Genomic DNA, 68,143 nt, shown 5'->3' with positions numbered 1-68,143 from the left:
AAGATAAATAGAAAGGAAAATTAAAAAGAAATTAAAAAGAAAAATAATTTTTAAAAGAAATTAAAATAAATTAAAAGGGAATCATTAAAAAAAAGGAAATAAAGGAAATTAAAAGGAAAATTTTAAAGGATTTACAAAACCTTGGTGAGGTAAGGGAGGGGGAAGAAAAGAAAGGGAATTGTGCCATTCCCAGAGGAGGTTGGGGCCGGGATTGGGATGGATTTAGGGAATTTTGTTTATTCCTTGCAGTCAGAATCCCTGGAGCAGCCCAGGATGTGTCCCGGCATGTTCAGTGGATCCTGTCAGAGCCATGAAATGGGAATGGTGGGAAGGATTTATCCTGGAATTCCCATTCCTGGTGGGAAACCACAGGAGGCGGGGCAGGAGCTGGAAAAGAGGAGGGGAAAGGAGAAGGGAAATCCCATTCCAGGGCGGTCCCAACTCAACCCCGATCCCTGCTCAGCATGGAAAGAGGGGGAATGGGATGGGATTTAAAGCCCTTCTAGCCCAGATGATTCTGGGATTCTGGAGAGGAATATCCCAGATAAGGATCTGGGCCAGGAACTGGGAACTTTGGGGCTGGGAAAATTTGGAATCTGAGTTAACAGCGATCATTTCCATTGGAATTGGGATCATTTCATTGGGATAATTTCCTTTGGAAACGGGATGATTTCATTAGGATTGGGATCATTTCCATTGAAACTGGGATAATTTATTTGGAATTGAGATACTTTCCATTGGAATTCAGGGGTGGAAATGGCTGGGGGATGGATTTCTTGGGATTTAAAGGAAATATCCTTTCTTGGAATTCCCCCATGGAATGAGGGGGAATGGGATTTAAAGCCATTCCAGCCCAGGTAATTCTGGGATTGTGCTGAGGAATATCCTGGATGAGCATCCCCACCAGAAGCTGGGAAGTTCAGGACTGGGAAAATTTGGAATCTGAGTTAAAAGGGACCATTCCATTGGAACTGGGATAATTTGGAATAGCATGTCCAGCAGGAGCAGGGGGGTTCTTCCCCTGTACTGGGCACTGGTGAGGCCACACCTTGAGTGCTGTGTCCAGCTCTGGGTGTCTCAGTTCAGGATGGACATTGAGTGCTGTGTCCAGCTCTGGCCCCTCAGTTCAGGATGGACATTGAGTGCTGTGTCCAGCTCTGGGTGTCTCAGTTCAGGATGGACATTGAGTGCTGTGTCCAGTTCAGGATGGACATTGAGTGCTGTGTCCAGCTCTGGCCCCTCAGTTCAGGATGGACATTGAGACGCTTGAGCACGTCCAGAGGAGGGGTAATGAGGCTGATGAGGGGCTTGGAACACAAGCCCTGTGAGGAACGACTGAGGGAGCTGGGGTTGTTTATCCTGGAGAAAAGGAGACTCAGCTCTTCAACTCCCTGAAAGGTGGCTGTAGCCAGTGGGGGTTGGTCTCTTTCTCCAGGCAGCAACTGACAGAGCGAGAGGACACAGCCTCAATCTGTGCCAAGGAAATATCGGTTGGATACGAGGAAAAGGTTTTTTATGGAAAGATTGATAAAGTCCTGGAATGGTCTGCCCGGGGAGGTGGTGCAGTCACCATCCCTGGGTGTGTTTACAGCAGACTGGATGTGGCACTGGGGGCCAGGGTTTAGCTGAGGTGTTGGGGCTGGGCTGGACTCGATGGTCCTGGAGGTCCCTTCCAACCCGGTGATTCTGTGAATTCTGTCAATTTCCATTGGAACTGGGATAATTTCCATTGGAACTGGGAAAATTTCTGTTGGAATTGGGATAATTTCATTGGAATTGAGGGGTGGGAAGGGCTGGGGGATGGAAGTTCCTGGGATTTACAGGGAATATCCTTTCCTGGAATTCTCCCATGGAATGAGGGAGAATGGGATTTAAAGCCCTTCCAGCCCAGATAATTCTGGGATTGTGCTAAGGAATATCCCAGAAGAGAATACATGCCAGGATCTGGGAAGTTCAGGCCTGGGAAAATTTGGAATCTGAGCTAAATTGGGGTGATTTCCACTGGAATTGGGATAATTTCCTCTGCAACTGGGATAGTTTCTTTGGAATTGGGGTAATTTCCATTGGAATTGGGATAATTTCTTTGGAATTAGGGTAATTTCCATTGGAATTTGGATTGTTCCATTGGAATTGGGAGATGGGAAGGGCTTAAGGATGGATTTTCCCAGGACTTTTAGGGATTGTCCTCCCGCTGGAATCCCAGAGAATGCCTGGGGGTGGGAATTTGGGAGTCCCTCATGCTCTGGGGTTTTTCCAGGGGGTCAGAGCTGGATATGGATTCCAAGGGAACTTCACAGGATGAGGAGAAATGGGAGAAATGATCCCATGGGAAAAGATTCCTTTGGTTACCCTGGGCTGTAAAAACTGCCTTGATCCCAGATTTCCCTTGGATTATTCCAAAGGCTGTTGGAATTCCCACTTTTCCCTCTTGAATTCCCACTTTTCCCTCTTGCTTTCCTCTTCCTGTCCTGCAGGAATTTGGGATGAAACCTGGCCTGTGCCATTCCCTTGGAGGAAAACGCAGCACAGCCAGGATAAATCCTTAAAATTCCAATTGCCCCCAAATGTGGCCTCAGGGAAAATCAGGAGTCACAATTTTTTTCTTCCTTTGGAGGTGATTTTTCCAAAGGCTGCTGGAATTCCAGCTCTTCCCTCCCCGTGGGGCTTTGGCATTCCCTGGGCACAGAGCTGCTCCCAGTAGGATGCGCTGGGATGGATCCAGGGATCAATGGAAAATCTCCAGGAAAATCTGGGAAAATCAGGAATAAATCCCATGTTTCCTTAAAAATATCAGGAATTCCCTTGAATTCCCATTTCTTTGGCTGCTCCTTATTAATTCCCTGAGCTCCCTTTTCCTTGGGAATTTCCATTCCTCGATTTCAACTTGATTTAAAAATCATGGAATTTTTCCACACCTGGTTCCCCCCAGGAATTAAAGGAATCCAGGATGCCTGGGAATTAAAATATGTTGGGAAAACAGCATCCAGATGGATCCCAGAGAGGAGGGGGAGGAAAATTCCCGCTTTTCCCTGGATGTTCCTTCATTCCCAAAGTGCTTTTGGGCAGCTGAGATGGAGACATGTAGTGGTGTGGGTTTGGTTTTATCAGTTTTATGTATGTATTTGTTCCTTGTATTAAGTTCATTTTTATAAGTTATAATGGTTTGCCCCATGCCACCCATCTTCCACCCTCATTGGTTTCATTCCAACCCCAGTTTTATGTCAATCAGAAGTTACCCAGCCCCTGGGCCTTGTCTGTCACTTTGGGGTCTCTCCCAAAAGTCTGGAAAGTTCTATGAAAAACCCCAAGTGATGGGACAAGACTTCAGCTGTCTCCCCATTCGAGTTATTAATTTGTTACAATGTATGTCATTTATCTAGAGAGCCAGACCCCTTTGGCCCCTGATTTGTCCCCAGTTAGACCCATCCCTGAGTTCCTCCCCCCAATAAAAGGTGTTGCATTGGGGGGGTTCGGAGAGATTCTTTTCCCTCGTTTTTCCCCCGCTGCTTCTGCTGAGGGGTGTCTGCTGGTGCAGATACCCTGATGAATAAAGCCAGCAGTTAACCCAGAACAGCCTCCTCTTTTCTCCTGCTGTCGTTACTTCACTCCTTCAACCAAGCAAGAACTCACAGGGTCGGTGAGGTTCACCCTGCTACCGAGCCGCCCCCTTTACTGTTGAGGTGTCAGGGCTGGCCGAGGCAGAGAAAGACACCTCAGCAGAGACAGAGCAGAAATTGTGGGAAAACCCCCAAATTATGGAATCTTCAGCTTTTTCCCATGAAAATGGGGCGGGAAATGGGAGGAATGAGGCTCCTGCTTCATGTCCATGTGGGAATGAGGGATTTTCTGGGATGAGGAGCTGGGAATTCCCAAATTCCTGCCGTTATGGGGAATTTTACATCCTGGTTTAGCCCCAAAGATGTTTCGTGCCTTCCAAGTTCTTCCTGGGAAACATCCAAGCCTTTGCCGGGATTTTTCCAGGGATAAATCTTGATCTTTGCTGGGATGAAAAATCTTGGGAGAACCCTGGATGTAATCTAGGAATAAAAATTCTGGGAAGCTCCAAGCTGCCAATAAAGCAGGAAAAAACCGCTGGGAAAGCCAAAGGAATCGCGATGCTGAAAGTTGGGAATGATGCTGGGAAATCGGGAATAAATCCCGGGTTTCCATGTTTTCAACTGGAAGCCGCTAGATGGCAGCAACGTCCCGGGAAAAAAGCTCAGGAAAAGGGAATTTTGAGGATTTGGAGGCTCCGTTCGGCTCAGTTTCCATTGAAAATTCCTGGATTTTAAAATTCCTGCGGATTCTTGCACTCCCGGATTTTTCCTCCTCTCCTCGTTCCTGGGTTTTTCCTGTTTAAGGAAAATCCTCCACTGAAATACCCAAAATCGGGATCAAGACAATCCCAAGTTCTGTTTTAGGGTCCCGATGATCTTCAGGAAATCCCTGGGATTCTTTATCCCCTTCTCCAACCAGTTTGGAAAATCTGGATCCCCCAGGAAAGGAAAATCCCAGAATTCCATCCTCATTCTCTGGCTCCAAAATTCCCAGTGTGCAAAAAACCTGGAATTCCGTTAAAACTCCTCGGCCTCGGTGGATTTATATGGAATTTCTCCGGGATCGGGATTTCCAGCTCCTCTGGAAGCATCGCTGGTTTTAGGGAAGCAAAACCCTGGAAGTCACATCCCGGTGCAGGAAATGTGGGAATTTCTCTGGATTGGGCCAATCCTGGTCCTTTCACTGTGCTGGGAATGTGCTGGGCGGTTCCAGCAGAATTCCTGGAGGATGGAGATGGAAATTCCTGGATTCCCTGGATTCTGGTGTAACCTGGAGATTTGGGTTGGATTTTGGGAAAACTTTCTTCTTCCAGAGGGTTCAGGATCGATCTGACTCCCCACGGAATGGGAACATTCCCAAGGCTGCCAGAGCTCCAGGAGCACTCGGAAATGTGGAATTTTGGGATGTCTGAGCAGGGCCTGGAGTTGGATTTGGTCCCTGGGGGTCTCTTCCAGGATACTCCATGATCCTTTGGGTACACCTCATCCCATTCCTATCCCATTCCAGCAGGATTTAGGATCAGGGATAACGATCCCAGGGGATGGCTCCTACTCCAGGAATGGGATGGAGCTCCAGGAATGGGATGAGGGGGATCCAGCAGTGCCTGGGAATCCCTGATTTTTTTCAGCCCCTTTTCCAGCCCTTTATCCAGGCTCTTTTCCAGCCCCTTTCCCAACCTTTTCCCAGAGCTTTTCCAGCCCCTTTTCCAGGCATTTTCTAGCCTTTTCCCAGCCCTTTTCCAGGCCCCTTTCCAGTTCTTTTCCAGCCCGTTTCCAGGTCCTTTTCCAGCCCCTTCCTGGCCCTTTTCTAGGCCCTTCTCAGCCCTTTTCCAGCCCCTTTTCCAGTCCTTTCCCAGCCCATTTCCCGAGCCCCAGCTCCCCCGGAATCCCCCGGAGCCCCCGGAGCCAGCTCAGCTTTTCTTCCACTCCCCGGGCCCGGCTTTGCTGACGCTCCCCAGGAGCAAATCCAGGGAAAACAGAGCGGAAGGGAAGGAGCTGAGGAAGCAGGATTGGGAAAAAGCTGGGAAGCAGAAATGACGGGAATGCTGAGGCGGCTCCGGGGGCGCCCACGTGCCTGGGATGCACCAGGAATTCCGCTGGAGCTGCAAAAATTGTCCTGGAATAAACTTCTCCTGCTCCCTGGAAACAGGGAGGGGAAAAGAATTTCAGGGATTCCCAGATTTTCAGGAGTCCCAGTTGCTGTCCCTGCTGGATCCCAGAGCTCTCCCTGTTCCCATCCCCGGATCCGTGGATTCCAGGGAAAATCCCACTCCCACAGGATCCATGGGGATCTCTGGTTGTTTATCCTTGGATACGCCCGGAGAGATCCATGGGGGAAGTTGTGGAGTTTTTGGGATGCACCACGTGCATTCCCAACCCTTTTCCTGGGAAACTGTGGCAGCTTTTCCAACCTTTCCATGAAAATCCAGGGCATCCCAATGAAAGGAAAGGAAAGGAGCAAACCTTCAGGATTTGGAATCAGGGAAAAGACCAGATCTTGGGGATTTGGGAGAAGGGAACAAAACAAACCTTTGGGATTTGGGAGCAGGGAATGAACCAAACCTTTGGGATTTGTGAGCTGAGAACAAACCAGAACTTTGGGACTGGGGAGCACGGAATGAACAAAAGGTTCATGATTTGGGATCAGGGAATGGTCCAGACCTTCAGGATCTGGGAGAAGGGAAAGGACCAGACCTTGGGGATTTGGGATCAGGGAAGGAACCAAATCTTTGGGAATGGGGAACATGGAATGAACCAAACCTTTTGGGATTTGGGAAGAAAGAACAATCCAAACCTTTGGGATTTGGGAGAAGGGAATGAACCAAACCTTTGGGATTTGGGAGCAGGGAATGAAACATCCGGGTCCAAGCGTGGGTTTGTCCTTTTCCCTTTATTTTCCCCTTCCCTCGTCCCAAAGTCATTCCCGGGCGCTCCCGGCCTGCGTGTCCTTCCTGGCAGGACAAGCTCGGGACGTCCCCGGGCGTTTTTAATCTCCCAAATGCTTCCCAAAATTAATCTTGGAGAGTGCAGGAGCGGGGGAGGGAGCGCCGCCCACGCCCCGTCCTTGGAGTTCGTCCCTCGGGAATGCGGGATGGGCGGGCAGGAAGGGGTTAAAGGCAAGGTGAAACGTGAAACGGCGCCGGGAGAAAGGCAGGATCTGGGAAAGCTTTCCTGGGATGGAAAACAATCCAATGTCCTCTGGAAGGGCTCCAAGGCCTCGTTCTCACCCAGCCGGGAATTCTCCTCTGCAGCGGTCACAGCGAAAGGGCAAAAACCCGGGATTTGGGATGGGGACGGGGCGGTTTGCACCTTCCCGAGGGCTGGGAATGCTCCAACACCCGGGATTTGCCGTGGGAACAGCAGGAATGTGGGAGCACGAGCGAGAGGTGACATCGGAACAAGGAGTTAAATAGTGACAGGCAAAAAGAAGGAGTTTTTGGGGTTCATGGAATTTCTCGGCTGAAATATCCCCCCAAAAAAAGAGATTCTGGGATGTGGGAGGTGGGAATTCCAGCCCAGCAGCAGCAGGATGATCCCTCTGGAATGGTCCCGGGTGGGAGAAGGAGGCTGGAGTTGGACAGGGACCAAAACTTCGGGATTTGGGAACAGGGAATGAACCAAATTCTCAGGATTGGGGAGCGCGGAACGAACCAAATCTTTGGGATTTGGGAACACAGGATGAGCCAAACCTTTGGGATTTAGGAGCAAAGAAAGAACCAAATCTTTGGGATTTGAGACTGGGAACCAACCAAAACTTTGGAATTCGGGAACAGGGAACAAGCCAAATCTTTGGGATTTGGGAGAGGATGAACCAAGCCTTTGGAATTTGGGAGCACAGAACAAAACAAAACTTCAGGATCTGGGTACAGGAAACAAACCAAACCTTCGGGATTTGGGAGTGGGGAGCGAAACATCCAGGTCTGAGCGCGGGGTTGGGTTTGTTCTTTCCCCTTTATTTTCCCTCTCCCCCATCCCAGTCATTCCCCACCCGCCCTGGGGCCATTCCAGAGGGATCATCCCGCTGCTGCCGGGCTGGAATTCCCACCTCCTAGAGTCTCTTTTTTGGGATGTCTCAGCTGGGAAATTCCATGAATCCCAAAAAAATCCTCCACCATATTCCTTCTTTTCCAGGACAGGGAGGGTGTCCCCGCCAGCAGCACTGCAAAGGGCCTGGGCGGGTTTGTTAATTAACACAGCCCCGGGTTCATTAATTAACGCGGCCTCCCAGGGTTCCCTGCCCTTCGTCCGGAGGCTCCGGGCAGTGCCAGGAATCCTTCCGGGAATGCTCTGGGAGAACGTTAACCCAGGTTTCCCTAAACCGCCCCGAGCAGCAGCCAAATTCCCAAAAACCCTGGATTCCCCCTCCCTGCGAGTCCAAGGCCAGGCTGGAGCAGTCTGGGATACTGGGAGGTGGGACTGGGGGGATTTAAGCTCCCGTTCCCCAGCCCCTCTGGAATTGCGGGATAAGCAGCGATTTCCCAGAAAAGCTGGGAAAAGGGGATGAGGGAGTGTCTGCTCCTGGAAAACCTGGGAAAAGGGATGAGGGAACGTCTGAGCTGGGAAAACCTGAGAAAAGGGGATGAGGGAGCATCTGTTCCCGGAAAAGCTGGGAAAAGGGGATGAGGGAGTGTCTGCCCTGGGAAAGGGGATGCGGGACGCTGTTCCCGGAAATCCCGGGAGCAGGGAATGGCTGGGGCCGCTGCCGGGCCCGCCGCCCGGAGCTGCCGGCCGTGCCTAATTAGCGATGTCGAACATGCCGCGCGCTCTTGCCTCCAATTAGGCTCGGCTTAAAACGAGGCACGGGGCTCATTTCACTGAATGTTGGCTTTAATTCAGGCCCAGCTGTGCCTAAACCGCCGGCACAGCTTTACAGGGAGATTAAATAGCGAGAGCTCCGCTCTGAGGAGGAGGTGAGAGATAACGAGATAAGAAGGCCAGCCCCGAACTCTGCCCCTACACTGGGCACTGAGGTGTCCCAGCGATGGTGGCGGAGCTCTGGTGGCACCTCCCTGGGACCCGACCTCCACCCTGAACCACCCCCTCCGTGTCCGGGTCAATGTTCACCACCTGGAGCCTAAGCCAGGTCTAAATCAGGTCTAAACCAGGTCCCGAGGGGCGCCCGGACAGCTGGAGCCCGCGGAAATCCGGGATTCGCTGCCACCCAAACAAACACGGCCCTGTTTGACCTGCCCTGAGCAAACGAGCCCGCCCAGCTCCTCCTGGCTCTTCCTGGAGCCTCGGGCTGGATTCCGGGCACCGTCCAAGGCTTTGAGCCCTTCCTCCTTCCTGGAGGTTGGGAACAGGCCGGATCCAAGGGTTTGATCCCTTCCTCCATCCTGAGGAGTGGGAACGGGCTGGATCCAAGGGTTTGATCCCTTCCTCCATCCCAGGGAATGGGACCAGGCTGGATCCAAGGGTTTGATCCCTTCCTCCATCCCAGGGAATGGGACCAGGCTGGATCCAAGGGTTTGATCCCTTCCTCCATCCCAGGGAATGGGACCAGGCCAGGTCCACGGAAGGCTCGGATTGCCCAGCTTGGGCTGGGGACTCCTTCTCCAGCGGCCACCTCTCCTTGGGGACCCCTCAGGGCCGTGGTGGCTCCGTGTCCCCGTCGGGCAGCACCAGCACGGCGGGCAGGAGGCTCCCGTGGGGCTCCGGGAAGGGCCGCAGCTCCCTGGCCCCGAAGCGCGGCGAGACGGGGTCGGCCAGGAAGCGCAGGTGGAACCGGCGGCCCAGGCAGTGCACGAGGCCGCCCAGGGCGGCACAGCGCAGCGCCGACACCTCGGGCAGGGCGCGGCTGCCGCAGCGGTACCACAGCCCGGCGCTGGCGCTGCACCGCGACACGGCCACCTCGGTGCCGCCGGCGCCGCGCCGCAGCTGGAAGCGGTACAGGAACCCGTGGGCGCTCACCAGCTCGGCCATCCTGTCCTTGTCGCCCACGGCCGGGCTGGCGGCCCAGCTGTCCCCGCGGGGGTCGTAGCGCAGCAGCAGCGAGCTCAGGGAGCCCCCGGTGACGTAGATGTCCCCGGAGCACGTGGCGGCCGCGTGGGCCACGGCGAAGGCGTCGCCGGGCAGGGCGGCGGCGAAGGCCCAGCGGTCCCGCCGCGGCTCGTAGCGCTCCACGGTGGCCAAGCACTCGCCGCCGATGGCGTAGAGGTGGCCGTCCAGGGCCACCAGCTGGCAGCGCGGCCGCGCCTGGCGCAGGGGACAGACGTCCTGCCAGCTGTCGCCCAGGGGGTCGTAGCAGAGCACGCGGCGGGAGGGGCTCCGCGCCCGGCCCTCGCCCTCCCAGCCGGGCACCACGAACAGGTAATTGAACATGGAGCACACGGCCACGCCCCGCCCGGACACCTCGGCGGGCAGCGGGCACAGCTGGCACCAGCGGTCCCCGTCCTCGTCGTAGTAGCAGAGGCGGCCGCGGCGGTGGCCGGGCTCGGCCGGGGGGACATCGGCCACCACCAGGCGCGGCCGCCCGCGGCTCCGCAGCGCCGGGAGCAGCTCCCGCTCGCCGGCGTTGAGGCGGCCGTAGGTGGCCGGGGAGCGCAGCACCTGCAGGAGGTGCCGGCTCATCACCTGCAGAGCCGAGTCCTGCAGCTCCCGCAGCTGCCGCGCCTTGGCCCAGCGCAGGACCTCGCCGCAGTTCCCCAGGTGCACCTGGCCGGGGGATGGCACCTGGGACGGCTCCGGGCCCACGGCTGGAACCCCCCCGGGCAGCGGGGGCTGGGGGGCGATCCCGAGGGTGCTGCTCTTCCGGCCGGGAGAAGGAGGCTCAGGAGGGCTCTCCATGCGCTCCTGTGGAGCCGTGGAGGTGCCGGGATCAGGAATTTCCAGAGCTGGGTTCTCCCGCTGGGCTCCAGGGCTCTGCGGCCCTGCCTGGCGCTGGGATGTCCCCGCGGGGACGAAGGGCAGGGACGTCCGCTTGGACACCGACTCGGAGGTGGACTGCACGAAGTAGTCGTAGACTTTGCCCCGCAGGCCAGGCCCGGGCGAGCTGTCCCTGTCCCGGCGCTCCGGGATGAAGTTCTCCTCCACCTGGATCTTGGCCACCGAGGAGAAGCAGTAGGAGGTGTCGGTGCCCGCCTCGCTGGCCGTCAGCAGCAGCCCCAGGTTGGAGGTGACGCTGAGGGTCCGGAGTGACCCCGAGCTGCCCTCCCGGCTCCTGCCGGCCCCAGCCGGGCCCCGCTCCGTGCTCTGGGCACATCCATCCCCCTCTGTCCGGGCATCGCCGACCCCTGGGGAACGCCCGGAGCTCGGGGAGGGCGGGCCCTGCTCCGCGGGGCTGCTCCGGCCTCCGGCCACGGCCCCGGGGGCGTCAGAGCCCAGCTCCCTTCCCAGCGGGATTCCCACCTGGACTCCTGCCTTGCCCCCCAGCTCACTTCCCAGTGAAATTCCCGGATCACTTCCCACCTGGACTCCTGCCTTGCCTCCCAGCTCACTTCCCACCTCGATTCCTGCTTTACTTCCCAGCTTACTTCCCACCAAAATTCCTGGCTCACTTCCCAGCTCACTTCCCACCTCGATTCCTGCCTTGCTTCCCAGCTCCCTTCCCGGTTCGCTTCCCTGCTCACTTCCCAGCTTGATTCCTGATTTAATTCCCAGTTTATTTCCCAGCTCGATTCCCAGCTCGTTTGCCTGCTGACTTCCCCACTCATTTCCCGGCTTCATTACCAATTTGCTCCCTGGCTCACTTCCTGCCTCTCTCCCTGGATTATTTCCCGGCTTGATTCCCAGCCCGCTTCCCGACTTGCTTCCTGGCTGATTTCCCAGCTCAGTTCCCATCCTGCTCCCGGGATCCCTCCCCAGCTCAGCCCCTGCTCCGCTTTCTGGTTTAATTCCCAACTTCCATCCCCGTTCCCTTCCCAACTCCCTCTCTGTCCTGCCTGGATCAAGCGGGGCTTTCCCGAGAATCAGCCCCAGCTCCGAACCCACCTCCTCTCCTTCCTCCTCCTCCTCCTCACTCCTTGGAAAACTCCGCTCTCCCCGGAGAGCCGCGTGCCTCATCCCGAGGCCATTCCCAGATTTGTCCCCTCCATCCCCCCTCCTCCTCCTCCTCACACCCCCGTCCCCATCCCCATCCCGGTTTTCCCGCTGCTCTCCCGGCGGGATTTTCCCCGGGGGAGGGGAGCGGTTCCTGTAAAACCTGAAGGCCAGGGACAGGAGCAGCAGCGCGGCCGCCGACAGGAGCAGCTTCCCGGGCAGCGGCATGTCCGAGTGCCCGGCCGGGGGCACCCGCTGGGGCATTTTTCCACGCGGGAATGCCGAGGAGCCGATTAATGATTTGCCGGGAGAGGCCGGAGCGCGGCGGGCTGGGACAAGGTGACTTTGAGCGGGCAGAGCTGGCAGGAATGTTTGGGATGGGCCGGGCTCCAGGGAAAGGTGCAGCCCAGGGCCGGCTCGTTGGCCTGGGAACCCGAGAGAAGGAAGAGCGCAAAGGCAGGAAAAACATCCCCCGGGAGCTGCTTCTCCTTCGTGGTGCTTTAAAAAGGGTTACACAACACAAAAAAAAGGGAGAAAAAATAAAGTTGTTTTGCCCAGCAAAGGCTCCTCATCCCTCGGTGCTCCCGGAAAAGGGAGGGAGCAGCAGCCGGGAGCCCTTTGGGCTGGTGCCGAGCAGCTGCTCGGGTGACGAATTCAGCGGCTGATCCAGTGATTAATTAATTCAGTGATTAATTAATTCAGCGGCCCTCGCTGGCTGCCTAACGCGGGCTGACGGGAAAGAGCCCCGGAGCTTGTGGGGTCTCTGGGAGGCCGCCTGGAAGCGGCAGGGAGGGAATGAGGAGCTGGTGGGAAAGGAGCTGGGGGCTCGGGAAGAGGGAAATCCTGGCGCTGAGCAGGAAACGGAGGCTGGAGTTCAGCTGCAGCTGTGGGCACGAGGAGAGGGGTGGAGGAAGGAATAAAAGCAGGGAGAAATTCGGGATGGGAGGAGATGGGAGCTGCCGTTCCTGAGGGATGTCAGGGATCGGAGTCACCGTGGGGAAACTGAGGCTGCGTCCTCCCCTGGGAAGGTGCTGGTGGCGGATCTGCTCCTGGCCCGAATTCCAAGGATTTCAGGGGGTTCTTGTCCCCAAGAGAACCAAACTTGGGCCGTGGTTGGGGGAGAGGCGGGAGCCTGGGGAACGGCACCGCTCCCCACGGCCGCCAAGGGAGCGGAATTCAAAGGGATCCAACCCCGCTCCCTCCCCACAAGGGAACACTCAGAGAGGCGGAAAAAACCGAGGGAAGAAGGAGCCAAACTGGGCTGGGGTGGGTGGAAGCTCCTGTTTTCACTCAGGGGCTTTCTCTTCACTGGCCCCATCCCAACCCAGTGGGATTTTCCAAAGGGATGAGCCCAGGGGATGTGGGGGGTGTGGGGGTGACACGTCCCAGCCCGTGGGTGGCTGCGCTGGGAGGGGGCTGTGCCAGGGGTCTCCAGGGGGAGGTGGGAGCTCAGGAACTCATTCCCAGCGCCCTCAACTTCCCAAAACTCATCCCAATGGAGCAGCCGATCCCCACCAGCTGCTGCCTGAGATTTTGGGATGAGGAAGAGCCCCTGAAACCCCTCGGGGTGGGTTCTCCACCATCTCTGGAGTGTTGAGGTGTCCCCCTGCCCAGGCTGGGATGCTGAAATTCCCAGGACAGCTGAAATTCCCGGGGTGGAAGGGATGGGGTTCGGTCCCCAGACCCTCCAGGGCTGCTCTCAGCTGGAGGATCTCAACCTAAACACCAAAAATGTTTTCATTTCCCTGAAGAGGATGGAAAGGGAGCACAGGAATGACCTCCCCGGGCTGGTTCTGCACTCAGGGATCCCTGTGCTCATCCCTGCTGTGAACACGGACCCACCAATGGCTTTAGGGGAATATTTGGGATGTTGTCCCCTGCTGCGGGGAAATGCAGCACGGAAGAGATTGGGGGAATTAAGATATTTCAATTAAAAGCTGGGTTTTGGAGCACGGGCGGTGTTGTGCATCCAAACCAACACCAGCCAAGCCCACCCAGCCTCTCTCCTCCATCCTGTTGGGAAAAAAAAAAAAAAAAAAAAAAAAAAAAAAAAAAAAAAAAAAAAAAAAAACACAAAATCCATTCCTGTGGGGCTCGGTTTGGCCAGCACCTCGGAAAAAGGGGAATTGCTCCTGGCTGGAAAGGCGAGCGGTGCCGCGTGCGCAGTCTGGGCACGCGTTCCAGGGCTCGGCTAATTGGGAAGGGGTCCGGCAGCCGCGACCTCCCGGGCCCTCCACCGCTCCCTGCCGGGGCTTTCATCCCGCCGCTGGATCTACAAAGATCCCGGCGCTCGGGAGCCGGGGAGGAGGAGGATGAATTATTCATGTGCTCGGCAGCCCCCTGAACCCACCCGGTAATGAGGGGGGGAGGCGCCGAGCGAAGCCCCCGCTGACTTTCCTGCGGGGCCCAGGAGCACCCCTGGTTCCCGCTATCCCAAAGAACCCGTGGATTCCGCGGAATAAATCCCCGTTTATCGCCGCCTGCGGTGCGAGGAGAGCGGGAGAAGCGGCGCTGACGTCTGGGCGCTTGTGACTCTAATTGAGCGTAATTACCTCTTCCAAATCTGCTAAAACCTTTCTCAAAGTCCCCTGGAATTCGGGAACATCGATAACGCCGCTCCTTTGGGGTTTTGAGCTGCCGTCAGCCCCTCGCGAAGGCGCTGCGGTTTTCTTTTTTTTTTTTTTTTTCGGCTTTTTGTTTTTTTTTTCTTTCCAAGCTAATCAGATCTCCTCGGAAGGTTGTCAGGAGCGGATCTGTCAGCTCTCATCAATAATGGAGCAACCTGAGCCGCTCCTTTCCCCTCCAGCCTCCTCCTGCATTATTCACTGCCAGCGCCTCCAACAACGGGATCGTGAACGGGAGGAGAGGGGGGGTTCATTGGGGTCCTCTGGAATTACCTGGAGGGACAGGATGGGGAGGGGGCAGGGGTGAAGGTGGGCCCAGCACAGCGGGGATGGATCCCTCTGGTGGGAGTGTGGGATGGGGGATGGAATCCCTTGGTGTCCCTCATTCTGCAGGAATTCAGGAAAACAGGCAGCAGCTCTGCCCCCAAATGAGGAGAAACTCCCAAATCCCCTCACTCATCTGTCTGTGGCAGCCTTTGGTCGATCCACCCACACCAAATCCCTGGGGAAAGGCCTGAGCATCCCAGGTCGGGGTGGATTTGGGATTGAAGGCCCGCTGAGCCCAGCGTTCCTGCCCCAGCTGCTGGATGGCTCCCTCTGGTGGGATTGTGGGATGGGATCCTTTTGTGTTCCTCAGTTTGCAGGAATTTGGGAAAATAGACAGCAGCTCTGCCCCGAAATGAGGAAAAACTCCCCAGTCCCCTCACTCTGTGCCAGTGCTGGGAAGGTCCCAACCTTTGGCTGATCCATCCACACCAGAATCCCCGAGCATCCCAAATCGGGCGGGATTTGTGACTGAGGGCGCCCCGAGACCAGTGTTCCTGTCCCAGCCACTCGTTGGTTCCCTCTGGTGGGATTGTGGGATGGAGGGATGGAATCCCCTTGTGTCCCTTGGTTTGGGAGGAATTCGGGAAAACAGGCAGCAGCTCTGCCCTAAAATGAGGAGAAACTCCCAAATCTCCTCATTCTCTCTGTGCCAACACCAAGAAGGTCCCAAACTTTGGCCGATCCATTCACGTCAGGGGATCCATCCCTTTTCCCAGGGATTTTTCCCAGAGCACCCCAGATCGGGGTGGATTTGGGATTGAAGGCCCACTGATCTCGGCGTTCCTGTCCCAGCCGCTGGCCAGGGACATCCCGGTGCTCCCGAGGTGACACTGGCGGTGGAGCTGCTGGTGGCCCCCTGGAATTGCTCCTCGTTTCCGCTGGAATTGCTCTTCGTTTCCAAGGTTCCGGGAACGCTGCAATTTCCACGGTTCTGGGCTAAACCCGCCGCATTTGCATTTAAATGGAGCTTCCGGCGGCTGGAAACGCTCGTTTTTCCAAGCGAGGAGGCCTAATGGCTGTTTAATCCTGGCGGTTGTTTAATTACGGCGGGATGAGGCCCCTGGAGCGGCTCCCATCCATGAGGAAGGCGAGAAGGATCCACGGGAGGGGCTTTCCAGAGCGTGGGGGGGAAACTGAGGCAGGGAGAATTCCTGAAGAAACTACGCTCCCTCTGAAAAAATCAAAGATTTTCTTCTCATCCATGGAGTGAAAATGCAGATCCGATGGGATCGGGATGGAGGGAAGTGGAGCTGCTCCTCCTCCTCCACATTCCAGCTGGTCCTGATCCGATTGCTCCCAATCCAAACCATAAAACTCTGGGATGTTGTCTGGGAAGGAGCTCTGGAGCTGCTGTGGGTTCGTTCGGCTCCTCCGAGGCTGGGAAAGCATCGAGGTTGGCAACAGAGCGGGGAAGGGCTGGAATCTGCTTAATAATAATTAATCATCACGGTAATAATGATGCTAAGCACTCGTGCGGGGCTTTGGGAAGATGAGGCTCCACACGGCTGCCGGATAATCCTCCAGGATTAAGAGTTCCCTGAGGAAAAGGCTTGGGAGCGCCCCATCCTTGGGATCCTTTCCCCCCGGGAATCCTCCCAGCCGGATGCTCCACAACGAGGAAAAGCAGCCTAGAAAACCTCCAGGATGGGGCAAACCCACCTGGATTCTGCCAGGGGCCCTGGTTCTGCAGGATTGGTGCCATCCCATGGGATGGGGAGTGTTGGAATGGCCAGATCCCGCCCGTTTCCATGGGGACAGCTGCCCACCAGGGCCCGGCGCCGACGGGACGCGCTGCCCGCTCAAGTGTGAGCGCTGACATTTGGGGTCGGGAGCCGCCTGTCACTTGTCATTCCTCAGCCAGCCCGGGACGAGCGGCACGGCCGGAATCCTGCCGGATAAACCTGCCGGATAAACCCAGTGATCCACGGCTCTGGGGCTCCCGGCGCCACCACGGCAGCCTCGGCAGGGCTGGGGACACGTGCGGGTCCTCCCCTGGGGACACGAGGCCCGGAGCACCTCAGGGTGGTGGGAATGCTGCACTTGGGCTTTTCCAGGGAAAATCTGGTCCTTGAATCCTCGAATCCTCCTGCTCCCACTTACAAGACCTTGCAAAGCCCCCAGGATGGGGCTGGGAACCCCAAGATGGTGCTGCAAAGTCCGAGATGGATCTGGGAACCCTGAGACAGAGCTGGGAATCCCGAGACAGAGCTGGGAACCCCAAAACAGAGCTGGGAACCCCAAAACAGAGCTGGGAACTCCAAGATGGTGCTGGGAACCCCAAGACAGAGCTGGGAACCCCAAGATGGACCTGGGAACCCCAAACCAGAGCTGGGAATCCCAGCACAAGTAAACCATGAATTACGACCTTCTCCCAGAAGAGGTTTTACTTTTTCCCTTTAATTCAATCGTCTGAGGAAGCCAAGACACGGAAAGAGACCGAGACTGTCGAGAGTATAGAAAAAAAAAGAGCGGGAGAGCCGATGGCTGGAGGCAGGAATGCCGGGAGGAGCCGGATGGAGGAGGAGGAGGAGAAGGAAGAGGCAGTGAAGCTTCACGTGAGCTCCAGGATCACTGTCAGGGTGAGCGCCAAAATGAATCTGAAGCCGCAGTGGCCGGGAAATGAACCTGGAGAGGAGGAAAACGGGATCAGGAGCTCCCAGAGCCACATCCTGATGCTGGGGTTCAGAGCAGGATGGGGGCACCACTGGTTGGGAGGGAGATCCCCCCCCAAACTTGCCCTGGGGGTTGGGTGGGGTGGAGATGAGGGATGGGGTGGGAGCATCTGTAGGGCCCCTTTGGTGTGAGGATATTCCTGACGACACAGGAGAGGGATGAGAATGGGGTAAGGAGAGATGGAATGGGGCAAGGAGATGGGAAAGGGCTTGGGGTGAGGACTTGGAATGAGGTGAGAAGACATGGGAAAGGATATGGAATGAGGAAAGGAGATGGGAAAGGGCTCAGAATGAGGCAAGAAGAGGTGGGTGAGGGCTTGAATGAGGCAAGGAGAGATGAGAAAGGATACGGAATGAGGCAGGGAGATGGGAAGGGGCTTGAGTGAAGCAAGGAAAGGGTTTGGAATGAGGCAAGGAGACTGGAAAGGACATGGAATGAGGCAAGGACAGACCAGAAGGGGCTTGGGATGAGTCAAGGAAGGATGGGCAAGAGCTTGGGACAAGGCAAGGGGAAATGGGTGAGGACTTGGTGTGAGACAAGGAGCGTGGCCCAGGCTCTGGGCTAAGGCGCACCCAGCCCCTCCCTGCACAGCTCTTCCCTCCCTGAGCATTCCCATGGAAACCCCGGTGCCACCAGCACTGCTCACCGTTGGAGTCTTCTGGTCCTCTGGGAATATTGGGGTTTTCTAAGGGGAAACAAAGAGCAGAGAGACAATTTTAGGGGCGAGGGGCTGAGCAGAGCTGCGCGGCAGGGCCGTGCCGTGGCCGTACCGAAGACGATGAGGCGCGTGTGGGTGTCGGTGGAGCCCAGCGGGTTCTGGGCCGTGCAGCGGTACATGGAGCCGTTGAGCTCGGCCGGGACCCGCTCCAGCACCAGCTCCTTCCCGTCGTGCTCGGCGCTGCCGTCCAGGAGCCGGCTCCCCACCCGCGTCCACGTGAACAGCGGCTCCGGGAACACCTCGTTCTGTGGGGAGAGGAGCACCGTGAGGGGGAGCGGGGACGGGCAAACCTGGAGGTGAGATCACCAAATCCCACTTGGAGGGGGGTTGGGTTTAGGTTTGAATTTGGGTTTGGGTTTGGATTTCAGTCTGCTTTTGGGTTTGGGTCTGACTTTGAGTTTGAGTCTGCTTTTGGGTTTGGGTTGGACTTCGGGTCTGGGTTTGAGTCTGAACTTGAGTTTCGGTCTGAGCTTGAGTTTGGGTTTGGATTTGGGTCTGGATTTGGATTCAGGTTTGAGTTTGGATCTGAGTCTGAGCTTCACTTTGGGTCTGGGTCTGAGTTTGGGTCTGAGTCTAAGGGTCTGAGTCTGAGTCTGGGTTTAGGTTTGACTTTGGGTTAGAAGGGACCTTTAAGCTCCACCCATCCCACCCCCTGCCATGGGCAGGGACTCCTTCCACTATCCCAGATTTCTCCAAGTCCCACCCAACCTCTCCTTGGACACTTCCAGAATGGAACAGCTGCAACTTCAGCCAACCCATCCCAATGTGGGGACCATGATGCCACCAGGGCCACCAAGCCAACCCATAAGCCCTTGGATCGAGGCTGTCCATTGGAATGCTGACCTGGAAGCCCTGCACCAGGATCCGCACGGTGTCTCCCACGCGTGCCCTCGTCGGGGTCATCGTGATCTTCGGACCCTTGGGAGCAACTGCCGGGGAAGGGACAGGAGGAGCTGTCAGTGACATTCCCAGTGCCAGGGCTGCCCTTGGAGGGGTTAACGAGGCTTTGATGGATGATCCCAGCCAGGGGTGGCAGCCCGGGGGGTGAGGTGACGGCTCTGTGATGGATGGCCGGGCTGAGAGACTCCGGAATGATGGATGGACAGGGAAGGAAGGACCCCCCGGGCAGGAGAACGGGAAAAGTGTGAGGCTGATGGATGGCTGGGATGGGATGGATTGATGGGAAGGAGTTATTTCCCAACCAAACTCTTCTCTGTGCAGAAAAAAAATGGCCAAGAAGGATCAGCTTGGTTTGAAGCCACAGAGATGGACACCTCAGAGGAGCATTCCCAAAAAAATGTGGCATTGGCGAGTCTCACCCAGGTGCCGTTAGCACAGGAGACAACCCCAAAACCTGGCTGGCACAAAACCCCAAGGATGATGGCATTAAAAATGGGAATTCCTTTTCCCATGCCAGACTAGGGATGCTCCTCCACTGTGATGGAGGGACACCACACAGGATCTGTCCTGCTTCCACCTGGGGTTGTGTGGATGTCCCTGAAGGGCCAGAAGTGGGTTGGGACATCCCAGGAGCTTCCTGGACTTTCGTGGAAGGAGAAAGGGAATTGGGCAGGACCGAGGTTGTGTAGGTCTGAGAGATTTTAGCCTGCTAGCAGCTGCTAAATTTTTTCCCAAATAAAAAATTCTCAAGAAAGTTTCTTCTCAAAACAATCTTGGCAAACAACTATCCTTCCTCAAAACGATCCTTCTCTAGGTGATGTTTTGCTGGTTCTCTACTGGGATTACAAAGGTGTTGCTCCTATTCACCAATCATGTTAAGTCTGTATTCAAACACCTTATAAAAAGTATTACGAATTAAAAAATAAAACCTTCTTTGTCTATGCTCTTTGCCTTTTGAAATATTTGGAGTCTTTTGTGTCCTGCAGCAACAAGGGGGTTGTTTGGGTGTATCAGCTTTGTCCATCCAAGCTTTGTCATGGATGGGACAAAGTGGACCTGGACATGACCCCGGCAGGACACAGAGGGACAAGGAGCCACCAGGGAGCTGTGCTGGAGGACACTGGAAGCCCTTGAATGGCCATCCCAGCCCCGCGGTGCTCTTTCCGTGTGGGATGTGGCCCTCTGCAGCAGGACCAGGCGGGATGTGCTGAACATGATCCCACCACGCCCTGGTTGAGACCAAATGGCAGCTTTTGGGTTGCTGTTGTGGTTAATGCAGCTGTTATTGGGAATACCTTCACTTTTATTTGGAATCTATGTTTTATACAGATATCTATAGATTATTTATATATTTATATTTTATATAGATAATATATATATAATAAATCTATATATATTTTGATATAGATATAGATATAGATAGATATAGATATATATAGTGTGTGTATTCATACTATGGATGTAGGAAAGGGGTTAACTGGGATCTGCTGGGACGGTGCCCAAAAAATGGGAGTAGATGAGCACCCAAGGAGCTTCAGAGACACCTCTGGGGATGAGGAGAGCCCTGGATTTGGGGAGAGGGGACAATGTGGGCTGAGCTTTGCCAATCCAGGTCTTGGACCTCCCTGGCAAGAGCAGCAAAGCCACGATGTCTTGGCCTTGGTTCTAAACCCGAAGAGCTCCGGGAAGTGGGAAATGCAGGATTTCCGTAGGTTTTGGATGCTGGGGAAGAGATTTAATGTGAAGATGTCGGGAAGCCAAGGAGAAGCTCTCCAGGAGATGATGAGGAGCCAAGTGCTCCACTTGGCCAGGAGCAAAGCCCAGGCTGCTCCACCTGGCTCGGGGTTGGGAGAGGCTTTCCAGAGGAGTGTCCTGAGGCTGGAAAACCCCATGGAGAGCTCAACCTCTTCCAGAGGGAGCCAGGAGAGGGGATCCCACTGAGGAGCTTCTGCTCTTCCAGGGACCTGGGAATGTGGGGAGCCAAATTCCCTGGCTTCAATCCCATCAACCTGTCACAGCTCCACGGGCCAGAGCCAACTCAGGAATTCCCTCCCTGGCAGTTCCCACTGGGATGAGCTTTGTGGCAGCCAAGAAGGGTCATGGGATGTCCTTGGATCTCCTGGAACTGGGATGGAGGTGACAAATCCAACACCCCCTTCCTGTTCATCCTGACACAGATTCCTTGAAAATCCTTTTTATCCCAGCAAACCCCACCCTGAACACTGCCCATGGCTGGGGGGCAATAAACACCTGGAAAATCCCTTCTCCTGCCTGATGGACATCCCAGATCCCTCCTCTCATCCCAAGTTTTGTGGAGCCTTGGCACCACCTCTATCCCGATGCAGCCCCATGGGCTCCCCACACATGCCTGAAAACACCCAAAAGAAAAGGAAAAGAACAAAAGGAGAGAGAAGAAAGAGTGCAAGGAAAGCAAAACGTGGAATTAAAACAAAACAAAACATGAAAAATCCCTGGGGAAAAGCCCAGTAAAAATGGGGGGAAAGCACAAAAAAATAGAAATAAAAAGCCAAAAAATGGAAAAAAAATTTGAAAAGCCGGGGCGGGGGGGGGGGGGGGGGATTGAAAAAAAAAAATGAAAAATTGAGAGAAAAGCCAAAAAATGAAAAGGATATAATATTAAAGAAAGGGAAAACAGGCCAAAAATGGAGATAAAAGAAAAAAAAGGGGGGGAAGACCAAAAAATGGAAACAAAATCCAAAAAAGGCCGGAAACCCCCCAAAACTGGAGAGAAAATCCAAAAAATAAAAAGAGAAAAGTCAAAAAAAGAAAAGGGAAAAAAAAAGGCAAAAAACACCGAGAAAAGTAAAATAATATTAAAAAGGCCAAAAATGGGGGAAAGGGAAAAAATGGGGGGCAGGAGGCCAAAAAAAAGGAGAGAAAAGCCAAAAAATTGGAGAGAAAACCTAAAAACTGGAGAGAACGTCAAAAAAAAAATGAAAAGAGAAAAAAAAAAAAAAAGAAAAGAAAAGAAAAAATTCCCTCAAAATCGACAAAAATGCCAAAAATCCCGGAAAAGCCCCAAAATCCCTCTGCTTACCGAGCGTGACCTCCGACTGCATGGGCATGGAGAGCGCCGGGTGCTTGACCTCGCAGCTGAACAGGGCCTCGTTGTCGATCTGGGGGTTCAGGGTCCAGGTGAGCGTGGCCCGGGCCTCGACGGTGCCGTCGCTGACGGGCGCGTGCGTGTGCCGGAAATAATAGATGGGCTCGGCCATGTGCACCCAGCGCGGGAACTCCCGGCTCACCACGGTCTCGGGAATGCTCTCTGTCACCGAATCCCGCTCGGCCGCCAGCCCCCGCGGGGGATCCGCCGTGGGGAAGGGGTTTCCCATGCCCAGCTCGCCCTCGGCCGCCAGGGATTTCGGCAGCTTGGTGTCGTCCAGGTCGCGGTGCAGGAGGTTCCGGGGGGCCCAGCTGCTGGCGCCGGCCGGCGGCTCCGGCAGAGGGGTGGCCTCGATGGGCTCCCCGTCCCTCTTGAAGTACACCTGGAGGGGACAAAGGGGACAGTGAGTGACACCGAGGTGTCCCCAGCATCCCAACTCCTTCCTGCAGTCTCCACGGAAAGACGGGATTTGGGGAGCGGGTTTGGGCTGATGGACGAGCACATGGATTTGGTGGGTTTTATTGTGGAGGTGTTTGGGTGTTCCGTGTGTCAGAGGAAGGGGTGATCCTGCCAGGAGCTCACCAGCGGTGCAGGTTTCCCCCCGGACACCACACACACCAGGGTGAAGTTCTGCGCCTGGTAGCGGCTGAAGGGGGCCGGAGTGTCCGCGGCCAGCACCGAGATGGACGTTGGGGGAGCTGCCGGGCCAGAGCCAGGAGGTCAGCATGGAGTCCTCAACAGCACCCATCCCATCCCATCCCATCCCATCCCATCCCATCCCATCCCATCCCATCCCATCCCATCCTTATCCCATCCCATCCTTATGCTCACCCTCACCCTTGTTCCCATTCCCATGCCCATCTTTGCTCCCATCCCTGTCCCCACCTTCAATCCACTACCTGTCCTAATCCCAGTCCCTATTGTTGTCCTGTCCTCACCCCCATCCTTGGTCCAGCCCCATCTTCATCCCCATGTGCATCCTGCTCCTTCTCCTCCTTCTCCGCATCCCAATCCCTGCTCCCATTCCCATGGCCGCCCTCCTCCCCATGTTCATCCTTTTCTCCATTCTTCTTCCTTTCCCTGTCCCTGCCCCCATCCTTGTCTCATGTCCATCCTCGTCTCATGTCCATCCTCATCCCCATGATACCTTCCTCCCTCTCCCCATGTTATCCTCATTATTATCCCCATCCCTATCCTCATCTTCATCCCCACGTCCCTTTCCACTTCCATTTTCATTCCTGTTCCCATTCCCATCCCCACTCCCATTCCCATCCCTGCACCCATTTCCATGGCCATCTTATTACCCATGTTCATCCCATTCCCGTTCTCCTTCCTGTCCCTGTCCCTCTCCTTGTCCTTGTGCCTGTGCCTGTCCCCGTCCCCATTCCTGTCCCCGTCCCCATTCCTGTCCCCATCCCTATCCCTGTCCCTATCCCTATCCCTATCCCTACCCCTACCCCTACCCCTACCCCTACCCCTACCCCTACCCCTATCCCTATCCATGTCCCATCCCCATTTTCATTACCATTCCCATCCCCATGGACATCCTCATCCCTCTCCCCATACCATCCTCACCCTCATCCCCATCCCTGCCCTTGTCCATGTCCCTGTCCTTCTCCCCTTCCCATCCCATCCCCATCCCCACCCCCCATTCCTATCCTTATCCCCATCCCATCCCATCCCATCCCATCCCCATCCCCCCCCATTCCTATCCCCATCCCATCCCCATCCCATCCCATCCCATCCCCATCCCCCCCCATTCCTATCCCTATCCCATCCCCATCCCCATCCCCCCCCCATTCCCATCCCCATCCCATCCCCCCCATTCCTATCCCCATCCCATCCCATCCCCATCCTCATCCCCATCCCCGAGGATGGCAGATCGATCCCAATCCCTGCTGTTCCCACACCCTGAGACCCTGCAGTGGTTTTTCCCTGGATCCCGATCCCAGCGCTCACCCATCACATTCAGGAAGACATTCCCGGAGGCCAGCACCACCTTCTCCCGCGTGGCTCGGTCGTAGATCCCCACGTGGCACTCGTAGGGACCGTTGTCCGAAATCCGGACCTCGGGAAGGCTGCGGAGGAGGGACAGCACTCATGGCCCCATCCCCATCCTGCTTTCCCATGGAATTCATCCCTCAGCACCCAGATGCGGCAGCATTGGACAGGGATCAATAAACCCTTAATGACTCTAAAGGCTGCGGGAGGAGCTCGGGAATGCTTTGGCAGCCTGAGTTCCCCAGCACTGACAGCTCCTCCCAGGGGAATGAATTGTGTTATTGGAAGGAGACGTGGATGGGAGCACAAATCCATGACCACGGACATCACCTGCCCATGGAGTGCCAATGGAAAACCTTGGCACAGGCCCTGCCAGCCCACCCCAGCACAGCAAAAGCAGCAAATCCCAAATTCTGAGTGAACCTGGGGCACTCATCGATCTGCCTGTTATCCGGAGGCTTTAGATAGATTTGAGAAAAATGGGAGAGGAGGAGCTGTGCCAAAGGAGCTGGGAATGCTCAGGAGGCTGCACAGGGGTCACTGATGGGCAGCATCCCACCTTTGCAATCCTCACCATCCCACCTTTCTGCTCCTCAGAATCCCACTCTTCTGCTCCTCAGCATCCTACCTTTCTACTCCTCAGCATCTCCCCTTTCTTCTCCTCACCATCTCCCCTTTCTGATCCTCATCATCCAACAGTTCTGATCCTCAGAATCCCTCTTTTTCGTCCATGCAGCAGAACCATCCCACCTCACCAGCCGGCACCATCCCACATTTCCAGCCGGCACCATCCCATCCCATCCCACGGTGCCAGCTGGCACCATCCCACCTTCCCAGCTGGCAGCACCATCCCACCTCTCCAGCTGGGAGCATCCCACATTTCCGGGCAGCACCATCCCACCTCTCCAGCTGGTCCCCTCCCTCCTTGCTGGTCTGCGGCTTTCTACCTTTCTGGTCGGAAGCATCATCCCAACTTCTCCAGCTGGAAACATCCCGCATTTCCAGTTGGCAGCATTATCTCAGTTCAATGGATTGGCAGCATCCCACCTCTCCAGCAGGAACCATCCCACATTTCCAAACAGAAGCGTTATCCCACCTCTCCAGCATGAACCATCCCACCTTTCCAGTCAGGAGTATCATCCCACCTCAATGGCTGGAAGCATCCGGCCTTTCCAGTCGGAAGCGTTATCCCACCCGATTGGATGGTGGCATCCCGCCTTTCCAGTTGGCATCATCCCACCTCACCAGCTGGCAGCATCCAGCCTTTCCATTTGGAAGCATTATCCCACCTCACTGGATGGTGGCATCCCGCCTCTCCAGCAGGAAGCCTCCCACCTTTCCAGTTGGCATCATCCCACCTCACCAACTGGGGACATCTGGCCTTTCCAGTCAGGAGCATTATCCCAGCTCAGTGGCTGGAAGCATCATCCCACCTCTCCAGCTGGAAGCATCCCATGTTTCCAGTCAGCAGCATCATCCCATTTCTCTAGCATCCCACATTTCCAGTCAGAAATGTTATCCCACCTCTCCAGCTGGAAACATCCTGCCTTCCCAGTCGGCAGCATCATCCCACTTCTCCAGCTCCCTGGGATGTGGGGAACATCCCACGTTTCCAGTCAGAAGAGTTATCCCACTGCTCCAGCTGGAAATATCCCGCCTTTCCAGTCAGCACCATTATCCCACCCCACTCTCCGGAAGCCTCATCCTGCTTTTTCAGCAACATTCCACCTTCCCAGCTGGCACTGCCATCCCGCTGTTGCGGTGAAGAGCATCCCAACACCATCCCTCCTCTCTGGCTGGCAGAATTCCTGCCTTCCAGGAGATCCATCCCTCCTCTCCGGCAGCCTCATCCCTCCTCATCCATCCCATGTGGACGGGAGTGATTCCCTCATGGAGCACTCAGGTTAAAAATCCCACTCAGGGGAATTTTCCCTTCTGGGGGGATTCCAGCCCCACTTTTCCCTTCTCCCAGCCCCTGGCTGCCTTTCCGCTCCCAGGATCCCCCTGGAAGTGAACATTCCCTGCTTTCCATGGATACAACACTTCCAACTGAGCCTCTGCCATCTGTTCCAGCCTCTGATTATCCAGTCATAGATCAGGAATCTCCTGTTCCAGCACTTCGGAAAGGCTCTGATCCCACTCCATCCCTTCTGGAAGGATTTCTTGGGATTTGCACACAGATTTTGGAGCCTGACTGGCTCAGTTTGGTATTCCCAAGAATGGGAGACAGGGAACAACCAGCACTGGAAAGGCAAACACTCCCTAGCATGTTCTGTGTTGGCAGTATGGGAAAAACGGGATTTGGAAATTCATGAAGCAACACTGTAGGATGAGGGTGGGATTTTAATCCAGGGAAAGGAAAAAAATTCCTTGGGATTGGAGAGATTGGATCTCTCCCAGCTTTGCTCTTCACAGCTCCTAGGGGGGATGGAGAGAGGCAGTACCAGCAGCCCCTGGGCCACGCTGATAAGGCTGGGAAAATGCTGATAAGAACAGGAAAATGCTGATAAGGCCAGGAAAACACTGATAAGGCTGGGAAAACGCTGATAAGAACGGGAAAATGCTGATAAGAGTGAGAAAATGCTGATGAGAACAGAAAATGCTGATTAGTCTGGCTTCTCCCGGGATAACACTCCCTGGAACGGTTCTGCTCGGGAAAACGCTGATAAGGAACGAGGAAAACGCTGATAAGGAACCAGGAAAACGCAGATGTGGCCGGCTGCTCCCAGGATAATGTTCCCTGGGATGGTTCTGCCTGGGATGACCCTGATAAGGAGCAGAAAAACGCTGATAAGGACCGGGATAATGCTAATAAGGATGGATCCTCCTGGGATAAAGCTCCTTGGGATGGCTCCAGCTGTTCCCAAACCACGGTAAAAATTCCCCAAAAAACAGAGAATAAATCAACGGGAAAAGAAAGGGAGAAAGAACAGGACCAAAAACATGGATTGAGAAATGCTTCATCCATCCCCAAATGCTTCCTGGGCTTGTCCAATTTTTGGGAGAGCCCAAAATCAGGTGGGACCTTCCCAAAAAAGCCAATGACTGGGAAAACTGGCTCTGGGAATGATCTCCTCACCAGGCCGGTTCCTGTTTTCCCTGGAAAAGAAAGGCCATGGCATGAAAACCTTTTCCCACCAACATCTCCCAACTCCATGCCCAATTTCCTCATCATTTCTGAGGCTTTCAAGTGCCTGGTGCTAGGGCGGGGGAATTTTCTGCTCCCAAATTCCATTCGTTCTACAATGTGTGGAGAAAAGGCGGAAAACAGAGCAACCAGAGCCAGGAAAATGGCAGCTTTTCCTCCCAGGGTCAGGGAAATACTCCATGGGCAGAGAATGGTTGAATCCTTGTTCCCTTTCTCCAGGGATGCTTCTGATCCCCTGTCCCATGCACCAGGAATGGTTGAATCCTGGTTCTTCTCCAGGGATTTTTCCTAATCCCTCATTCCATGCACAGGGAATGTTTGATTCTTGTTCCTGTTCCAGACATTCTCCTGATCCATTGCTCTGTGCACAGGGAATGCTTGATTCCTTGTTCCTGCTCCAGGGATGCTCCTGATCCCCCATTCCATGCACCAGGAATGGTTGTATCCTGGTTCTCCTTCTCTGGGGATGCTCCTGATCCCCTGTTCCAGGCACTGGGATTGTCTGATCCTTGTTCCTGCTCCAGGGATTCTCCTGATCCCTCACTCCCTCCACAGGGAATGTTCGATTCTTTGTTCCCTGCTCCAGGGATGCTCCTGAGCCCTCATTCCATGCACAGGGAATGTTTGGTCCTTGTTCCTGCTCCAGGCATTCTCACAATCCCTCATTCCATGCACAGGGAATGTTTGATTCCTCACCCCGTGAATTCCTCCCATGGGCACGGGGAATGTTTTAACCCAGTTTAATTCCCTGATTCTCTCGGTGCTCCTGGCTGGAGCCAAGTGGAGGCCAAATCCCCAGGAGAGCCCTGGATTTACAGCTGGAGTCAGGAATGTGAAATTCCTGCCTGGAGCTGCCAAAACCTTCTCCAAACAGGAACTGGTTGTGTCAGGAATTTGTTGTCCTGGGAGCAGCTCAGTGGATCCAGGGAAACCAAACACAGGGATGGAGCATCCCCAAAGCATCCCTGGAGCATCCCCAGAGCATCTCCTGAGCATCTCCAGAATCCCTGGAGTACCCCCGGAGCATCTCCTGAGCATCCCTGGAGCATCCCTTGAGGATCCCCAGAGCATCCCAGGAACGTCCCTGGAAAATCCCTGGAGCATCCCCAGAGCATCTCCTGAGTATCCCTGGAGCATGCCTGGAGTATCTCTAGAACACCCCCTGAGCAGAGCATCCTCTGAGTAACCCTCGACTATCCTGAGCATCCTCTGACTCCTCTGAGTAACCCTGGAGTAACTCTTGATCCACCTGAACATCCACGTGAACATCCCGAGCTTCTCCTGAGCATCCCAAGTACCCTCTGAGTAACCCCAGAGTGTCCTGAGCATTCCCTGACTCTCCTGAGTATCCTCTGAGTAACCTTGCAGTAACTTCTGGTCCATGAGAACATCCATGTGAGCATCCCAAGCTTCTCCTGAATATCCCCTGAGTATCCTCTGAGTGACCCCAGAGTGACCCCAGAGCATCCTCAGAGCAATCCCTGAGTAATCCCTGAGTGATTCCTGAGCATCTCCTGACCCCCTGAGCTTCTCCAGAGCATTCCTGGAGCATTCCCAGAACAATCCCTGAGCATCCCAATCTTTACCTGAGCCTGAGGATCCTCCTGATCCATCCCATAATATCCCCTCCCTAGCCCTGTTTTCCCACTCCAAACTCCCATTTATTCCCACTTTTCCTTAGGATAGAAAACAACTCCAAACAAAGCAGGGGAAAACAGCCAGACACTCCAAAAAAATCCCGAATTCCAAAGGACTGGGAAGAATTTCTCATTTCCAGGCCCGGCCCTTTCCGAGCCATTCCGGATATTTCCAGGTGGAAAACATCCCGTGACTGGAGGAAATCCTGATTTTCCCCCACCATATCCTCAATTTTTGAAAATCCCATAGGAAATTCTCATTTCCCAAGGAAATGAGGCCAGAAAGCAACTAGGAGGAAGGGAAATTTCATCCCAGTTTTTTCCCCTTGGAGGAAGCCTCTCCTGACCTTTCTCCCAAGCTCCAGAGTCAGTTCTGGAGGAGTGGGAATGGAGCAGGTGTGGAATCAGGAAAAAACCTGGAATTCTGGAAGTGATTCCCACTTGGAATAAAAGCAAGGAGATGCTCCTGTGCCTGTTTTATAAATAAATATGGATCTGATTTTCCCAAGCCTTGGATTTCTCTGCCGATTCCCACCTCTAAAAATCCCCACTTTTCCAACCTTTTCCCTGAGAACCATCAGGAAAACGGGAACACCTCTTGGATGGGGGCAGGTTCTGCTGGAATCCTTTCAGTGGGATCAAAAACAGAGAAAAAAATATCCTAAAAATTTTCCATTAATAGGGAAAAGGGACTCACCGCACAGTGGATTGGTAAACGAGGTCTTCCCGCTTCCGGTAGTTTTCCATTTGGGAGAAGTTGGTGGAAAACATGGCATCAAAGGTAAAGATCTTCTGCTTGATGGTGCCGCCATCAGTGACCTGTGGGAAACAATCCCAGGGTCCCAAATCCAGGAATTTTGGGCCCATTTTTGAACATCTCAGAGAGTTTTTTATGCAGGGAATTCGAATAAATTGATTTGGATTTGAATAGATTTGTTTAAATTGAAATGTATTTATTTAGATTTGAAGGGATTTATTTGTGCTTTAATGTGATTTTAAATATTTTTATATTCATTTGGATTTGAATAAATTTATTGGAATTTTAATCTCAATGAAATACTGTAAATACATTTCTTTTAATATTTTATGCAGTGCATTTAAATACACATTAGAATTTTAGTTTTAGTTTTGGTATTGGATTTTTTGTTTTTGTTTTTGTTTTTATAATATCATGGTTTCCCTATTTATCCATAAAATCCCAGCATCTTTCAGCTTGGATGGATTGATGATGCCTCTGCTGAGATGAAACCAAACTTCACGTTTTCCATCGCATTATTCCATTTTCCAGCTGGGAATTGTCATTTTTAAATGGAAAATTACTTTTTTAAGGAATTGTTTATTCCCTGTGTCTCCCAACACCCTCCCTGCTTTTGAGGAGGAGTTTTGGTGGAAAAATAAGGAGCAAAATGGGAATTTTGGGGCTAAACCAGCTCCCAGCAAAGAGTCAAAATTCAAAGAGTTTAAAATAAACCAGGAGCAGCAGAAGATGATTTTGGGATTCAATCCTCAAATCCAACATTTCCCAAGGACAAAACCCCAAATCCCCGCCCAACCCTTGGCCAAAATTCCGCCATAATTCCCAATTTCCTCTTTTTCCATTTTTTTAAAGGCAAAAAGAGGAAAAAAAAAATCTGTCACTAAAAAACCTCTTCCAATTTATTTTTCCAGGCTGAGGCTTTTATGGGAAAGAAAATCCACCCTGGCATGGATGTGGGATAAAGAAGAATGGGGAAAATGACAGGAGTTGTAAACCTCCAGCCTCGGGAAGTTTCCAGGGAAGTTTCCAAGGATTTTTCCTGACTTTTCTTTGGGTTTGAGGAGAAACCTGGGAGCTGCTCTGGGATGGAGAAGGGATCCCAATCCAAAGGGATTTTAGGGATTCTTGTGGGGTGGGAAGTGCTGGGAATGGTGGGGGTGACACCCATGGATTGGGAATTTGCAGCCTTGGATTTTTCCCAACATCTGGGCAGATGTGGGCCCAAATCCCACCCCATCCAAGAGCAGGAGTGGGAAAATGTCCCTGGAATCACAGCTAGAATCACCCTCCGGGAATCCTCATTTCCTGAGGATTCAGAGGCTGGGAAGAGCTGTGCCCCCAAGGGAATTCCAGGTAGTTAAGGGCTCCCAGGAAAGGGCCCATCAGGAATTCTCTCTCCCCCCAGGGATCAGCCCTAATTCCAGCCTCTTATCCGTGCCCAGGGGAATTTTTTGGGAAGAGAAGCTCCACAGGAATTTGCAGCCCAGCAAAGGAGGATAATTGGGCAGCATCCCATGGTTCCTGTCCCAAGGGATGTCTCCACACTCAGGAATTTTGGGAAAAGGGGCACAGGAACACATTCCAGGCTCTGATTCCTGCATTATTCATAAATCCCAAGAAAAATCCCATTCCCGACAAACCTCGGCTGTTCCTCGCCACCCTCCCCTCCACAGTGACCTGAACAAATCCCAAAATCCATTAAAATGAGCATTTGCTGTTCCCAAAATCCATTAAAATCTCCTGACCCTCCCATCAGGATGCCCAAAGGATCCAAAATCATTGGGAAGTGATGGATGTGGGATGAAGGGAGTGAGCTGGGGGTAGTTGGAAAGGGCCTGAATTGGGATCTGATCCAGGCTCCGTGTCCTCAGGGTGGATCAATGGATTCTCTTTCTCCAAGCAAATGGAAATTGCTCTGGAAAGAGGGAAAATTCCCTGGAGCAGCTGAAGTGCTCCCAGTGTTTGGAGGGGAGGAGGGGAGCAGTGTCCACATCAGAGTCAGTGGGAAGAACTCCTTATCCTGGAAAATTCCAGATTTACATTTTCCCTGTCCATTCCCTGGAGAATCACAACACTGGGAAAAACTCCTCATCTGGGAAAACTCTGGATTTAGGTTTTCCCTGTCTATTCCCTGGAGAATCAACTGGGAAAAACCCATTATCCTGGAAAACTCCTGGTTTCACTTTTTCCTGCTCATTCCCTGGGGAATCAACCATGAAAACTCCTCATCCTGGAAAATTTCTGGTTTAGCTTTTTCCCGCCTCCCTTGGCCATTCCCTGGAGAATCCACATCCAGCTAAAATCCAACCTCCCATCCCCAACTTCCTGCACCACTGATCCCACCCTGCTCTGAGCCCCCAGCACCAAATTCCCAAAATCCAGAGGAGCTGATTACTTTGCCTGATCCCAGATGGTTTGATCCCAAAATGAACCCCACATCCCAAAGGGATCGCGCACTGCCCTTTTCCAGCATCCCAAAAAACAGGGGAATGAACAGATCAATATTTTACAGGAGAGTTGTGCAATTTTGGGAGGCACATCCCAGATTTCTGTTACCTCTCCAGAACTGGAGTGATGCCCTGGGAATAACAGGGTCCATAAATTCCATGGATGCTCCTGACCTTCTCCCCCTGAGCATGAGGAATTTGCAGCATTCCCAGTCCCAACATTTCAGTTCTCCTTTTGGAGATGGATGGCTCCAGCCAGTTCTCTCAGAGCTGCTGGCTGGGAATCTCGCCATCAGCCACTCCACTCTGTTTTTAGGGAATTCCTCCTCTTCCAGTAAAACTCAAGTTGTCCCCAGAAAGGGAAGCAGAGTTGGAAATCCTGGCACAATTCGGTCTAAGTGGGGTTTCTTGGAAAATGTGGAATTTCTGGGAGCAAGATGGAAAAAGCAGAATTCCGGTGTCTCCTCCTGAGCTGATTCCTAAATTTTGGAGGCTCTGAGAATTCCAGCTGGTGTGGGAAGGGTTTGGAATTTGGGTGTCCTTCCCTTGGCTCTGGTGCTGTGCTTGGAGCCGGAGCTGCTGCGGGTGGGGGCTTTATCTGTGCCACTGGTGGCATTCCCAGCTCAAGGTGACATTCCCGCCTGGAGCCACCTCGGATGGAGCCGGGATATCCAGGATGTCTCCTTCTCCCAGTGGGCAGAAGCCAGGGACAGAGCCTTGGCACCATCGATGGGGTGGCTCTGAGCAGTGCCACCAACAGCTGGAATGCACCAACTCCCAACATCTGGAGTGATCCAGCACAGAAACATCTGGAATGATCCAGCCCTCACCAACATCTTGGAACACGCCAACCACCAGCAACATCCAGAATGATCCAACTCCCAGCAACATCTGGAATGCACCAGCCCAGCGTCATCTGGAACGTGCCAAATATCACCAACATCTGGAAGGCACCAACCCCACCAATACCTAGAATGCACTGGCCTCCACCAACATCTGGATTCCCATCAACATCTGGATTTGACTGGGCCCCATCAATATCTGGAATGTTCCAGACCTTACTAACATCTGGAATGCACCAACACCCAGCAACATCTGGAATGATCTAGCTCATCAACATCTGGAATGCACCAGCCCCAGCCAACATCTGCAATGAACTAACACCTGGAATGCACCAACACAGCAACATCTGGAATGCTCTTGTCCTATCAACATCTGGAATGCAGTGTGCTCCATCAACATCTGGAATGTTCTAGCCCCTCCACTTGCCATGGGGGTGGATTTCAAAGCCCCTCCAGCCTCTCCCAGGAAAATCCCAGATGGAGCAAAAAGTTCTGGAATTGCTGTGCTCCAAGTGGGGCTATGGAGAGCAGTGACCACACTGGAGGATACCACAGGAAGCAATTCCATGGATACTACAGGGAGCAATTCCCATAAATCATGGACATCACCAGGAGCAGTTCCCATACTCCATGGATACTACCAGGAACAATTACCATACTCCATGGATACCACCAGGAGCAATCCCAGGGCCCTGCTCCCAGCAATCCCAGCTCCAGCACAGATTTCATTCCCTTCTCGCTAATTACCCTGAGCACCAAACTCTAATTAATGGAGGCAGAGCTCTGTGGGCTCCCCTCCATTCCTGCCCCTCATTCCTGGATATCCCAGGAACCCCACTCAGCACTGGGAGCAGCCAGAGGATGGTGCATGGCCCCCAAATCTGCCAAACCCTGTTTGCAATTCCCAGATTCCCATGCCCTCAGCCCAGCCCAACCCAGCTCTGCTTTCGTTCCTGCTGCATGGAGCCAGATTGGAGCCTCCGAGGATTTTCCCTCCCTCTTGCTTCCCTATTATTTTTCCTGAGCTCCACCAGGAAAAGGAGACAATTTCCCGGTTCCCATCCTGGCACCAACCACACAAATCTGGGATCTCCAATCCAGAGATGCCGGCACCAGGAACCACGGAACAGCTCCAGGTGCTCCCGGCCTCATTCCCAGTGGATTCCACCACCCCCTGTAGCAATGTATCTGAACAACTCAGGCCATTCCCTGCACCAGCCAAACTGTCTGTGGATAAGAAGACACCTGCAGTCTTGTTTTCCAGAGTTCTCAGGGATTCGTCAAGGCTACGGAACAACAACAGGTCTAAAAATAATGAGGAAAAGCCTCGGAAGTGTCTACCAGAAGTGCAAAACTCAGACAGAAGACACACAACGTGGGGATGGACACTTGACCAATTGAGTGCCCTGAAGGATGTTTGCCTGTCTGATGGACAAATGGCTGAGCCAATCCAGAGACTCCGCAGCAGTGCTGAGAACTGTAACTGTGGCTCTGTGTAAACAATAAATGGCTTCTGTTGGAGTCATATTGATTCGTGTGTTTCAGTAACCCATTTTCTCCTGCAACCCCCGTCTCCTGCTGAGGCTTTTTCACTTCTCCAGGTGCGGATCCACATTCGCACCTGTTCCCGGGAACATCACACCTTCCGGAGGTGTGGGGATTGTTGGATGTTAATTAACGCCTCCGCTCGTGTTCCTGTTTATTCTGGGAAAGGTTCCCTGTGCTCATCCCGGGAGCGCCGAAACTGGTGGCGTTTCAGCAGCTGGGGGGTTTCCCAGTGGGAGGAAAGGGTTGTCCCTGTCTGTGCCTCATCCCTGGGGAATCCAGGGGATTGCTGGAATTGTGGGTGCGGGTTGCAGTGTGGGGCTTTTCCATGGGGTTTCACCTGTGTGATGAAATTCCTCAGCCTCGGAGGGCACAGATCCCAATGGGATCACCCACCTGGGAGTTATGGATGCATCCCATGGGTCATGGACATATCCCATGGGTTGTGGATGCACCCTGTGGATCATGGATGGATTATGGATCCATCCCAGGGGTTACGAATGTATCCCAGGGGTCATGGATCCATCCCAGGGGTTATGAATGCACTCTGTGGGTTATGGATCCATTCCATGGATTATGGATCCATTCCATAGGTTATGGATCCATCCCACGGGTTATGGATGCACCCTGTAGGTTATGGATCCATCCTATGAGTTACGGATCCATCCCAAGGGTTATGGATCCATCCCAGGGGTTATAGATGCACCCTGTGAGTTATGGATCCATCTCAGTAGTTATGGATCCATCCCACAGATTGTGGATCCATCCCCGCGGTTATTCCCAACTCCATTTCCCACCAAAGTGCGGCCATTGACTTTTCTACCTCTCTCCCCCTTTCCCTCCCTGTTCCAGCCCCTGGAGCAGCTCAGATCACTCAGACTGCAGGAGCTCCCTCTGCTCCCTGTCCAATAAATCCCGGGAAAGAGGAGCCCGGCCTGACCCCAATCCAGCGCTCCAGAGCCACATTCCCATGATTTACAAGCGGAATAAATGGAGCCCCAGCGGCCCCGCCCCGGCTCTCCCAGATCCATCCATCACCTCCAACACCCCAGAGCTGCCACTGGAGCTTTGGGAAGCTGCAAGAGTCTAGGAGTGAGACAACACAGGGAGAAAAATAGGGAAAAAACTTTAAATCAGGAAGGAATTTGGCAAATCCTAAGATGCTCCACCAAAACCCCAACTTCCCAAACCAGGAAAGGAACAAGAGGGAAGGAGGGGTAAAAAACACTGGAAGAAAGGGGGGATTTGTGGGGATAAAAATAAAAGCTGGGATATTTTTGCCCTTTCCTTTCCCTCTGAGGTTTCTCAGAGCATCATTTGCTCCGGAGCAGCAGCCGCTCCGCTCCTGCATCCCTCCTCACAGGGGGGATTATGCAAATCCAGCCCCAGCTCCCAGGAAAGTGGGTTAATCCAATATTACTGAGTGGAAAAGGGAAGGAAAAACCTGGTGGAGATGGCGGAGCCAGCAGAAAAAAAAATTCCTCCCTAAAAAAAGAGGGGAGATGAAGCCAATTCCAAGCTGGAATTTCAGATTTGAGGCAGGTTTGGGTTCTGTTTTCTGCCTGAATCCCCTGTCCAGCATTTAGGGATCTATCCATAAATAATTACAGGAAAATCCATCTGGGATTCTATGGAAATGTTCCTGTGCACACATCACATTCCAGCAGCCGGATTTGTGCCCATCCTTTCCCTGTTTATAAACCTGGGAATGCAGAAGAGCCTTAGGGAAGGGCTGCTCCTTGTTCAGGGAGCAGGAACAGGATGGGAAATCCAACGGAAAATATTCCCAGCTGCTCCATCTGATGCCTCTGGCGCCATTCACCCTCTCTTTGCCTCCTCCAGGAGTTTTCCCTGGAAAACTTCAGGTTTCCTTGGATAAAACCATTTATGGTTGCCAGATTACCCCAAATTTCCCTGGAGAAAGCTCAGGGTTGGTGAACCTAAGGCTGGATCGAGACTTGGGAATGATGATCCAGGGGCATCCAGCTCCAGCTTCCAAATCCCAAATCCCCCTTTCCCAAATAAAACCAGCCACAAAAATCCTCTCTTTCCCAAAGAAACCTGGCCTCTAAATTTCCCTTCCCAAATAAAACCAGGCTCCAAATGCCCCCTTTCCCAATAAAACCAGCTCAACACCCCAAATTCCCAAAGACTTTGGGAGCAAAGAAAGTTATTTTTTTGAAATCTCCAAATGAAGATCCCCAGATTTCTCCCGAAACCCTGGATATCCCAAATTTTCCCCATTCCTCCTTTCCCCCATCATTTTCCACCCACCAAGCTCTCGGCAGAGCGGTGCCAACCTCAGCTCCAAGCTCTGAAATTCCCAACCCAGCACAGAGCTGAGCCTTCCCTAAATCCACATGGAACCCTGGAAAAACCTGGAACAACCTGGAAAAACCCACCCGGAGCCCTCGGTGATCCCAAATCCACCCTACATCCCTTCCAGCCACATTTTCTGAGGCTGCCTCCCTGGAATTGATATTCCCATCAGCCAGAGAGCTCTGTCTGCTTTTCCTGCCTCGTCCAGCCTTGACCTTCTGTTCCCGAGGCTCGGAGCAGCCGGGCTGGCTCCGCATTCCCATTCCCGAGGCGTCGGAGCTCACCCGGTACCAGACGATCTCCCGCATTTTCCCGTCGGTTTTGAAGTTGCATTTCAGGGTCACGGCGTCTCCCACCACCACCGGGGGCAGGGGCTCGATGCTGACAGTCAGATAACCTGGAAAAGTGGGAAAAAAAGGCAGGGAAAGAGAGCTGAGCTCCGGAGGAGTTTGGATTAGGGGTTAAATTGCTGTTTTCCAGGAATTTTTAGGGATTATTGGCACTGCTGGATGCCAGGGAAAGCCTTGCCAAGTCCTGACCCCATGCGGGGGTGGATTGGGCCCCGAAAAAGTCCAAATTGAAGGAAATTCTTCCTGAATTTGGGAAAATCACAGCAGTCAACATTCCCACCCCAAATTCCCATCCTTCCTACGGAGCTGCTGGCTTTGCCTTGGGCTCCATTGTCTGTCCCCATTCCCTGCCCTGTGCTTCTAGAAAACTTCCCAAATCCCTTATTCCCGATGGGAATGGCTCCAACAGCTTCCCCTGAGGATACACATCCCCCACCCAGTGATTTTCCAGCCCCTTCCCCTTCACCCCACAGATTCTGGATCCATCCTCACTCCAGAGGGAAAATCGGAGCCTGGGCAGGTCCATCCATCCCTTTTCTCCCTCTTTTCCCTCGATTTGTTGGGAAATTGGGATTAGGGCGCAGCAGGGCAGGGAATTGCATTCCTGGTTTATTTTCCTGCTTTTCCTGCGGCTGCTGGGAATCAATGGCAAATCCCATCCTTCCCTGTTTGGCACCAAGAAATTCCAAATTCCCTTTTCTTTAAAATTACTCCTCACACCAGACGGGGAAAAGTCTGGGAAACAGGAGCATGTTTGGAAACGAGGCTGGAAATCAGAGATTCCTTTGTGGAAGGTGCCCTGGGAGGGGAGAAGGTGAATTCCCAGGATTTTTTGTGCCTCCCAGGCAGTGACCGAGGCTCAGCATTCCTTGTAAAACAACTTGGAGGTGTTTGTGCCATAAATCCCAGGCACGACCTGCGGGAGAACACGCTCCGGGAACACGTGCCGGCTGCGGCAGCAGGGCAGCGTGGCCTGGAATATTGAACACCGGGAAAAAACCGAAAATCCCGTTTTCTGATGCTTTTGGGGAGCTGCGGGAACAGCTCTGCACGAGGAAATACAAGGGGAAAAAGTGTATTTTTGGGAATGTTTGGGGGTAGGGCTGAGGGTTAAGTCCCTCTTCAGCCCCAAGTGATGTTTGGAATGAGGGGATTTTAATGTTGCATCCCAGAATCCTGGTTTTCCTCCCTGTGGGAACAACCCAAATCCTGGCCAACATTCCCAGCCCACCTGGGGCTGGAGCCTTTCAGGCCTCTCCCTGCCTGTCCAGGGTTTATTTTTGTTCCTAAAGCGGGGATTAAATCTCTGCGATGGCCAAGGCTGCGTGAGGGCCCCTTGGATTCGGGACTGCGCGGATGGAAAAGGCAGGAATGGGGGGAGGAGGAGGAGGAGGAGAAGGGAGGAAGGGCAGCCGAGGTCTCTCCGTCTGCCCCGATTCCCCTCGCTCGGCTTTTGACATTTCCGAACGCCGGGATGAGCAACAGGCGCGGAAAACCGGCGGGGGATGAGCAAATCCTTGGCAGCGGGGCGGGATCCGCCCCAAGGAAATGGGGATGGAGGCTCCGTGCGTGCGGAAAAGCTCTGCCTGTCCACGGAGCCTCTGCCTGTCCACGGAGCCTCTGCCTTTCCACGGAGCCTCTGCCTGTCCACGGAGCCTTTCCCTTTCCACGGAGCCTTTCCCTTTCCACGGAGCCTTTCCCTGTCCACGGAGCCTTTCCCTGTCCACGGAGCCTCTGCCTTTCCACGGAGCCTCTGCCTGTCCACGGAGCCTTTCCCTTTCCACGGAACCCTTCCCTGTCCACGGAGCCTCTGCCTGTCCACGGAGCCCCCGGGTGGGATGGCAGCCCCCGCCCGCCCCCGGATCAACGGCAGATTAAAGGGAGCTGGGGAGGAACCGGCAAAGCTGCAGCAAAGATTGGATTTTCCCTCCTGTCCATGGATGCAGAGATCCAGGGGTTCACAGGGCGGCATCTCCAGATGTTTCCCATCCCTCTTCCCACGTTGTTCCCTTCCAGACTCGTGCACTGCCATGGGAAATGGAACAATTCCCATCCCAGTCCAACTGCAGCGGGAACTGGATTTTCCCTCATCCATGGGATGCAGGAATTCCCAGCTCAGCATTTCCAGATGTTTCCCACCCCTCTTCCCTCATTATTCCCTTCCAAACCCGTGCACTTCCATAGGAAGATGAACCGTCCCCTTCCCAGTCCAGAGCAAAGATTGGATTTTTCCTGCTGTCCACGGGATACAGGAGAACCCAGCTCAGCATTTCCAGATGTTTTCCATCCCTCTTCCCACACCATTCCCTTCCAGACCTGTGCACTTCCATGGGAATGGGATCCATTCCCACCCCAGTCCAGCCAAGGCTTTTGGTGGTGTTTGGAGCATTCCCTGGTTTTTTGTGGATTTTTAAAGTCATAAAGAATTAAGTTTGGGATCGCCTCAGCCACTCCCATGCAGCAAATCCATCCAAGCATTTTCCCAAGGAAATCCGCCTCCAAACCCATCCCTGACCTGCATCTTCTGGGTGGCCAAAAGAAACCAAACCCAAAATTGGACTTCTTCCCCTCTCTGCTCCTTTCATGTGCTGGGAAACCACTCAGAGCTGGAGCTGGCACTGGGAGCAGCTTCCACCTCTATTCCTGGGAATTCTGGCTTGTCTGAGCCTTAAATCCAGATGTTTGGTCCCTAAAAAAAACAGGATGGTCTGGAGCTTTTCCTGCATGGAAAAGACAAAGCTCTGGAGCTCCAGGATTTGTTTCTCCAGTGCCATGGGATGAGGATCCCATGGAGAGCTGATGCTCTGGAAGTGTGGGATGCTGGATAAAAACCCAGTTTCCAGCCTTTTCCAGCATTCCACGGGGATTTCTGCCCACAAACACTCCATGGAAATGGCCAGGGATGAAGCACAACTGGGCCTGGAAAGGGCAGGAAGGAAAATCCAAATGCTCCCAGAGCATCCCTGCTCAAATCCAGAGCAAAACCAGCCCAGAAGTTGTGGGAAAGAAGGAGAGAAGAGGGAGAGGGAAACAGATGCCAAGTCCCCACAGGAGCCAGCCAAGGATGGTGGAGGGGAGGGGGGAAAATGGGAAAACAAAGGCAGGCAGTGGAAAATAAAGCAGGAATCCAGATGGAGCCGTCCAGACCCCGCTGCTTGGCTGTGGCTGACGTGCGAATCCCATCCCTCATCCTCCCCTTCCCTTCTCTTCCCGACAGGGAACAACTGCGAGGTGTCAGCGCCGCTCCGGAGCCTCCCTCGGCTCCCGGCTTTTTTGGGATTTACTGAGGAGAACAAAGCGGTGGTGACGGGAACGGCTGGGTGGGAAAAACTCTTCAAAAAGGGCTCCAAAGGAGGAGTCCATCCCAAATTTCCGTCATCCCTGGCTTTATCAGCATTCCTTTATCAGCGTCCCCTTCTCAGCCTCGCTCCGCTTCCCCTTTGCTCTTTTCAATCCGAGATTTTCTAGAGAAAGCCAGGCCGGGCCTCCCCCGGATTGGATTCAGCCCTTTGGAAATTCATCCCTCTGATTAGATGGCAACCCTGGGGAGGAGAGGATATTTTTGCTGGCAATCGCTGGGAATTCTGGCACCGTCCAGTTTAAGGGGGATTAAAAAAAAGGGAAAAGGGAAAGGGGAGGAGGAGAGGGGGAAGGGAGGGATAAAGCAAATGTCCTTTGAAATCGGGAGTGACGCGTTCACAAAGGAGAACATTGGGACCAGCTCGGTGCTTCCAATTACAGAAGAGCTCCCAGGGATGAGGCAAAAATTGCTCCAGCCCTGGAAGTGCGGGATGCTGGATAAAAACCCCGTTTCCAGCCTTTTCCAGCATTCCATGGGGATTTCTGCCCACAAACATGGCTGGGCACTCCGTGGGAATGGCCTGGGATGAAGCACGAGAGGCTGGAATCCCTCAGAGGCTCCTGGGGAGGAGAGGAGGGGAGGAATGGAGTGGGTGGGAATGTCCCAGGGAAAGGCCTTGGAGGGATGGAGCCTTCCAAGGAATCCCAGCACCACAGGGAGCCCCTTCCACACCTTCCCCAGGCCCCTGATTCCTTCCAGCCCACACGGAAATCCAGGATTTATTAATGGACATTTCCCAGTGCTCCCATTCCCAGATTCCTCATCTCCCAGTGCTTCCCAAAAATCTGACTTCAAACCAATGGAATTCTGGAATTAGATTGGAAGGGACTTTAAAGCTCATCCCGTTCCGTGGGCAGGGACTCCTCCCACTATCCCAGGGTGCTCCAAGCCCCGTCCAAGCTTGGACAAATCCCGGGATGGGGCAGCCCCAGCTGAGGATGGATTTTCCCCCTTTCCATGTCCCCAAAGTCCAACCCGTCCCCATCCTTTCAGGAATGGTCCTTGGAAGCAGCAGAGGATCTGAGCAGAGCGGGGGCTCAGGATGGAGCCAGAGGAGGGGATTCTTTGGATCCAGCAGCTCCATCCCCCTGTGGAATGTCCCCAGCATCCTTCAGGAGCCAGTGACAACATGAACATCTCATCATTTTAAAATTAGCCAGTGATTAATGGGGCTAATCCATAATTCCCTCCCATTCCTCCACCTCCCTTTTCCAAGCCCGGGATGGGATGGGATAGGATGGGAAAACCAGGAGGGAGCAGGAGAACAGACACCAGGCTTAACTAGCTGACACACTCCCTTAACTAGCAGATATCCTTCAATTCCCAGGATTTGAGAGCAGGAGACATTTTCCCTTTAGATGGGATCTAAGGGAGTGCAAACCCCCTGGAAAAATCTGGGAGTGCTCCTGCACATTCCTGGCTGGAGAAGTGCAGGATGAGTGTGGATAAGAAGCAAAGGCAGGAGCCCAACGTGCCCTGACCGGCGGCACTTTGCAACATCTTGCCCATGAAAAATTCAGTGGCTCCAGTTGTTCCTGGGAACGCAGCAAATTCCTTCCCGCTCCCCTCCCGGCTCTGGCCATGCCTTATTTATAACATTCCAGGACAATTTACAGTTGGAACATGACGCTGCCTCTCCTTGTTAACCCAAGAGGGCTCCAAGGGCAAAGAATTCCCAGCTGGCCCCATCTGGAGCAGTGGAATTTTGCTGAATCTGGAGCTTTCCCTCCCTGGAAAGCTGCGCTGGGGTTTTATTTTTTATTTAAACGGGAATAAGCGTTTGGCACGGGTTTAACAGCAGCCAGGGAATGGATGTGACAGCCGGGGTCGGCGCCGCACTTCCAAGGAAAATGGGCCTTTGGGAAGCAGGAAAAATGGATTGGGGGAGCCAATTTGTGCTGAGTTTTCCTTGGATATTCAGCTTTGCTTCCCAAAATTCCACCAGCTTAATGCCAGTGGGGTTAAACCTCCCCAGCCCCTCCACTGCCTTCCCAAAAGTCATCCTGGCTTTTGGAAAACAGGCGTATTCCCCAAAATAAACCCGGGAAAGTTGGCGTCACCCCCGGGCGAGGAGGAGCCTGGCTGGCAGGGAGCGAATGGCATTAATCCCGGGAAAATGGGATATTAACAGGCCGAGCAGACAATTAAGAGCCAGTAATTAAAATTCCTCTTCCCTCACAAACATCTCATTAGGCGCCACTTCCCTCCCTCATTTCCATAAGTGGGCGGGAACGATTCCGCAGCTGGATCTGGAATTATTCCTGAGGGGCGGCTGCTGAACCAAACCAGCTCCTACATTTTTAGGGATTGGAAGAAAATGTATGGAATGAGCAGGGAGAGGTGCAGCCCGTGCTTTGGGTCCATTTTTCCCCAGTTAATGGGATGCGGAACCTGCCAGATCCCATGGACGCATCCCGAGCCTCGTTAGCTCTTTGTGATGGGAATCAATGGTTTGGATCAATCCTTTGGATCAATCCATGGATTAAGCGTGGCCCCTTTGGCCTCCCAGCCCCTTTTAAATGAAGATGAAGTGAGGGAACCACTTCATGCCAGGGACAGCCGGGCCCCAGGGGCTGCTTCCATCATATTCCGTGGGCAAAAAGTGTTGGAATTACGGAACAATGGAATTCTATGGATCAACTCAGCCTGGAGAAGCTGAGCCTGCTCTATCCCTGGAAGTGTCCAAGGCCTGGTTGGGCTTGGGGTAACCTGGGATAGTGGAAGGTGTCCCTGTCCATGGCAGGGAATGGGATGGGATTTAAGGTCCCTCTGATCCAACCCATTCTGTGATTCCCTATTTTATAAAATATGGATAAAACCAATCCCCAAACCCGGTTTTCAAGGATTTCAACACTTAAACCCTGTTGTGATGGAATTTTCAACCACTGTCCAGCTTCCCTTTTTTCCTTGAATCCCAGATTCCTCCTAAGAAAAATATCCCAAAGAAAAGATATCCCAAAATACCCCAGAGTCCAAAGAAAAAGGATTAATTCCCAATTTGCTCCATGCTGTGATTCCCAGTGTCCTTGTGTCCGTGGGAACCATCTCCAACACCACCTGGGGGCTTCCCAAGGATTGATGCTGATGGATCTTCAAGAAAAATCCATTTTTGGACTGGTTTTCTCTTCATTATGGGCTCCAGAGTCACTTTTATCTTCTGGAGGAGTGGAATTGGCTCTTATCAGCTCCGAGATTCCAGCGGCTCTGGAGGCGGCAGAGAAATGAGGAACAAGATCCAGGTGGATCCTGCTGGGTTAAAAACATTCCAAACATTCTGGGGATTTTCATCCCCATCGGCGCAACCTCAGCACAGTGAAGGATTTCATGTGGAAAGGGAGAGTTTGGGCACTTTGTGAGTGGAAAGGCCACAGGAAATTTGGGATTTGGGAGCCTCCCGGGGCTGCCATGTCCCATCCCTCCAATTCCAATCTCCGTCCTCTTTCCATCTCCTCCTTCCCACATTTCCACCTTTCCCTGCCCAGTTTCCTTCCCACGATAACTCAACTCCAGCTCTCTCCATGCCCGATAAATCCCAGGTAAACTACAGCGTTTTCCACGTTTGCCGCGTGCCTCCCGGCAAACAAATCCAGGTGGGATTGAGCCATTGGAATCAGCTCCGAGGCATGGGCACGGGCTGGAATAAATCCTCGAACGTCTTCATCCAGCTTTTTCCAAGCTCCTCGGGGCTGTTCCGGCTCATTGGAGCACGGGATGAGGGAGCCCGTTCCTGGCTTGGCTTTGACTCGCGGCGTCGATTTCGTGCTTGTTCGACATCTCCGGCACAAATCCACAGGGAATGCGGTGTTCCAGGAAAAAGATGGATGTTTGGAGGGAAAACCGTGACGGCTTTAACTGGAGGGAGCCCAGGCACTGCTGCAAACACCCAGAATGGCCTTGGAATCATCATTTGGGTTTTCAGGGGGTCCCTCATCCTAAAAATCCAGGGATTTCCTGGGTACTCAGAGATTTAATTCCATGATGGATCCAAGGGCCTCATGCCGGCCATCCTGAGAGACAAATCCAGTGGCTACAAAACCAGGCATGCTAGAAAAGTGACAAATTCAGGATGAATGCAGGAAAAACAGGGTTGGAGGGAAGTGACAGCCACCGGAAAATCAGGATCAGTTGGATTTGGGAAGCATGTCCCTAGGATGGATGGAACAAAACCAGGGATGTTGAAAAAGTGAGGATTTGGGGGTGAACACAATAAAAACAGGATTAGAGGGAAGCAACATCCATCAGAAAACCAGGATCAGCCAGATGTGGGAAGTGTTTCCCCGGGATGAATGAGAATTCTCTTATGTTTGGGACAAAATTCCAACACCTCCAAAACTGAATCCCCCCGGAAGAGAATCCCTCTCCATGAGAACCCACAGAGAAGGATCCAAGACTTGGGAAATCCCTCCCAATCCCAAAACTTCTTAAATCAACTCCGTCAAGGCACAGCTGGCACAGAAAAGATGGATTTTCCCAGCCCACACCGCTTATCAGCGGGAACGTGGTGGCTGCATTGATATTCCTGGTGATTTATTGGATTTTATCCCCCTGCCCGCACAGCCTGGGAATGCAGGACTATAAATTACACATGGAATATTTATCTCTGGATGGGAAGGATGTTTAGGAGCATTTACCGAAGCGCTGGGAAGTTTTATTTATAACATTTCCCCCTCTTTCCACTTCCAACATTTCCATAAAATCCCTTGGCCTCCTGGCGGTGCCGGAGGGGGGGATATTTTATCACCACATCTTCATCCCCCTGATATTCCCATAAAATAAAACGTCGGACATGCCACTGGAGCTCCCACAGCTGCTCAGAGCAGTGGCTTGGGATGGGTTGTTGGGATTTTGGGAAGAGAATGAGATGGGTGGTTGGATTTAAATTTTGGGAAGAGTTTGGGATTGGTTGTTAAGTTGGGATTTTGGGAAGAGCTCAGGATGGGTCGTTGGGTTGGGATTTTGGGAAGAGCTCCTGGTGAGTCATTGGGCTCAGATTTTGGGAAGAGTTTGGGATGGATTGTTGGGTTTGGATTTTGGGGAGAGCTCCTAATGGGTCATTGGTTGGGATTTTGGGAAGAGCTCCTGGTGGGCTGTTGGATCAGGATTTTGGGAAGAGACGGATGTTTGTCATCATTCCGCTGTTATTTCTCCTGCTCCTTTAACCCCTTCTCCTCATTACTCAAGTATTTTTTTCCAGATTTTTCATTTTGTTTGGATCATTTTGGGCACTTTCCAAATCCAAAACTATGCCTCATCCCGGGAAAGGGGGGAAGGTGAATCAGGCAGAGCCAAATTCCCTCAAAAACCAGGCACCATCTCTAATTTGGAGCGATGGCTCTGCTGGCACCTCGTGGCCTCTTCCCAGATGTTGGAGCAGCTGCTGGAGCCAAAACAGCCAAAAATTCCTCAGGGTGAGGCTGGGTCTGAGACGCCTCGTTTGATAAATGGAGGTGGTGCCCCTCATTTGCATCTATGCAAATATGCAAATAAGGACTGATCCCCCACAGCACTGGCTGCCAATCAAGCCCCCCCAGGCTAATTAAGGCAGAATCCCCCAGATCAGTTGCTCCCTGATTTTATTCCCGTTCCATGGGGTGAAGCCAATGGATTTTGGCTAAACGAGGCCCAACAGGTGGGAGGTGCCACCTCTCATCCCAAATTTTCCCTTTTCCCAGTAAACAAACCCCATTCCTGCAGGATTTCCCACTCCTCTGTTGGTTTCCTCCACATCAGCTGGATTTTCATCAGCATTTTCCACCTGGAAGTGCTTCCATCCCCAGTCTGGGCTGTAGGTCAGGAATTCTCTCCTGCTGCTAAATCCCAGGAGGGAATTCCTTCCTCCTTTTTCCAGTAGATGCCAATGAAACCCAAGAACTGAAAGAAAACCCCAGGTTTTTCTTCTTTTCCCTCATTTTTCCAGCTCCCTCCAACTGCCCCATGGATCACTGTCCAATCTATTTCCATGGATTTTCATTTTTCTCCAGCAAATCCCAAGTTCACTGGATGGAGAATTTTCCTACAATCCAAATTTTTTCAAGCAGGAGCCACCACTGACCCCCAAAATCAACGGAATGCCTCTGGAATGGCTCAGCATTCCCTAAAATCCTTCCAGCAGAGCATGGTAATTCCTCAGCACGTGGATTAACCTGGATAAAAGCTCCAAACCGGAATGTCCAGGTGTCCCAGGGATAAAAATTCCCCCCACTCTGCTTTTCCCTGATTTTTAATCAAGCAGCTCCACAGAAAACACAGCAGGATCTGATCTCTGTGTGCAGATGTGGAATTAATCCCAAACTAAGCATGGCAGGAGGAGAGGCCAAATCCTAATCCCGCACTGGAAAAGATTGGAAATGGGATTTTTCCCCACACCTGCAAATTCCTGGCTCTCCTTTTTCAGCATCTTGGCTCTGCAATCCTGACAAGGAAGAGATTCCCTGCCAGCTGGATGCTCCTGGAGTTTCCCAGGAAGCTTCACCCCCTGGATGCTCCCCCTGGGCACCAGGATTATGGAGAACCTCACCTGGGATAAAGGATTTTATCCCCAGCCAACGGCGCTGTACAAAATCCATCCCAGGTATGCAATTCCAGAGTAAAAAAGGGAATGACTGTACCCGGTGTTCCTTTTTGGAGCCCCAAAGTGAAGCTGAGGGATTGGAAAATTGGGGAAAAAAATCCCAAGCCCCTGCAGAGCTCAGTCAGTGGTTTGGGAGGGATTTGCCGGCAGCAGCCAAGGATTTTCCCGCTGTTCCAGCTCTGTCAGGATGAGGATTATGGCAGCAGCAGCCAATTCTGGGAAGCCACAGCTCAGGGTGTTAATCCCGTCTGGAGTTAATCCCAGTGGGAATAATTAACAGAGCGGGAAGCGGCCAGGAGCTGCTCCTGATCCCTGGAAGTGCTCAAGGCCAGGCTGGAACAATGACCAATGCAAAATGTCTCTGTCCATGGCAAGGCTGGAGTGGGAGGAGCTTCAGTGTCCATCCCAACCCAAACCATTCCATGATTCCAGGTCTTTCCATGCCTCAGTTTCCCCACTTGGGAAGGGCAAAGCAGGGTCTTTTCCAGCCCATCCGAGATCCAGGAAAATCCCAACCCGGAGTAACTGCAAGGGGTTGTTGGAGATCCCAAAAAATCCCATCCTGGAGTAACAGTGAGGGAATTTTAGAGACCCTAGAAAATCCTGGAGTAACAGCAAGGAGATTTTGGAGATCTCAAAAAATCCTGGAATAATAGCAGGGGGTTATCAGAGGTGCTCCTCCTCCCAAAAATAATCTCAGGAAGGAATTTTCCCACCCAAAACTCCCCAGACCTCCCTAAAACTCCTCTTTTTCCGACTTTAGCTGGAGACCCACAGGCTTGGGATGGGAAAAAGAGGGAAAATCATTAATTCCGTTAAGGAAAGTCGGAGGGTTTTGGTTTGGAAGTCCTCATGGGGTTTCCCACCAATTCCAAGCAGGTTTTCCCAAGCCCAGGTGGGCCTGCAGAAGGGGTGACCCTGACCTGGATGATGAATTCCCTGATTTATTTCTCCACTTGCAGGAAATCCAATTATCCCAGGTTTTTGATTGGTGACAAATGAGGAGCCATCGATCCCCCTCCCTCCCAGCTGTCGGCTCCGGGCGATCTCCGCTCCTTCCATTGATTCCTGCACGGAGGAACCGGGAAGGGATCATCCATACTGATATTTGGGGATTTTTCCTTCTGAATTCCTTCTCCGGAGGCACAACCTCAGGCAGAGGAAGAGGGAAAGTAAACCCAGCCCATGCAGGGATCCCAGGAGCTCCAAAATCCACTTTGTAGGAAGGAAGGAAGGAAGGAAGGAAGGAAGGAAGGAAGGAAGGAAGGAAGGAAGGATTGGATGATTGCATTTTTGGAAGAGACTCCTCCAGACCCTCCATGGCAACAGCCAAAATTCCCACCAGGATTTCCAGGCACAGGGACAAGGGACAGCTCCATCCCAAACTCTCCCTCATCCCCCAGGAAAGCGTCATCCCATCCCACAGGATCTCCCTGGTCCAACTTCATCCAGCTCCATCTTTCCCATCCTCTCCAGCCCCATTCCCTGGACAGAGCAGGATTGTGATCACGGCTCCCTCTCCTCCGGATTCACACTCCGTGATTGATAATCCCTCTGCTCTCCCGGTAATTCTGTGTCCCTAATGGGATTAACAGATATTTCCCTCTTCCAGCCCTGATTCCAGGCACTGATTCCCGACATTTCCCCACTCCCACAGAGAGGCTGCACGGGGCTGTTCCCTCAATCCAGATCCATCTCCATGGGGCTGTTAATCCCAATCCCTTAATCCCAATCCATCTCTGCTTCACTGGGAAATCACTGCTAATTAACACCTTCCCTCTCCTAGCACTTCCAGACCTGTCCCATTATCCATGTTTGGCTTTTCCCACTAATCTCAAAGGTTGATGGAGCAAAACCCCAGCCCTGATTCCTCCTTTAGCTCTGCGCATGGAATGTTGGTGTTTTTTGGGATCTTTTCCCTCAAATCTGATATTCTGGGGGTTCTCCCATCCGTGGCTTGATCATCCTGAGATGGAGCAAAGATGGAAAATCAGGAGGAGATTTTCCATGGCTCCACATGGTGTCCATGACTCCTCTTTCCCAAATCCATCCCTATTCCCACATCCATCCCTATTCCTGCTGCAAAACTCCCACCCCAAAGCCCCCCAGGACACAGACCATCCTCAGACAAATCAAACATTTCCATTTCTCATCCCAAATTTCCCTCTTCTTCCTGAAGACCCCAGCCCAACCTCCCAGCCAATCCAAGGAGTGGGATTGGGAATAACAGCAGTAGCCAGACCTTGGAAAGGAGGGAAAAACGCCCAGCAGAGCCTCAGATCGGCTGGATGTGCCGGGAGGCTGAGGCTCCATGTTAATAAAACATAACCAAGCGTGGGATCATCCAATATTCCTTTAATTCAGTGCTCCCGGGAGGGCGGGAAGAGGGGCTGGGAATGCGGGATGTCAAAAAGCTGGAAAAGCTCTCCCTTCCCATTCCCATTTTCCAGGCTAGGAGTGATCTCCTTTCCCACTCCCAGCCAATTTTCCAGGCTGGAAGTGCCCTCCATTCCCATTCCCATTCCCAATATTTCCTCCCTCCTCCTGAGATATAAAATCATTCCAATCAAATCCTTTCAGCACAGGAACTCTGGGATTTTTTTCCTGCCCTTTTTTTTTCTCCTGGTGAGAAGCAGAAGCAGATTCAGAGTGTGATCCATGCAAACCAAGAGCACCGGAATCATTCCGACCTTCCCATTGTCCAATTCCTCTCTCTCCCACCGTGGAGTCTCCTGAATTTTCCTGCCCTCAATAAAAACAACCCTACAAATTCCAAGTAATGGGAAGGTTTAATTTGGGAAGTGCTTCCTGGAGCCCTTCTCACCTCCCATGCCCTGCACTAATTACGGCAGAAATTTGGGAGGAATCCCAACAATCTCCACTCCTCACAAAGCGTTTCCCTACGGGAAAAAAAGCCGTAATAATGCAGGGAGACGCAAACAGAACTTCAAAAGAGTCACCAAGAGCTGCCGTTTACGGAAAACATCTCATTATCCGATCCCAAGGGGAACAACTCCGAGTGGAGATGGAGGATTTTCCATGCAGGGTGGGCTCTCTGGGACCCTTGTTCCTCGTGGGAATTGCATCCTTTGGATCTTTCCTGGAACGGGATCTGCCCATTTCCTGGTGCTTTTCCAGCAGCACATTCAGCCTTGTATCCCACATGGAAAAATCTCATTCCCTAGTGGATCTGGTGTTATCCATCCATCCATCTCCCATGGAAAATCCCACTCCCCAAAAATCCAGTGTTTTCATCCCACATGGAAAATCCCACTGCTCAGCAGATGCAGCATTTCCATCCCATATGGAAAATCCTGCTCCCCAATGGATCCAGTCTGTTATCCCACATGGAAAATCCCACACAGTGGATCCTGTGTTATCCATCCATCCATCCATCCATCCATCCATCCATCCATCCATCCATCCCCCTATGGAAAATCCCACTAAGCAGCATATTCAGTCCATATCCATCCCACCATCCCTCATGGAAAATCCTGCTCCCCAGCAACTCCCTGGGAATATTTTGGGCTCCGTGGCCTTTCCCAGCCCCCCAAACCTTCCCACTCCTCTCCGAGTCATGGGGTCCTTCTGCAATCCAACATTCCCAGGTTTATTTTTAGGAGGAAAGCCAGGAAAGCAGCCAAATTCCACCCCCGGATCTTGGGATGCTCCCGGAGCCACGGAGGGTGGGATGGAAGAACCTGGGCATGTGGATCCTGTAATCCCACGTGGGGGCTGTGTTCCCACATGGACCTCATGTTCCCACCTGGATCCCGTGTTCCCACCTGGAACCCGTGTTCCCACATGGATCCTGTGTTCTCATATGGATCCCCTGTTCCCACATGGATCCCCAGGTGGATCCCCTGTTCCCACACTTTGTGCAGCTCCATCCACAGGGAACGGGGGCAACTGGGCCTAAAAAAAGGAGGAAGATTCTCTATAGAGCATCAGGAGGATCCCAAATCCTGATCCAGGAGTTCAAGGCCTTGGAGCTGAAGCTCTGGAATGCTCTCTCCAGAGGGGCAAAGCCGGGCTGGGAAATTCAATCCCATCAAAATCCCTTCCCAGGCAATTCCCATCCAATCCACGGGGTTTTTCCAGAGGAAAGACACAGCCACAGAGAACTCGGGATGAGGAAGGGGAACATCTCCACAGGGAGTTCTTCTGCATCTCCCTTATCCCAAAATTGGAAGGATCCCAAGGATTTTGCTGAGCTGGATCCTCTGTGTCCCTCTCCTGCTGTCCCAGTCTCACCAGGGAGACCCAGAGATTCCCAAATCCATGCCAGGACATCCCATGGTGACAACCACTGGCCAAAAATGTTCCTTCCATCACTTCCCTCTTTTCCAGGACCCAGCTCCAGGAGCAAATCCTGCCTTGGGACCAGCCTGGCACGAGCCAGAGCAACGTTCTACCCATAAATCCAGGCTTATCCATGGAATTCATCCCCCAAAAAAGCATTTCCATGAATGAGAGACCACCAGGAAGCAGATTCCTCATCACCCTTCATCCCACCCATCCCTCTGATCCCAAACTCTCCCCACAGAGCCCAGCCCTGGATCCAACCCTTCCCTGGGGCTGCAGATCCTTGGAAAAGGAGCAAAGAGGTGGAAAAGCAGGAGAAGCACCCCAAAGGAAGGATGGAATGATCCCGCTCCTGCTTTCCGTCTCCTGGCCAGATCAGAAGAGGATCCAGGATTTATCTCCAGGCATAGGGAGGTGGAGAGAGGCTTTTAATCCCCTCTGCCTGGAGCCTATTGACCAAGGAATTATAGGAATGGGAAATTATTCTGGAGGTTTGGGCAGGAGGCAAACATCTTCCCTGCCTCCCCTGCTCCAGGCGGGATTTTCCAGACTGAGGGGTGCTCCTGGCACTGGAGGAGCCAAAATGTGTGGCCTGGAGGCCGGGAAGGGCTCGGTGGAGCCACATTCCCAACTCCATTCCCTCCAGCGGGAATTGTAGGTTTTCCTAGCGTTTCCCCAACCTCCTCGGAGCTGGATCCAAACTGGGAGTGGGAACGAGGCACCTTCCGTGATCCAAAGGCTTTGGAGAGCCCCCAGCCCCTAATCTGATAAAATCAACAATTCCAGAGAGGGAACAACAGCCGCGGGTTATTATCCCCGCCTTTGGAATCCGCCCGCCCTTGGCTCTGCCGCCGGATCCGGGCCACAACGCGCCGAAAACAAACCCGTGATTGACGGGTTATTTTGGGAAGAAAAATAAAGAGGGAAAAGTGGGAAGCAGAGGATGGAATGGGAGCGCCAGCCCCGAGCTGGGAAGGAGCCCGGCAGCGCCGCCGCGAGCAAACAAAAGGGCGCAGGGAGCAGCTGGGTCGGGAACGGCTCCAGCCCCGTCCTGCCCGTCAGCTGCGCCCTCCCGCCGGGACCCGCCAGCCGGAGCCGCCTCCCAAAACCCGGCATGTGGGGACCCTTCCCTGGTTCTGCCTCTCTGTGGGCTCTGAGCGCAGAGCTGGATGTGAAGCCGAGGGTTTGTCTTGGAGAACTGGGGGAAATCCCCAAAATCCCATCACTGGGACCTCCAAGTGGGCGATGCTGCTTTGTCCCCCCAACAGCTGTTCCAGGTGGGAATTTGTGCCCATTCCCGGGCATCAAGGAGGAGCTCCCAGCTTCATTCCCAGCTCCATTCCCAGCTCCATCCCAGGCACTGCTGGAGCCTTGGGAAGGTCTTTGGCTCTGCCTCAGCTGAATTCCCACTCCCGGATTCCCTAAAGCCCCACTCTTATCCTGAGGGCTTTTCCCCTGCAGATCCTGGAGCACGAGGTGAGAGGTGGCCAAGCATTCCCAAGCCAAGGAACTCCCAGCAGGAAAGAGCATTTTTGTGGGAAAGAACCATCATAGGAAACATCTCCATGGGAAAGGGAGGCTGGTTGGGATCACCTGGATGCTCCAGGACCACCCATGGATTCGGGATGCAAGGTCCAGGGAAGGCCTGGAGGTGTTTGGAGGCACCTGAGAAGCCTCCAGGCTTCCAGACAGGGAAAAGTCCTGGAGTGACCCTCGGGAATCTCTGAGGTTTAACAAGAGCAGGAGCAGGATGGATCCGTGTTGGGATGAGTACATGGAACAGCCCCAGGACCTGGAGCAGGGCAATCCCAGGATGGATCCAGGCCAGGATGAGCACATGGAGCAGCCCTGGGGGTACTGGTTGGGGAGGGCTGGACATGGAAACCTCCCAGGCCCAGGGCTGATCCCAGAGCAGGAAAATGGGGAATTCTGCCCTCTGGAGCTGCTGGAGCAAGTCCAGAAGATGCTCCAGGATGATCCAAGGAAAGGCTGGGAGAGTTGAGAATGTCCAGCCTGGAGAAAAGAGAAGCTTTGTCTTGACCCAATTTTGGCCTTCCAGGACCTGAAGGAGCTGACAGAAAAGATGGGAAAAACCTCTTCAGGAGGGCCTGGAGTGACAGGACACAGGGAATGGCTCCACAATTCCAGAGGGGAATTGAAATGAGTTCTTGGGAAGGAATTCCTGGCTGTGATGGGGGTGAGCCTTGGCACAGCTTTCCCAGAGAAGCTGTGGCTGCCCCTGGATCCCTGGGAATGTCCAAGGCCAGGCTGGACAGGGCTTGGAGCACCCTGAGATAGTTGGATCTGTCCTTGCCCACGGAATTCCCATCCAAAGCACCCTGGGATTCCAAGGCTGAGGCCATGGATGGAGCTGGGAGTATTCAACAGCCTGCACAGGGCAGACTGCTCAGCTCCAGGCTCCCTGCACCTGGATCAGAATTCCTTATCCCAGGCCAAAGGGCACCGACACTCCCAAGCCAAACCCTACAACGTTCCTGGGATTCAGGTTTGGGAGATCCCAAGGGAATTTGTGGGGGGGTGAACACCCCCAAATTGAGCTTGGGGGACTTTGGGAACACTCCAGGAGCAGCCACAGGAGCTTTTCCACAGAGAAATAAAGCCGGGAATGTCTCCCCATCCCGAAGATGCTGATTATCCTGGAAAGGCACAAGGAGAGGGAAGATCCTCGCCGGAGCTGCAGCTTTTCCCGAGCTCCGGATTGGAAGTGGCGGCTCCCAAACGCAGCTGGTGGGAAGAGGGAAATTGGGCTAATTGGGAAAGGGCAATTAGCACAGCGAGGGGGATTTTCCGAAGGGGCTCCGTGGCCTGGATTTACCCGGAGAGGCTCCGTGGGAACTCGGGATTGATGGAGATGGGAAGGAAAACTTCCAGAAAAGAGCTGGATGCAGGATTTGATGGGAAAAGCATTAACAGGAAAGGATGGTGGGAATGTGGGGTGGATTTTTTGGCATCTGCAGGTGAATTAAAGCAGGATTTCATCCCTGCTCCTCCTTTCCCCTCATTTCCCCAGGACACAATTCCCACCAAATTCCTGCCTCCGTTAAAAAGAACCACGAGCAGGTGCCTCCCACCACCCTGGGAAAAGCCCCACGCTGGGTTTTCCCTCCAAAAAATGAAGAAAAGTCAGGTTTTCCAGGCTGGAAAGGGATCCACCCATGGCCCTACCTGTGAGATGGGAAAATCCCTGCCAGAAAAACCTCGGGGGGGAATGGAGAGGGGAAAGAATTCCAGGTAAAATCCCAACTGCAAAGGGCTTTTTCCAAGCTGGGATTTTCAGGAACACCCCCAAGGACAGCTCCCTGCAAAGCCCAGGAGCTTCAAACACTTGGATTTTCCCTTTTTTAATTTTTTTTTTCCCCGGCTGGGGGGTGGGAAGCAGAAGCCAAGGCAAATCCCACCGGGATAACGCCGCTGGAAATCTCCGGGAACGCGACACTTCCATCCCTCCCACGGCCCTACAACGAGCCCTTTATGGGGCCGTGTTCCAGGCCGGGGCTCAACGAGCCATCCCTGATCCCAGAATCCATGGATGGGGGGAAACGGGCTTTTCCAGCTTTTCCAGCCCCTTTTCCAGGCGCTCCTCTCCTTTTCCATGGTCCAGCGCTGCCTCCTCCGCGTGGCCTCGTTTTTCCCTCCTGACGGCTCCTTAACCCACTTAGCCCCGGCCTCGGCGGCTTTTTTTGGCCGAAGGAGGATGTTGAGCCGGGGATAAAGGGAGAGGGAAAAAAGCAGCTGGAATGCCAGGGGTGATGCTCGCGGAGGGCTGGAAAACACCTCGGGAATGATCCCGGCACCGCCCGGCTCCGCTCGGGGTCACAAAAGGGCTTTTCCTGACCCGGTGAGGGATGCAGAGCAGCGCTGGAAAGCCTTCCCAAAAAAAGCTTCCCACGGATGATTTGTGGGGTGGGAAGTGATTCCAGCAGGTTCCTGGGGATGCTCCGGGGTGCGGATGAAGGGACAATAAAAGCAGGAAAAAAATCCCCAAAAAAGAGAGGGGGCTTTGGGGACACACGGCAGATGTCGGGATGGACAGCAGGAATTGGGGACGTGCCCCCCTGGATCTTCCCGGGCTCTGGATCCCTTGGATTCCTCTCCAGCCGGGATGGGGAGGGCACGGAGGGGAGGGCACGGCGGCGGCTCCAGCCAAGGATGCCGTCAGCCAGGAAAAAGCCATCTGCCCTCGGAAATTCGGGAATGGCGAGCGCTCTGCCCCCCGAAATCCGGGAACAGCTCTGCCCCCCGAAATCCGGGAACAACGCTCTGCCCCCCGAAATCCGGGAACAACGCTCTGCCCCCCGAAATCCGGAACAGCTCTGCCCCCCGAAATCCGGAACAGCTCTGCCCCCCGAAATCCCGAACAGCTCTGCCCCCCCCGAAATCCCGAACAGCTCTGCCCCCCCCGAAATCCGGAACAGCTCTGCCCCCCCCGAAATCTGGGAACAGCTCTGCCCCCCGAAACCCGGAACAGCTCTGCCCCCCCCGAAATCTGGGAACAGCTCTGCCCCCGCTGCCCCGAGCAAAGGGAGGCGCCCCCAAACCGGGATTTGGCCGGGGTTTGTGGCTGGCCGATGGAAAACCAGCTCGGGCTGGGATTTTGGGACAGCGGAGGGCCGGGGGGGGGATGACAGAATTCCAGGGTGGTTCGGGTGGGAGCCCCAAAAGGACCACAGGGAAGCTCCCCCGGGGAGGGGATGCCGGGCACGGCGGAGCCCCGGGATGCAGCCAAGTTCCAGCGGGGTTTAGGAGCCCAAATCCCGCTCGTGGATGCCCAAATCCAAACAATTCCCGACGCCGGATCCAACACCCCCTACCCTCCAACCCCTCCGAGCTCCCCGAGCTCCTCCAGCCCCTCCACAAACCAACTCGGATCCCGTTTTTCCCCCCCCAAAAAAAAACCAAGCCCCTGACAAACAGAGATTTCCCCGCAGCCGCTCTCGGGAAATCAACAGCGCGAGAGCAACCGCCCGATCTGCGGCGAGAAAAAGCAGGAGCGAGGCAGGAAAAATGATCCCTGCGCCAGTGACAGACAGCTGGAGCCACGGGAAAGCCGGGGGGATGCGTTGTTCCTTGGAAATTGTCTATCCATGACCTTAAAACGGCGGCGGAGGAGAGCGGGGAGGGCGGCGGAGGGGAGGGAGCCGGGGCTGGCTTTGGCACAAGTTCCCCCCGTTTTCCCGAGCAGCTTTTATTCCCCGCGGTGGGGTGGTGGGATGGTGGGAAGGGGGCTCGGAGCAGCAGCCGCAGCCCGGCAGGACCCCAGACCCCACCGCCGAAGGAAAAGGGGGATCCCGGGAATTCTCTCCCCAGCCCAGATCCCGGCCGGGCTCGGGGCTGCGCCGTGCCCGGGGGATGGACGGGGAGCAGGCGGGGAAGAATCGGCTCCTTTGTGTGGAGCTGGCCCCGCGCAGCCCCGCAGAGCCGCGGCTCCCCCTCCCCGCGCCCTGCAGCGGCTGCCGGCGCTTCCCGGAGAGCAAAAAGTCCATTTAAAAAAAAAAAAAAAATATATATATATATATATATATATGAAATAATAAATGGGAGATGCGGAGCCGGCTCCGCTCGTGCCTCCATCTCCCGGCGCCTGGAAAAGCTCCCAGTTTCCCGGGGGCTCGGGAAGGAGCGGCCACCTGAGACCCCCCGAGCGGGAATCGGGGGGAAAAAAGGAGGGAATTCGCCTCAAATGGACGCGGAATGGAATTCCAGGGGTGGCCCTGAGGCTGCGGGATGAGAGGAGGGGAAAGTTTCCTTCCCCGGGCGGTTTTCCCTCCCCGGAGCCCCGGGTTTGGGGCTGGCGTGGGGAGCGGAGTCCCGGGCTTTGGGGGAACTCGGGAGCTGCGTTCCCCCCGGACAGCGGGGATTTGGGGTTCGGGGATCCCAAAGGGGCGGGAGGGGCTGCGACCCCCCCAAAAACTGAGCTCGTGGGGGTCCCCAAAGCACAGCCCCCCCTCCCCGGCTGGAGCAGGGCCGGGAGGCGCAGCCGGAGCTCGGGAAAAGGGGACACGGGGGTGGCCCCATGGCGAGACCCCATTGACGGTGCCCCATAACGGCCCCCACCCCAGTGCCCCGCTCATGGCTTAGCGCCAGTGCCGCTCAGGGGCTGCCCCATTAAACCCCCTCGTTAGGGGTGCCCCAATAACAGATCCCACACCAGAACCGGGTTATGGGGTGCCCTATCAACAGATCCCACACCAGAACCGGGTTATGGGGTGCCCTATCAACAGATCCCACACCAGATTATGTGTCCCCATTAACAGACCTCATAGCAGAACCGGGTTATGGGGTGCCCATTAACAGCTCCCACACCAGAACCGGGTTATGAGGTGCCCCAATAACGGGTCCCACACCAGTACTGGGTTATGGGGTGCCCATTAACAGCTCCCATACCAGAACCGGGTTATGGGATCCCCCAATAACAGACCCCACACCAGTCTCCGGTTATCGAGTGCCCCACTAACACCTGCAGAGCTCGTTCCCCAGCACCAAACCCCAATTCCCCACCCCAAACCCGTTCTCCTCTCCCTGGGTGCCCCCCCCTCCATCACCCCAAACCCCAGGGCGGGGGCGCCGAGCCCGCCCCGTGCCCGGAGGGGTGCGGGGGTCACCCCATCCCTCCCGGGGGGTCCCCGGGGTCACCGCCTCCCTCCCGCGGCCCCGGGGTGTCCCTGTCCCCTCGGGGGGTGACACTCACCCAGCGCCAGGTGCCGCAGGTGCCAGAGCAGGAGGCAGAGGGGCAGGGGGCTCATGGCGAGCATGGTGCCCGCGGGGGGGATCAGCGGGGCCCCCGCGCCGGGGGGCGGGCGGGCATCGCGCCGGGCACGGGCAGGGGGCTCGAGGCCCGGTCCGCTCCGCTCCGGGAGGGGGCTCGGCTAGGGTCGGGGGGGTCCGGCAGGGGAGGGGGCTCGGCTCCGGTCCGGGAGGGGGCTCGGCTCCGGTCCGGCAGGGGAGGGGGCTCGGCTCCGGTCCGGGAGGGGGCTCGGCTCCGGTCCGGGAGGGGGCTCGGCCCGGTTCGGGAGGGTCCGGCAGGGGAGGGGGCTGGGCTCGGCCCGGCTCCGGTCCGGTCCGGTGGGGGGCTCGGCCCGTGTCGGCGCTGCCCCCCCGGTGCAGCAGCAGCTCCTCCGCCGCCGCCGCTGCCGCCCTTAAGCCGATTTGGAGCAGCCGGAGCCGAGCGGGGCTGGAGCGGCCGCCCCCGGCCCCCCCCGGGCTGAGCCCGCCCCCGGCCCGGCCCCCGGGAGGGGCTGAGCGGGGCGGGGAGGGAGGACCGGGGGATGCAGCGGGGGGGGATTCACGGAGGGATGCGGGGGGACGGATCCAGGGGGGATGCAGGGGGGATGGATCCAGGGGGGATGCGGGGTGGGGGGGGAGACGGGGAATGGATGGGGGAGGGATCGGGGGGGCCGTGCCGGGATGTGGGGGGAGATTCACGGAGGGATCGGGGCATGGATCCAGGAGGGAATCCAGGGGAGGATGGACCCTGGGGGGATCGGAGGATGGATCCAGGGGGGAATGCAGGGGGATCGGGATAGGAGGGATGGACGGGGGAGAGATTGGGGGGGGGTCGTGCCGGGATGCGGGGGAGAATCCAGGGGGATCGGGGCATGGATCCAGGGGGAATGCAGGGGGATGGATTGAGGGGGGATGCAGGGGGGATTCATGGAGGGATGGGGAGGATGGATTGGGGGAGTGGGGCATGCAGGGATGGGTTTGGGGGCCCAGGGGGATGCTGGGGGCTGTGGGGGATGGAAGGGGTGGGAGGGGGCACAGGACAGGCTGAGGGGTGGGGGGTGACAGGAGCAGGGACACGGGGGGTGCAGGTGACACGGTGCAGGAGGGGTTCAGTGCAGGCAGGGATTTGGAATGCAGGACTGGGATCCAGGCAGGGACTGGGGATGCAGGAGGGGTTTGATGCAGGCAGGGATTTGGGATCTAGGATTGGGGTGTAGGCTGAGATTTGGGATACAGGGGCCGGGATATGGTCAGGGATGTGGGATGCAGGGAAAGGAGCAGGATCCAGGCAGGGAGTGGGATACAGAGCTGGGATGAAGGCAGGAATGTGGGATCTTGGATGGGGAGCAGGATGCAGGAGCAGGAATGTGGGATACAGGGGCCGGGATACGGTCAGGGATGTGGGATGCAGAGCTGGGATGCAGGCAGGGGTGTGGGATACAGGACAGGGAGAAGGATACAGACAGGGATATGGGATAGCTGATAGGTTGGGATGCAGGAGGGGCTGGGGTGCAGAAAGGGGTTGGGATTCAGGATAAGGAGCAGGATCCAGGCAGTTGTGTGAGATACAGGATTGGGATACGGTCAGGGATGTGGGATACAGGATGCAGGAGCAGGGATCCGCAGGGATCCACAGGGAGCAGAACTTTCCCCCTGCCCCCTCTTCCCTCAGCAATTCCCATCTCTGCACCCCTGGATCCAGCCTGGAGCGATCCCAGGCCCCACAAAATCCCACCCTGGCTGGGATCCCAACCCCTCCAGGCCCTGCTCCACAGGTTTTCCTGGTTTTCCTTCAGCTCCCAGATCTCGGGAAGATGCCAGGATTCCTTGGGAAGTGGGATTGGGATGCCTGGGCCTTCCTGAGAGCGGAAGAGCTGCAGATCCACATCCCTTTCCTTACAAAAATCCATGTTTTTACCCCTTATTCCCACTCCCAGGTGGTCTCCCTGTCTTCCCAAATCCTTTCCTTCCAGCCCTCAACCCCCACCCATTCCCAAAATCCCAGGGGAATGCTCTCTGACTTCCAGCTGGACAAAGCCAATTCCATGTAAAAAAACCCAAAGCCACCCAGAATCCTCTTTTAAAATTTGGGAAAAAACACTGGGACAAAAGTTTTCCCTGGGCTGGGGATGGGAAACAGCCAGAATTCCAGCCCAGTAACACTGAGGGGGAAAGTCCTGGATTGGGTCATCCGGTGGGGATGGATTTGGGCATTTTCGACTCCTGGTGTCTCCTTTTATCATGGAAAATACCTCAGGGGGGAAATGAAGGAGTTGGAGTCAGACCCTGGATTTGGGATGGTTTTATCCCGGATTTCCAGGCATTGACTCCAGGACTCTGTCCCGGTGTTTTTTCCCAGGCAGAGCCTCAAAAGAGGATCCTGGGAGGAAATTTGAGGAATTTTCCATGGAATTTGCTTTCATGGGGATTGGGAACAGTTGGAATTCCGGCCCAATCAGTAACACCAGTCTGACCCAAACTGGTGGAATTTGATTCCAAAAAAAACTTCCCTGGCAGGAACCAGGTTCTGCTGGATCCATGCAAAACCCCATTCAACTAAATCCAGAAATTGCTGGAATTCCTGGATTTTCCCTCCCTCTTCCTCTGCTTCCAAACTTCTGGGGAAAGCCCCAGGACCAGAGATTCTGGGAATCAAATCCCAATTTATTTGGGGCTGGATTTGATGGAACCCCCTGTGAGACATCATCTTGTCCTGGCTTTCCTGGGAATATGAGGGAGAAGAAAACCTGGTGCTCCTGGGGTCGTATCCCAGAAAAAAAAAAAAAAAAAAAAAAAAAAAAAAAAATCCCAAAAAACCTCAGCCTAAGGAGATGTCTCCGGGATAAAACCAGGCCCAGCCGGGCTGTCAATATTCCTGGGAATTTTTCGTCTCAATCCTCTAATTTTTTGTTTGCTCCTCCTTTCCAAACCCCATCCTGTGAGGGATTTCCTGCTCCAAAATCCCCAGAATTTGTCCAAGGAGCTGCTCCATCTGAACTTTCTCCCTGGGATTTGTTCTCCAGGATGATGCTCCAGAATAAATTCCCAGTTATTCCTAATTTGGGACTTTGTCCTTAAACTTCAAATTTTCTCTTCTAGTCTGGGATTTTCTCCCTAAATTTGGGACTTTCCCCCTAAATTTGGTAATTTCCCCCTAAATTTGGTAATTTCCCCCTGAATTTTGGTCTTTGTTGCCCAGTTTGGTACTTCCTCCTCCAATTTGGGATTTCTTTTTCCAACTTGGTATTTTTTCCTTTAATTTGGGAATTTATCCTGCAGTTTGGGACTTCCCACCCAAAATCTGAGACTTTCTCCCTCAATTTGGGGTTTTCTCTTCCAGTTTGGGACTTTCTCCCCAAAATTTAGTGCTTTCTTGCTGAATTTGGGATTTTCTTCTCTAATTTGGGCCTTAGCACCTGGATTTGTTCTGGAAAGGTCGGGGCAAGAAGAGAAACTGGAAAACTTTCCCTTTGGGAGCTTTTTTTGGCTCAAATTCCCATCTTCAAGGGTGGACGGAACAGCCTCACCCGGAATGTGCTGTCCTGGATTCCGGCGGCTCCCAAAGGACACCAGGAATGAGGCTCGGACCTGGATTCCAGGCTGGATCAATCCCTTGGGAATCTGGGTAGGACGGGAGGGCTCCAGCTCCATCCAAAAACAGGGATTGTTTTTTTTTAGGGAGTGAAGGGATCCAGCTTCAGGAGGGAATGTGGGAAAATCCTTATTTACAGAAAAAATTGGGAATAATCGCGGTGGTGGATGCGTTTGGATGAGGCAGGAGCAGCATTTTTCACCAGCTCGGCTCATTCCCTCCCTTCCCAAGGCCGGGAATTCCCTGGGGCATTCCAAGGGAGCTCCCACCAGCTGCTGGATTCACAGGGAATTAAAAGCCGGGAGAAATGGGAGCTGTCCAGACACAGCGGGATTCGAATCCCGCAATTTCCAGCTCTCCCTGTCTGCTCCGATGTCCTGGGAGCTCCTGACGGCCAGAGCCACTCCCGGGATTTCCCCGCGGAATCTGGAGGCTGCCAAGGGAGCTTTGCCTTCGGAAAACAAATCCCACTCCCAATATTCCGGGTTATTCCCATTTATCCTTCTCCCACCGGATCAGAGGTTTGACTCCGGGGTGAGGTTGTGCTAAAAGGGGCGAAATTTCCCATTGGGAATATGTGCAAATACGTGCATTTTTAAAATCCTGGGTTATTTTTGTTTTCCAAGGAGGTATTGAAGCTGTCGAATCTTTGGGAAACGATTCCCAGCTTCCCAAAAATCTTCCCCTGCTTCATCCAGGGGTGACTCCCATCCAAAGGGATGTTCCAGCCATGGAAACAGCCCTTGGCTAAGGAAAGGAGCAATGCTGGGAAAGCTGAATTTTGGGAATGCAGTTGTTGCGATTTTCCATGAAAAAATGGATGGGAAGAGCCGGACTTTGGTCTCCAACAGCCGAGGGGAAAAGCCCTGGATTGGGTCATCCCGTGGGGATGGATTTGGGCATTTTCGACTCCTGATGTTTCCTTTTTTCATGGAAAATGCCTTCGGGGGAAATAAAGGAGTTGGAGTCAGACCCTGGCTTTGGGATGGTTTTATCCCGGATTTCCAGGCATTGAGGGATGGGTGACTCCAGGACTCTGTCCCGGTGTTTTTTCCCAGGCAGAGCCCCAAAAGAGGATCCTGAGAGGAAAATTTGAGGGATTTTCCATGGAATTTGCTTTCAGGGGGATTGGGAACACCTGCAATTCTGGCCCAAAAACCAGGAAGGGCACTGAGATCCAGCAGTGGGAGTGAGAAAAGGCCGGGAATATCCAGCGCTCCCAGAGCTGAGCCCGTCACCAGCTCCAGCCCCTGGAAAACACCCAAGGAGCTGGAAAAAAATGGGGAATTCAGAGGGGAGAGAAGGGAAAACTCCAGGCTCTCAATGAAGTTGTAATTTTAACTGGAATTTCCTTGGAACTGAGGGGACAAAGGATGGAGTTGGGTTCCCTGTGAATTCCCTATGAATTCCCATGAGATTTTTTGGGATTGATCCGGTTCTTCAGTGGAGAAGCTTGGAAAAAAGTGGGAAAAGGGGGAATATTCCCAATTCCAAACCAGACCTGGTGAAGGATGAGGAGTTGGAGCTGAGCCCCAAAATTCCTGCCAGGATGAGGGAAGTGGATTTGGGATTTCACCAGGATATGGGATGTGATCCCACAGTTTGGGGAGTGAGGAATGATTGGAATTTATCCTGGAGCGATCCAGGAGGACAGATGGGAACAGGGGGTTGGACTTTTGGGAAGAAGGGCCAGAAATGCTGGTTTGGGAATATTGAGGGATAAAATGGGGTCAGGGCCTGGATGTGGAATTTTTGGGATAGAAGGGAAGGAGGGGGGATCCCAAGCCTATTTCTGCAGCGGTGGCACTTGGCAGCTCCTAAAAATGCCCAAAAATTCCCCAAAATTCCCAAATATCCTCATCCCATGCTCAGGGACACTTCCAAGGGGGAATTTTCCGGTTCAAATCCCAAGACAACCTGGCTGCAGCTCCAGCCAATGGGAAAAACCCCTTGGAGCATTTTCCAGCCCCAAATCCCATCCATGGAATTCTCTCCCATCCAGACGGACACAGGGACGGGAACAGTTCCGCACCGGCCTGGGGCTGCTCCCCAGAAGAAGTTGGGGATTTAGGAAATTTTAGGATATTTCGGACATTTTTTGGGAGCATCCCTGGCTTTGCACAGGTCCCTCCTTCCTCCTGCTTGTTTTTCCCAGTTTTTCATGGAATTTTTCCCTACAGGTGACGTGAGGCCCCCGAGCCCAGTCCCACTCTTGTCTCAGCCCGGAGACTTCTGGTATTTTTTTCTGGATGCCCATCCTGGTCCTTCCCTTCCCGAGGCCTCTCAGGTCCTCTTTCTTTGCAGTGCTGGAGTTTCCAGGACCTGATCCCAGTTTATCCTGGATATTTCCATAGGTAACAGGACAATACATTCATTTTTCCATGGGTAATCACTCAATGAGGGAATTTGCCTTGGGAATTCAAAGATTCCTGCCCTGAGCACTGGGATATTCCTAAACTGGGAATGCTGCTGGCAGCGGGAGCTTTTCCAGCTCCCCAAACCTTGGGAAGAGCCAAGGCCAGGAAGGCTCAGTGGGATAAATGAGATGGGACAGGGCCCTGGAGCCTCCAGGAATGCGGCAGGAGCAGATCCAGCGGGATTCCCACACCTGGCACCGGGATCAGCGGCTTTTCCAAACATTTCCCACTCCAAAGGCTCGGGAGCAAACAGAGCCGGGGCTGTGCAAACAGTGATGCCGCGGGATGGATCCCGGGATATTGACACTCCTGGAAAAACAATCCCACATTCCCAGATGGCACCTCCCAGCACAGCTCATCCCTGATTCCCAAATTCTGCATTTCCAGCTTGGCTTCCCATTGGAGAATTTCTGCCACATCCGTAGCCCAAAGGGATGGCTCTGCTTCCTTTTGGAATTCCATATCCTAGAGGAATCACTCAATTTCATTTGGGAATTCCATAGCCTGGAAGGACTGCTCTGCTTCCTTTGGGAATTCCTCCCAGGAGGAGGTGTTGGAGCCATTGCTCTGGAATTTGGGAATCGCTGTCAAATCCTACCCTGATCCTCCCATCCTGGTGCCTTCCCATATTTCCGTCTTTCCATCACTGCAGGAGCAGCCAGGGCAGGAGCTGGGATAGGAAACATCTGTGTGGAAGTGTCCAAATTCCAGTGGGATGAATCCCTATCCCATCTCCAGGAGAATCCCTGTGCCTCCTTCTTCATTAAATCCATGGAAAGCAGTGTTTGGATCCCAGCACAGGATCCTTGGAGCAGAAAATCCCATTTGGGTTCTCCCATCCCGCCCACTCCGACTCCTGGCGACTCCCGTGGGAGCAGAGAGGGTTTGGCTGCTCCAGGCTGGGGAGAAACCAGGAATAAGGCAGGAAAATCAGCATCCTGAATCCCACCTGTTTTCCCTTCCATATTTCCCACTCCTCCCATCCCTGCTCCACCTCCAGGCGTCAGGAGCGGGATGAGCTGGGGATTGCAGATCCCAGGAAAGGAATTTAATAAATATGGAAATCGCTGCTCCTCGGGCAGGAGAGGGACAGGGAAGAGGCTGGAATGAGGGATTGGATCCATCCAAACACCTGGAAAAGAGGTGGAGAAAGCAGGGCTGGAAAAAACAGGGAAATAGAGACCTGAGGGTGAGATTTTCTTGGAAAATTAATCCAAATCATTGAAGATGGGAAGGGGAAACACCTCAATTCAGAACCCTAAATCCACAAAATAGATCCCAAATCTGGAAAATATATCCCAAATCCAGAAAATAGGTCCTAAATCCAGAAAATACAGTCACATGCCAGTCTTCTATCAAGTAAAATCCCTGGGATTTTCCCAGCATTTCTGGCTCCTCCTCCAGGACCTCCTGATTCTTCATCCTCCCCTATCCCACATTTCCCAGGGTCAGAATTCCCGACTTCTGGTCTCTGCTCCTGGGTAAACAAATCCAGTCTCATCCGTGGCCTTTTGGAGAGGAGTTTTTGCAGGACCAGTAGCTTCGGGAATGTTTCCCCCATGGAATAAATCCCAATTTTCCCTCCAGGCCAGCCAGGAAAATTCCTTGGTGTTTTATCAGGAACACACTAGAGTTTTTTCCCAATTTTTCAGCGCAAAAAACTCCCCAATGCAAGGAAAAATCAGCATCCCTAAAAAAGGTGGGAATAGGATCCATGGGATGGGAACACATCTGGGGGAATGGGAACACATCCCTGGAGTGGAAGTGATTTGGGAGAGCCTAAAAATGACCTTGGGAAAGGGCCAGAATTCCCAAGGAATGTCAGGAAGGGAACAGGAGGGGTTGGGGCACCCGTGGCCTTGGCAGCCAAAATTTGGGAATAGAAATTTATGGAATTGACCTCAAAGGATGTGGAGGAGCAACTGGATCCAGGGGAAAAGTGGCAACTTTTTACCTTTTTTCCGGAGTAAAAAGAGGGGGAAAGGTGGTTTTCCATGATTTTCCATAAAATTTGCTTAAAAATCCACAAATTTAGTGAAAAATGATTTTGTTTGGAGCTTCCAATCCTCTCCTGGCCTTGGAAAAATGGGAGCTGGAGCTCCAGGTTTCTCCTGCTTTTGAGCAAATCCAGGGGGAAATAAATCAAAGCCAGGAGTCGGAACGAGAAGGGAAAAAGGGAAAAATCCCGACCCAGCTCCTGCCGGGAACAATCCAAAAGGGATGGGAGCCACTGGCATTGCTGGGGCCAATATCCAGGGAAAATCCTGCTTTTCCAGAGGTTCTGGAACCTTCCAGAGGAAACTTTGGCCTCGGAATTCCAGGCATATCCAGAGCATTTCCTGGCACATGATGATTCCCTTTGGAGAGCCGGGCTGGGGCTGGAGATATTCCAAGGAGGAAAAGGACTGGGAATATTGACTGGGAACTGGGAATATTGACTGGAAACTGGGAAAACTGACCACAAACCAGGAATCTTGACTGGGAACTGGGAATATTGAGCAGGAACCGGGAAGACTGACTGGAGGAATTGTCAGCAAAGGGATTTCTAGCCAGGATTTTCCTTTCACTTTCCAGATTTCAGAGCTCTTGGGAGATCCCAAAGGACACTCCCATTCCAAGGGGACATTGGAAATGGAGGAGGGGCAAGGAGTCTTCCCCAGGAACATCCAGCCCCGGATTTTCCCACTCCTTCCAAGCAAAACCTTCTCCGAGGAGCTTTTCCAGCTGAAAAAGCTGGAGAGGGAAAGGTTCTGTCTGGGAGAGGTGAGGATGAAGGACGGAGCAAGAAATGGGAGACGAGCAGTGGAATTTTAATGAAAATCTCTGGATATCAAAGGGAAATAAAATCCACGGCAAATCCCAAATCCTCTGGAGTTTGCTTGGAATGCTGCCAGGAGAAGGAGCTTGGGAAAAAGGCCACGGAAGGAGCTGCCCCTTCCCCTTCCGGTGCCATTCCCAAGGCCTTGGAGCTCGTTGTTCCTGACAAGGCTCTGTGGAGAGGAGCTGGAATTAAACTGGGATGTGGAAGAGCTCCTGCTCTGTGCCCATGACAGAAAAATCCATGGGAAATTCCAGGGTGGGAAAGTCATGGATGCCGGAATGTGGCTGAGTTCAGGGCAGGGCAATACTCCCAGGAAAATCCAAACTTTTCCAGCTCCAAATCCATCTGGAAGCACCTTCTCCCACCTTTTTCCCACTAAACACTCTGGGAATTTCAGGAACGGCCCAAACTCCACCTGCAAATCCTTGGAAAATGGTGGAAAATTCATGGAATACCTGGGAATGACCTTGGAGATGTCAACAGACACAAAATCAACTGGAAAATGGGCTTGGTTCAGAATTCCAACCCCTCTGGAGAAGCTCAGATCTGTCCAGGATATCCGGGAACAACGGGATGGGGTGACCCAGATGAGCAGCTTGCCCTGCAGCCAACATTCCAGAGGGTTCCTGGAATGCACCAGGAACCACGTGGCAGTAACGAATTCCATGGGTGACTCCAGGATCCAGGCACATCCCATGGGATCATCTTTTCCAAGAAATGGGAAGGAGCTGAGGAGATCCAGAATTTCCCAGGATCCAACCCCGGGAAACACCTGGGAGCTTCAAAAGGATGGAAAAGGCCGGAGGAAGAGGAGGAAGGAGCCGTTTTTAGGTGGAAAATTGCTGGGAATTTCCAACTTTTCCAACTTTGGAGCTTCACTGGAGGACAGGACTCACCTTGGATGAGTTTTGGGAGGATTTTCTCCATCTTGGGAATGTTCAGCTGTCGGGAAGCTCTGGAGTCATTATCTCCACACAATTTAATTAAAGTCTGGTGTTAATGACACAATGGCCACTCATTAATTTAATTAAATTAATTAAATTAATTAAATTAATTAATTTAATCAATTCTTGCTCCTCCACAGGAGATTTGGAGAGGGGGGTTGGGGCATTTTTTTTTGTTGGGAAACCAAACTGAATTCCAGCTCTGGAAGAGCGGGGGGGCTTTGGGAAACAAAGGGATTTGGGAATGCATGGAGAACATCCAGGTCTTCCCAGTTAGGACTGGGAACTGGGAATATTGGCTTGGAACTGGGAATATTGACTGGAAATATTGACTGGGAACTGGAAATGTTGGTGGGACAAAGCAGCACCAGGCAGGGACAAGAAATGAGGACCAGCTGGTTCCATGGAAAAATGGGAACAGGCTGTGATGAATCTGGAATTT

General features: G+C 53.6%; 2 protein-coding genes across 2 annotated transcripts; both read right to left on the bottom strand.

Moving 5' to 3' along the window:
- Positions 1 to 8,366: 8,366 nt before the first annotated feature.
- KLHDC7A (kelch domain containing 7A) lies at positions 8,367 to 11,853 on the bottom strand. The gene has a single exon (XM_083876933.1). It carries the CDS (start codon positions 11,796 to 11,798, stop codon positions 9,141 to 9,143), a length of 2,658 nt encoding a protein of 885 aa, XP_083733059.1. The 5' UTR covers positions 11,799 to 11,853; the 3' UTR covers positions 8,367 to 9,140.
- Positions 11,854 to 16,938: 5,085 nt separating this feature from the next.
- IGSF21 (immunoglobin superfamily member 21) lies at positions 16,939 to 57,956 on the bottom strand (the record flags this gene model as incomplete). The annotated part of the gene is made up of 10 exons (XM_083877044.1): positions 16,939 to 17,110; positions 17,805 to 17,843; positions 17,929 to 18,121; positions 18,720 to 18,805; positions 21,835 to 22,282; positions 22,483 to 22,598; positions 23,860 to 23,978; positions 29,384 to 29,505; positions 36,881 to 36,993; positions 57,893 to 57,956. 10 exons carry the CDS (start codon positions 57,954 to 57,956, stop codon positions 17,037 to 17,039), a joined length of 1,374 nt encoding a protein of 457 aa, XP_083733170.1. The 3' UTR covers positions 16,939 to 17,036.
- Positions 57,957 to 68,143: the final 10,187 nt, after the last annotated feature.

This window comes from Zosterops lateralis, assembly GCF_965231275.1.
Source record: "Zosterops lateralis genome assembly, chromosome: 22".
NCBI classification, from domain to species: domain Eukaryota; kingdom Metazoa; phylum Chordata; class Aves; order Passeriformes; family Zosteropidae; genus Zosterops; species Zosterops lateralis.
This window is presented reverse-complemented; position numbering and strand designations above follow the sequence as displayed.

What these genes read in the sequence shown, in the direction of transcription:
- KLHDC7A (XM_083876933.1), bottom strand. Translation starts at nt 11,798, where the DNA reads ATGCCCCAGCGGGTGCCCCCGGCCGGGCACTCGGACATGCCGCTGCCC.